Source organism: Tachypleus tridentatus, chromosome 12, assembly GCF_004210375.1.
Source record: "Tachypleus tridentatus isolate NWPU-2018 chromosome 12, ASM421037v1, whole genome shotgun sequence".
Lineage (NCBI taxonomy): Eukaryota > Metazoa > Arthropoda > Merostomata > Xiphosura > Limulidae > Tachypleus > Tachypleus tridentatus.
The window spans coordinates 11,074,588-11,135,535 of NC_134836.1; the positions used below are offsets into that span (position 1 = coordinate 11,074,588).

At 33.6% G+C, this 60,948-nt stretch overlaps 1 protein-coding gene across 6 annotated transcripts; it reads right to left on the reverse strand.

Moving 5' to 3' along the window:
- Positions 1–6,488: 6,488 nt before the first annotated feature.
- LOC143234465 (sushi, von Willebrand factor type A, EGF and pentraxin domain-containing protein 1-like) lies at positions 6,489–60,572 on the reverse strand. 6 transcript variants are annotated; one of them, XM_076471851.1, is made up of 28 exons: positions 60,270–60,572; positions 49,845–49,926; positions 48,171–48,379; positions 47,029–47,457; positions 45,019–45,130; positions 42,425–42,576; positions 41,220–41,405; positions 40,435–40,617; positions 37,550–37,738; positions 34,906–35,130; positions 34,059–34,277; positions 32,921–33,158; positions 28,683–28,886; positions 27,683–27,910; positions 26,953–27,156; positions 26,232–26,459; positions 25,481–25,684; positions 24,579–24,806; positions 24,164–24,367; positions 21,097–21,360; positions 20,143–20,358; positions 17,219–17,445; positions 16,044–16,266; positions 14,549–14,701; positions 13,058–13,210; positions 11,223–11,366; positions 7,396–7,428; positions 6,489–6,805 (listed from the first exon to the last, which is right to left on the reverse strand). In XM_076471851.1, the coding sequence occupies exons 11-27, from the start codon at positions 34,194–34,196 to the stop codon at positions 7,421–7,423; spliced, it is 3,264 nt and encodes a 1,087-aa protein (XP_076327966.1). In that variant the 5' UTR covers positions 34,197–34,277; positions 34,906–35,130; positions 37,550–37,738; positions 40,435–40,617; positions 41,220–41,405; positions 42,425–42,576; positions 45,019–45,130; positions 47,029–47,457; positions 48,171–48,379; positions 49,845–49,926; positions 60,270–60,572; the 3' UTR covers positions 6,489–6,805; positions 7,396–7,420. The 6 variants fall into 6 exon arrangements, with proteins under 6 accessions (XP_076327966.1, XP_076327967.1, XP_076327969.1 ...); XM_076471852.1 differs by having other exon boundaries at positions 34,906–35,133; positions 60,270–60,539; XM_076471854.1 differs by lacking the exon at positions 28,683–28,886 and having other exon boundaries at positions 60,270–60,516.
- Between the last annotated feature and the right edge of the window lie 376 nt (positions 60,573–60,948).

Below are 60,948 nucleotides of genomic sequence, written 5' to 3' on the forward strand. Positions count from 1 at the left end.
CATGATAGAATCACGCCTTTATTTCTTCGAAACATTTGACATGTTTCTATGTGTAAGATATATCTTTACCATATTTTGATTTAGAAATTATTGATGGTATTATGTTGATCTGTCATTTAAAATATCTTGTGAACACTGTAATATAACTTCAGAATATGTTTAGTGTTTTATACTGACACTGAAATCTATGATATTCGTACACAAGGAAATGTGTTGCTTGTCATGTAGCTGGGTACGTTCCATTTTACATTAATTTTCTGTAGGACAAAAACAAAAACTAAATAAATTGTAAGATAAAACATTAACATATTCTAACTAGTATACACTATAGTAACAATATGTCGTGCCAGTGTTATACACTATAATAACAATTTGTCGTGCCAGTGTTACATACTATAGTAACAATTTGTCGTGCCAGTGTTATACACTATAATAACAATTTGTCGTGCCAGTGTTACATACTATAATAACAATTTGTCGTGTCAGTGTTACATACTATAATAACAATTTGTCGTGCCAGTGTTACATACTATAGTAACAATTTGTCGTGCCAGTGTTACACACTATAATAACAATTTGTCGTGCCAGTGTTGCACACTATAGTAACAATTTGTCGTGCCAGTGTTACACACTATAGTAACAATTTGTCGTGCCAGTGTTACATACTATAGTAACAATTTGTCGTGCCAGTGTTGCACACTATAATAACAATTTGTCGTGTCAGTGTTACATACTATAGTAACAATTTGTCGTGCCAGTGTTACACACTATTGTAACAATTTGTCGTGCCAGTGTTACGTACTATAGTAACAATTTGTCGTGCCAGTGTTGCACACTATAGTAACAATTTGTCGTGCCAGTGTTACACACTATAGTAACAATTTGTCGTGCCAGTGTTACACACTATAGTAACAATTTGTCATGCCAGTGTTACATACTATAGTAACAATTTGTCGTGCCAGTGCTACACACTTTTGTAACAATTTTTCGTGTCAGTGTTACACACTATTGTAACAATATGTCGTGTCAGTATTACACACTAGAGTAACAATATACCGAGTCAGTGCTACACAACAATAAAGTATAACTCTATATTAAAACAGGTAGTAAAGAGATGTTCCGTACCGCACCCTCTCTCCAATAGAGCAGCTGCGAGTTTATAAAACTATAAACCGGGTTTCGATACCCTTGAAAGGCACAGCACAAATAGCACGATGTCTAGCTTTAGGTTTAATTACAAACAATTTTTATTCAGTACAATATCTATCAGATGTTTAGGAGTAAGGCATAACTTTTCGTAATGTTGTAGCTTTATATACGCAAGAATGGCATTGCACTGTTCCCTGGATTTAATTATATATAAACAAGTATTACATCACACTATCTCCCGGATTTTGTTATATATCAACAGGTATGACGTCATACTGTTCCCTCAATCTGGTTTAATACTTACAAGTATGATATCACACTGTCCCCTGGATCTAGCTTAATATACACAAGCATGACATTGCAGTGTTCCCTGGATCTAGTTTAATGTATACAAGTATGACATCACATTGTTCCTTGGATCTAGTTTAATAAACACAGGTATGACATTGCAGTGTTCCCTGGATCGAGTTTAATATATACAAGTATAACATCACATTGTTCCCTGGATCTAGTTTAATATACACAGGTATGACATTGCAGTGTTCCCTGGATCTAGTTTAATATACACAGGTATGACATTGCAGTGTTCCCTGGATCTAGTTTAATATAAACAAGTATGACATTGTAATGTCCTCTTATCCTCGAGCCTCCTGATTTCTTTTTATACAAGTTTTGTTGAATATTGCTTCATTTGGTCTTGCGCTTTTTTTGTTTATATGTGTATTTTGTTACTTGTTTCTATGAAATATGAAGTAATATGAAAAATATCTAATACTGGTATTGGACACGATGAAAATGTCATTTAAATATTCCATGCGAAATTAATGTTCAAACTTCAAAAAATAACGTCCTTTTTCACAAGAATAAATTAGGCCTATTTAGCTTTTAATCGTTTGAAATGTTTAAAACCTCAGAATTTTACTAAAGAATCTTCAGTCTTTAAGTATCAAATAGTGACAGACTTTCGATTGTTTGGGCCCAGAGTCTACCGATTTTTGTAGTCCCTATATACCATATAATTTTACATAGAATAAAATTATCAATGGACCCCCATTTAGACCAGGGGCCTTGGGGCTGACCCCCCTCTAGACTCTACCTAAATACGTCACTGATATCAAAATTGTTTTTTTCTAAGAATCCATGAGTAAAAGGAAAGGAGACTATGTTATAACATGTCAACCACACTGCACCTGCCTCAGCCACTGCCAATGAGATATTTCATGACTATCAGGACTCATCAGCCCAGGAGCCCGGCATGGCCTAGCGCGTTAAGGCGTGCGCTTCGTAATCTGAGGGTCGCGGGTTCGCGCCCGAGTCGCGCCAAACATGCTCGTCCTCCCAGCCATGGGGGCGTTATAATGTTCCGGTCAATCCCACTTTTCGTTGGTAAAAGAGTAACCCAAGAGTTGGCGGTGGGTGGTGATGACTAGCCGCCTTCCCTCTAGTCTTACACTGCTAAATTAGGGACGGCTAGCACAGATAGCTCTCGAGTAGCTTTGTGCGAAATTACAAAAACAAACAAAAACAATCATCAGCTCAGCTGGGATACGACTGACACGGTAGTGGTATAGGTGCCATATATATATATAACGCTAATGTTTATTAAAAATAACTGTTATGGTGTTAATACCCTTTCTAAAACGGGATGAGGTGGGATTCGGGATGTTCTGAGGATCCTGGCAGGTCCTACACCCCTGCTGGAGATTCACATGGGAAACCTGGACTCTCTTTGATTTGAAGCATTTTTAGAAAGAGAACAGTAAGAAAGTGAACAACATACAATGTTGTGTTGCTTGTTTCGATATAATCTCCTGAACATTTTTAAAAAGATGATACATAAACAGAATATCTTTATAGATCTAGGAGAATAAGGACACATTTATTTACCTAGAATTATAGAAGACATGGACCCAAGAATAAACGAAATTACAATATTCACCGAGATTTATAAAACCATAAATATGTTGAGAGTATTTTAATTTCTGGAAAGATCATTATACCATGAAACCAGCTGGCCCCTACAGTTGCTAAATTAGATAATTTTCTGTGATTTTAGAAGCGGACATCAAACACAATGATATGATCGTATGGAAGTGAACATTGTTCACTGGTATTATTCGATTGTTGTCAATCATTTAATATAAAAATGTCAGATTCACGTTGAAAAACATTAAAAAGGAGCTTCAGTACAAGATTCACATGACAATCAATGGTTTCCTATTACAACCAATACTTTCACCCTTGACTGCCAACGCTACGAATACGTAAAACTATTCTCAGAATTTCTGTTAAATTTTGAAATGACCACAAATACATTTTTATATATCACGTTGACAGCAATAAATACAATAAGTTGTAAAAATCGTAACTTCGCGTGACCCCATCTCTTTAGACTCCACAGAGTTTCAAACATTCGTAAAACAGTTAATATGACGCATTGACCAACTGGCCCTGGGCCCTGCATGGCCAAGCGTGTTAAGGCGTGCGACTCGTAATCTGAGTCTCGCGGGTTCGCATCCCCGTCACGCTAAACAAGCTCGTCCTTTCAGCAGTGGGGGCGTTATAATGTAACGGTCAATCCCACTGTTCGATGGTAAAAGAGTAGCCCAAGAGTTGGCGGTGGGTGGTGATGACTAGCTGCCTTCCCTCTAGCCTTACACTACTAAATTACGGACCGCTAGCACAGATAGCCCTCGAGTAGCTTTGTGCGAAATTAAAAAAAAAAAAAAACCCAGCTGGCCCTTTATACTCACAGGTAGTTCGGCACAAAGTTCTCTTTCCGTCCGCAAGGGGTCGCAGCTCCAAACCATCAACTGTAAATTTAGCTACAAAATAATAATGTTAAGTGATTTCATGAATATACCATACCTACGAAATTGATATAAAAATATAAAAATCGTTATTTTAAACCGGTAGAAAGGGGTATCTATATCATACTGGTTTTAGTCAAGGGGTATCTATATCATACTGGTTTTGGTCATCATCGAATTCTTTGTCACTTACCGGCACACTGCCCTTTTTCTTTTTGTACTGTACAAGTAAGGTGATTCCATTAACGTCAACTGGCCCACGCTGTTCCATTGTTAATGTTGTTGTCCTATGACAATCCACGTAAAGCGTCACCTTTTGATGATCGACGCTGAGGTCAACCTTATGCCATTGCTTGTCATTCACCTGCAATATCACAAACTGGCGTTAGGTTTACGTATAGAATTAAGGGGAATGTTTAGGTATTGATGTTAATATATTAAAACCATAAATACTTTTCTTGTATATGTAGTATATTTTCAATGAGGATCCGAGTGTGGCTTAGTGGTTACCGTGCTCAGACTTTGAACCTAAGAGTTCGTGGTTAGCACTCTACTGAGGCACAAAAACGTGCTTTGCCCTTTGAGGTCGTAAGTTCGTTATAAGAATGGCAGTCAGATCACACTGCTCGATCAAACAAGAGTAGCCTAAAAGGCAGTGCTGAATGTTGGCTGCATTTTCTCTAGTCTAGTAGAGACGACTATGGGACGATAGCCTTTTAGCAGCTTTGTGTCTACTGCGTATGTATTATCTTTATTTTGCGATAACTGTTCGCGAACTACAAATATTATGATGCATTATTCGAGCACGCAAACCATTAGATCATGGCTGACCCATCGCGGTTATACCTTAAAAGCTGGTTAACTTAAGCATTTGTTGTTGTTGTTGGTTTTTTTTTCACAAAATCTAAAGTGTAAAGTCCGTTATTACAAGAAGTCCAGTCTTGTTCTATTGGGTGAGATGGAGGCAAAGATGAAAATCCGCGAAACTGACTAAAAACCTCCGACAAATGGAGCATTCTATAAAAGATTGGAACTCACGTTTATTTATTTTTGAAATATGTAAATTAAGTGTAGGAACAGAAACTTTTTAATCTAATACAGCTACTTCGCTTAATTTTTCCCACGCCGGTTGTTCAGATGTAAATATAAAGGCTTATAATGCTACAAATTAAGTACAGAAAGTTTATGATGCAGCTAACAACAGTCCTCCAGTGGCACAGCGGTATGTTTACCCGCTAGAAACTGGGTTTCGATACCTGTGGTGGGCAGAGCAAAGATTGTCCCTTGTGTAGCTTTCTACTTAATTCCAAACAAATTAACAACAATAATACTTTTGTTCTCCAGTGACACAGTGGAAAGTCTGTCGGATTATGACGCTGAAAACTGGATTTTCACAACCGCGGAAACAAAGTTGTGCTGAAAAACAAATAGTTCAATTTCAAGAGAGGAAGAGAAAACAAACAAAAGTTAACACAACCAGTTCTTGTTGAGAGAAAAGAATACATTATATAATACAGCCAGTTTGTGTAGAGATAAAACAGACTCTAATGTAGTTAGTTCGCGTAGAAAGAAAACAGACACGGTCTGATACAGCCAGTTCATGTAGAAGAAAACATACATAATCTTCTATAATCAATGTGTATAGAATGAAAACAGACACTATCTAATACAGTTAGTTTGTGTAAAAAGAAAACAGACACTATCTAATACAGTTAGGTTGTGTAAAAAGAAAACAGACACTATCTAATACAGTTAGGTTGTGTAAAAAGAAAACAGACACTATCTAATCCGGAGAGTTACTGTAGAAAGAAAACACTGTGTAATACAACCATTTTGTGTAAAAGAAAACAGACACTGTCTAATACAGTCATTCTGTGTACAGAGAATACAGACATTATCTAATACCACTAATTCGTGTAGATGAAAACAGATAGTACATAATAATAGCCAGATAGCGTACAAAGAAAGCAGACACTTGTTCATGTTTTTTTACGACTAAAACTTTTACAATTCATAAAATATATGTATATTATTTACAAACTCTATGTAATATAAGTAAAATAATGTTATATATATGAAGTGATAATACTAATTTTGTACTACATTTAAGTGTCAGTTTCAAAATATAACAGGTATTTTTGGCTTACCACTCAGGAAGTATTCTACCTTATGGTATATGCAACAAACATAGGACTTTTATAATAATACCACTATGTACGCGAGCGATAATAAGTCAGTTTTTGAAGTCCTACTAAGTAGAAAAGTTGTAAAAGAGAAGATAAACGTAAATATCCTAAGTTTGGGTGTTGGGAAGGAAATTAATGTTTGTTTATACAAAACTAATGAAATACTTACCGATACTTGTAAGTGTAGCTATGAGTTTAGTACGTCGCTTTTAGTTTTATGTTCACTAACTAGTCAAGGTTTTCTGATAAAACAGCATTTTTAGAAACATTTGGTATTATTATAAATTTCACACTAACAGATTAGGGTACGTCTATTAAAATAATATTTTCCACAACAGTGAAATCGAAGCACATGAACTTTATTGAAAAAATCAAAATTACAAAACGAAACTGTTAAAATATTTTATACGTAAAAATACAACAAGAAAAAACAAATAAATGTAATTTGATTCTGTATTTCAGTAAAAGTTATTTCGTGTAAGTTGGACCACTTGAAAGATTATTTATATGGACGAATGAGACAGACTTGTAGAATGGAGTGCTCTAACACAGTTATGGCTTTTTCAAGTCTTTATCCTTAACTGTTTTCCAGATGACACAGACAGAGAGAGCCACAGTACAGACAGTCCCTGAGGCTTTTATTAACATCTTGTGTGGTCCCTATATAAGGTAAAGATACTATAATGAATCTATGATGGAAAAATGTATTAAAATGGTAAAAGGATAGTTCACAATAACTCTACAAAAGTATGCATATAAGAAATTGTGGTAAGAATTTAACTAAAAATAAATGAATCATTACAAGAGATTTAGGCACAAGCTCGAATATTATTCAAATATCTAAATTACTCTAGATTATTTTATTGTTGATTGAACGGGACTTATAAATCCATTAATACTGTATACAAATCACCGTTATAAGATGCTAGCTGTATTTTTTTTAATTTGCTAGCCCAAGTTTTGCTGATGAGCCTTCAATAAGCTAAACTGTAGTCCAGGTAGTAAGGCGGCAAATCAAGGAAACCATTAAGCTTCTACCTAACGGATTTTCCTTCCAATTTTACCTTTGGTGAAATTGGAAGAACAATCTATAACACACATATGCAATCATTAAAAACAAACTTATTTAGATATTAAGCCAAATACAATATTTAAACAAAAGGAATATTCCAATAATGTTTTGTAAGTCTATATCAAATTAACTTATTTTATCTGTTCCCATAATTACAACCAAACCAAAGTATACTCACAATGTAAATTTCATTATTATTCTCCTTAAGTTCCTAATAAAATAAAAACAAAGCAAAAAATTAAAATATGGAAGGAGATATAATGTATTGTTTGAGAGAGTTTATGATAAGGTTAGGCTTTTTTTTTTACAAAATTGATGGAAAAAAGAATTTAAGCTGAAGCGAATAAAAAACTATGAACAGCATATGTGCAGCGAAATCTTATGTTGCGTCCTCAAAAACGTTAGCGTATAATGGATAACGAGAGCCGTCAAATCGTTCGACCACGTAACCTATTTGTATTCGTTTAAAATCTTATAGATTTAATAGTTCTAAATTTAAAGGGCCCGGCATGGCCAAACCATGGCGTGCGACTCGTAATCTGAGGGTCGCGAGTTAGCATCCCCGTCGCGCCAAACATGTTCGTCTTTTCAGCCGTGGGGGCGTTATAATGTAATGGTCAATCCCACTATTCGTTGGTAAAAGAGTAGCCCAAGAGTTGGCGGTGGGTGGTGATGACTAGCTGCCTTCCCTCTAGTCTTACACTGCAAAATTAGGGACAGCTAACACAGAGAGCCCTCGTGTATCTTTGTGCGGAGTTCAAAACCAAACAAGCAAACTACAGCGTTAATTAATTAAGATTTTAACATCAACACACTGGGATTCTAACTACAGCGTTATTTAATTAAGACTAAACATCCATACACTGGGGACTCCAACTACAGTGTTAATTGGCTAACACTTTAAAGTAGGGTCGGCTAGCATAGATAGCCCTCGAGTAGCTTTGTGCGAAATTCAAAAAACAAACAAACATCTAAATTTAAAAAAATATTTAAATATTTAAATAAATTTAAATATATCTTAACAAAATTTATTAGCCTTTCAGTTAAGAGTATAAGACTTTTACAAACAATTTTCCCTAACTCTCAGCCTTTTTATAACTTTCTGCTATGTGACAAGGGCCGTTACAAATTTATCTAAACAATCGTTAAATTTCTCATTGGAATGAACCGTGTATTACAGACGAAACGTACACTTAACTCTTTAGAATATAATATTACACAATACGTCATTTGATAGATAAAAACATTCGCTTTATACTGATTATGGGCAATATATAATTAAACGTAAGAGAGAACTATTAACAAATCTCGACAAAGAGGATGTGAGTGTAAGTGTGGCAAGAGGGGTATTTGATAGTCTTGTAACCAAACGAGACTGATGGCTATAAAATATATCATTTTCCATAAAAGTGCAACCGAGTATGATATCACTTGTGCAGCCAATGAACCCGGGTGTCACTGCCTGCTTCAAGACATTATTTTAGAAAGACACTCCAAAAACTTATCAGTGAAACTAATTGCAACGACAAACCAACAGTCCAAGAATTCGGGAAAAAAAAGTTTGAGATTTCTTATTCTGTTTGCTGATTGTGTCTACCTGGGATGAAGTTTCGAACCGTCTAATGAACAATGCGGGGAAGAAAACATATCCTACTGCAGTGGCCTCCCTCGAAGGATTCAATGATACATCACATATATGTAGTGCAATTAGCAAAAGAAGTGGGCTTCAAAGAAGTAGGGAAAATTATGTCGAAGAACTATTGAAGGTATGGTTGGTATGCTTCTAAGCAATGAAAATCTTCATGAATTAGACAAACATACTTCTGAAGAAGAAACTATGGGTGATAATGGTAGCAATTTTACTCAATAGAGAAGCTTCACAGTCTAGGAGCTAAGAGATATGTTTGAAGTTTCAATCAATATTATTTGAAAACATGACCCTTTTGGATCGATCAGCAAAGGCAGTACAGACTGTTAGAGATTCTTTAGCATGCTACCATGAAATTTTAAATGCAGAACTACAAGTAGGAAGGCAATCAACCTTGGACTCTACTTAAATAAAACAACACACAAGAAACTCAGTGTCTTCCATACAGATAAGATGGCAGATATCAGTGACGTTAATGACCTTACACTCACATTCTCATCTTCCACCCAATCCTTCTCTAACATCTTCTTCAATCAAGTACAACACATACACTCCTGAAGATAACAACATAAAAATGAAAGATTGTGATAAAATCTTTTTAATATGCTGTTTAATATTCTGCAACTTTTGCACTAAAATTGTTTGCTGTTTAAGTCATTGGTTAAAAATGTCACAAATATGTTTTCTATTAGAAAAAAAAATTACAGTGTACAGAGCTGCTTCAAAATGGTTTTCAATGAAGTGTTTGGTTGGTATAAATGCTTTTTAAAGGTTCTTGAACTCAGTTATAAATGTGTATATTATGTGTCGTATAGTACAGTAAAATATGTCTAACCTGGAAACTTAATGAGATGGAAACCTGTGCAAGCCAGAAATATCAAAATTTTGCAGCATTTTCTAAAGATTTGTCTTATAAAAAGGCCCTCTATATGGCAGAACCTGCACAATGCAGAAGAAAAACTGCCTTTCACCTACCTCATCTATCAAGAAGTAGGATTAGAACCTGGGTAAGGCAGTAAAATTGTTTTTGATTAAATATTAATTTCTTATTTAATTAATAATTTCTTTAAATATCAATAAATTCTTGTTTAATTAAGAATTTGTTTTGTGAACATTGACAAGAATGTTTTAATAGAAACTGATTTAAAACCTATAATACAATCGCAAGATGGTAACAGTGTGAGAGATTCAGAAGATGAACAAAATGGTAAAGATTGTGAGGAAATAGAAATTCCTACTTCATCGCAAGTGTTAAGTTATATTAACGCTATCAAATTATGTGCAAAAATGAAGGGGGAAAATGAACTTCATGGAAAGGCCGTAGAATTGGTGTTCTCTTTTAACCGCATGAAAAAGCCCAGTAAAAAAATGAAACACATTGAAATTGGACACTTTCTTTAAATAAATTTGATTAGGATTTTGTGCCCTTATGTATATTTTGAATGTCTATTTTTGTTCTTATTCTAATAAATATAGCATTCTCTCTCGGGTTTGGGTATCATATGTACCCTGGAGGGTCAGGTGCTCTTTGACTTCTATCTCCTAGCATTGTTTGTTTGTTTTTGAATTTCGTGCAAAGCAACACGAAGGCTGTCTGCACTAGCCGTCCCTAATTTAGCAGTGTAAGACTAGAGGGAAGGCAGCTAGCCATCACCACCCACCACCAACTCTTGGGCTGCTCTTTTACCAATGAATAGTGGGATTAACCGTCACATTATAACGCCCCCACGACTAAAAGGGCGAGCATGTTTGGTGCGACAGGGATTCGAACCCACAACCCTTGGATTACAAGTCGAATGGCTTAACCACCTGGCCATGCCAGGCTAATGATTGCTAAGAATAGGAAAAACTCATTCATTAATTATGGTCCCTCTTCAATATCATATCATATTTCATTATTTTTTTAAGAAAAATTGTTCTGCTTTACCTTGCATAGGCAATGTTTATGCTTTTACAGTTTCTATTATTCTATCCCTCACAGTTTCCATAATTTTTATTTTGGAAAAATTCCTTCTTATACATTGTTTCATTATAATTAATAATTTTCTGGTCTTTAAAACTGACATATAACGAGGGCCCCCATTACTGTAATTTAGCAATATTTATTATGTGCAATAGAAAGAAAGATGACTAAGGAGCAGCCTAAAAAATAATTACATCAAATAAGTTAACAAAATTCTATCACTATTAAATATGAAAAATAACAGGAAAGAAAACTAATGAAAAAAGTTTAGATCAGTTTCAGGATTGGATGTAACTTATTTTTATTATTTAATGTTTAGAAAGAGAGATCACATACAATAAACACCACCAAAAATGATGTAATGAAAATAGAAAAATTTAAAATCTATAACTACCTTTAACATTTCCACATCTTCTTCCACTGTACCCTGGAGGACACAAACATCTTGCTAAAAATTGGTAACGTGTCTTCAAAACAAGTGTTCCACCATTTAAACAAAAATATTGTTTCTGCAACTGCCTATACTGGCACAAGTGGCCTGTTTGTTTTTGAGTGAAAAATGAATATTAAATTATTATAGTACTGAACTATAATACAAGATGTTATTAAACTGAAACAATATAAAAACATTTAACAATAATGCAAGATATTACTAAACTAAAATAGTGTTGAAACATTAAACAATAATGCAAGACGTTACTAACTTAAAATAGGGTTGAAACATTAAACTATCACACAAGATGTTACTAAACTAAAACAATTTTGAAACATTTAACAATAATAAAAGATGTTACTAACTTAAAATAATGTTGAAACATTTAACAATAACACAAGATGTTACTAAACTAAAATAGTAAATAGTGTTGACACTTGACACATTAAACTATAATACAAGACATTACTAAACTGAAACAATGTGAAGTTTTGATGAAAGTTTTGCTCAGCACTATTTATCTATTTCGTATCATGCAATGTTTCATGTGTCTTCAGCACCAAATAATAATTTGTATTAGTTAGAAGCATCCCTAGCCAAATCACCTTTCTTTGTGGAATGAGAATCTTGTGCATTGAAAAATAGTTCTAGTTGTAACTTCGGATTTCTTTCAGATTTCATCATATGCAGTTTTATCCGAAAATATAACAATGTTCAATGGCTTACTGTTTAATCAATGATATAATCCTTTGAATGTATTTTTATGTATGAGTGTTAGACCACGATTGTAAACTGATTCAAATGCTGCGTGTAGTGATATAGTATTGTATAAAGGATTCTTTGTTTGTTTTTTTAATTTCGCACAAAGCTACTCGAGGGTTATCTGTGCTAGCCGTCCCTAATTTAGCAGTGTAAGACTAGAGGGAAGGCAGCTAGTCACCACCACCCACTGCCAACTCTTGGGCTACTCTTTTACCAATGAATAGTGGGATTGATCGTCACATTATAATGCCCCCATGGCCGGGAGGGTGAGCATCTTTGGCGATGGGTGTATAAAGGAGATGAGCATCCGTATGCTGTATCAGATACATGTGAGACTGTTGTAAGAAGTATTGTAATTATAATGAAGCAGATACGAGAAACTTTCAGGATTGGATTTTTCCTGTTTTTTTGTATTCAAACTATGACTGTATTTGCCCCAAAGTCAGTAAGCAACTGTTTAAATTCTCTTGATCATAAACAACAATATTAATTTTTGTGGGAATTTCCCTGATTCACCACGTGGGTTTGGATCTAATAATAGAATTTGCTGTTTTGTTCATAAATGATACTTTTGTGTTCAATAAACTGTAATCTGAGAAAGTATTTGTTGATATTATTCTGAATTCTTCATAGATTGGCATGTTTTCAGTTCAATTCTGCATTTATGTCTACTGCACTTTGATATGTTTTATGTGGCCTTTATGTGTTTTATGTACGAGTTATAGGAAGATATGTTGTTCTTGCTAACCAGATCAAGTTGTGCGTGTATCATGCCACTAAAACGTTTTGTCATATTGTATACTTTCAGTTATTTTTCTTCGTTATAGTTGATGGTCGCTTATTGCTTAGCATTTACTATTTAATAAAAAGATCAGTAATGTAACACTTTGGCTGTATTACTGGATCATAATACATTACATAAGACAGTGGACAATTATAAACAATATTGAAACATTTAACAAGAATACAAGATGTTACTAAACTAAATCTGTTAAATTACTCAACCTGAATATAACGCACGTTACTGAACTTACCTTTATAACCACGCTTACAATGGCAGTGATAGCTATCTTTAGGAGCATTAGTACAAGTTCCATGATTTTTACAAGGGTTGGGTGTACATTCATCTATGTATGGCTGGTCTCTGACAAGCTCAGGGAGGTCCAGATCAGAACTGACAGACATGACTGAAAAATAAATGTAACACTTGTTAGTAATATGAAAGAATAATTTAAACTCATTAAATGATTGTAAATTTTAATAGTGAGGAAAATATATTCGCATTTTGGAACAGTAATATCACTTTGTATGTGGTACGTGGGCTGAAAACCAAATCAAATCTCCAAATTATACGACTGTTAACAAGAGGGAAGACAAATGATCAACAGCATAAACTGTCTATGCACTTACTCTCACCCAATACTGACACTGACTGTTAGTTTTATAATATGTATTCATAAATTCATAAAATTTTAAAGGGACAAAAAGAGATTCTTAGCCAATCTAATATGTTTCTTCCAGCTTCTGACTATAACTACCTCTAACTACTCATGTATTCATTAAATTTTGTCTTGAACTCAGTTAAATTTTCTGCCTCCATTACCCTTGGAGGCAGCTCATTTCAAAAGCCAACCACCCTATTTGGAAAGTAACACTGTCTAAAATGCAAATGACTCCAATACTGCCAAAATTGGAATTTTTGAAGTCTTGTTCTATTGTTTTTGCTGGCAAACACAAAATGGTTTGATGGATATGTGTCACTGATACCCTTAATATTCTTAAACCCTTCAATCAAATCCTCTTTCACCCTTCTCCTCTCCAGAGTAAACAAGTTTAGATATTTCAGTGTGTCCTCACTGAACAATCCCACCATCACAGGTATCATCCTAGTGGCTCTTTTCTGAACCTTCTCCAACAATTTAATGTCCTTCTTGAGAAATAGATCCCAAAACTGTACACATTATCTAAATGGGGCCTTACAAGTTATCTGTACAGTAAAACAATATCTCTTGTCTCATATTTAGTATTTCTACCCAGATGCTACCCAGAATCCTATTAACCCTATTTCTAGCTATGATACACTGTTTAGATGAATCAAAAGGTTTATCAATCACAACACCAAGATCTGTTTTCTTCAACCACAGTATTTAAATGAAAATGTGTTCATATAGCAGCAATTACATCACAGGCTACAACACTAATCCATGCCTGAATCATTTTAGAATTTTTAAAATTATTTATTATTCACAGATTTACATTAAAATAAAATAATTAAGAAGTATCAATAACTATTTCTATGTTTGAAGTTAATTATTAATGCAATCATCTGACAATGTGAAACAACTCATAATTCATAAGAACATTTGTCAAAAAGAAGCTAACAATAACTGTGATTTAAAATAAACACACACTGTAGAAAAGATATTTATTGTGACAAGATAAGTAGCATTTTGTATAAGTAATCCATTGGAATAATTTATCATCAAATTCAAGTCATTTGTTAATTTTTGTCGACTTTGACTCACCTTTGCAGTCTACTAGAGAGCGGGATCCACTGTATGATATTGTTCCACGTGGACAAGATTTACATTTGGTTTGTCCAGTCATATCTTGGTAATGGTTTCCTGGACAATTTTTACACTGATTATCCTCTTCATAAGTTCCAGTTGGGCACTCCCCTATTGAAATCATTAAAGGTTCCATTTCATTACATGAAAACTAGCAAGAAAAAGAGTATAAAAATATGTCTTCATTAATAACTAGTTTATTTACTCTAGCAGACAAAATTGTTTGTTAGAAGCTAAAATGGAATTACTTAATGTTTGTATCTTTATTTTAGCAGAAGAAAACGTTTATTAGAAACAAACTGATAGTGTCTAGTACATCAGACCAACAGCTGTTATGATGTGTTTATCAAAATCTAGCAGCTGTTGATTGCATCTAGTACTTCAGATCTACAGCAGTTATGATTTGTTTATCAGAATCTAGCAGTTGTTGATTGTATCTAGTACATTAGACTAACAGTTTTTGTGGTGTGTTTATTAGAATTAATAAGTTGTTGGTTGTGTCTAGTGCATTAGATCTACAGCTGTTGCAGTGTGTTTATTAGAATCTAGCAATTGTTGGTTGTGTCTACTACATCAGATTAAGAGCTTTTATGGTGTGTTTACTAGAATCTAGCAGTTGCTGGTTGTGTCCAGTACATCAGATCTACAACTTTTACGATTTCTTTAATAGAATCGAACAGTGGTTGGTTTTATGTAGTACCAGAGACTAACAGCTGTTATGGTTTGTTTTTTTGAACCTAGCAGTTGTTGGTTGTGTCTAGTACTTCAGATCTACAACTGTTATGGTGTGTTTATTAGAACTTAGCAGTTTTTGCGTCTAGTACATTATACTAAGAGCTGTTATAGTGTGTTTATTAGAATCTAGGAGTTATTGGTTGTGTCTAGTACATCAGATCTACAGCTGTTATGGTATGTGTATAAGGATCTAGCAGTTGTTGGTCATGTCTAGTGTGTCAGATTTACAGTTCTTATACATATAAGAGTCAGTAAAAGAGCTTTCCAAAAATAAGAAGTATATATAATATATTATGTATGTAATGGACATTTATCTTTTGAATTATTTCTTGGAATGACATTAGGAAACTTGGTCCTTTTTCTTCAGTCATTTAGCTCTAAAGTGGATTTTTTTTTATATCTAGCATGTATTCTTGCTACTTACATTTAGTCTGTTTTGTTATTCCAATCTAGAAATGCTCATTCCTTTGGTCAGATAAGATTCAAACCCTATGTTATTCCAATATGTTAAATTAGTAAGACACCAGCTTTAATAAAAAATGAACAGTCATCACTGGAAAAATTAGAGGACAAAACATTTGATACAAGGATGCCGACATTAATACATTTTCATGATTTGTTATACATCCTTACCATCCTGCAGAACCAAAAAAAATTCAATGTAGTTTTGGTGTTCACTAAATTAATTGTATCTTTAAAACAAAAAGTATACTCTTACAACATCTGTTGGTGGTGATGTTCACAACAAAGCCCCTTTCTTGACAGACAAGATGAAAATGAGTGTCTGTAAATGTTTCCTCCAGCAGAATGGCACTGAAATTGAGAAACTCATTTTTGAATGTTGGATCTGAAACTATAATGGCTTTGGTATCAAACTGTACTGTTTCAATGAGAGCAGTAATGTTTCTGTCCTGAGTAGCTGTACCTGGCTCGTTTATTGCCTATGGATAGAAAGATTCAGGTCATTCAACACTGTGATTGATGATGGTTAGTATCTACTAATATAAATATTTTATTATAATGAAATCAGGTGATAAAGCTATCGATGTAGATGTGACATATATACATATACTGAAAAGAGTCAAGAGATGAATGTATTCCAGCAACAGTATAATATTTGGAATATAAAATATTTTTATGAAAGTGTATGAATATATGTTGGTTAAGATCATTATTCATTAATGTGAGCATAACCTGGCAATCCTTGGCATGTATGTCTATAATAACAATATTGGATATGTAAGTAATTGTCTGTGAATAGCTAAGAAATCAGCTGTATGCATTTAATGCATACACATAATACATACACCATAAACAATGTAGCAAATGGTTATCAAAGATGTAGTAACGAATTGTCAATATTTTGACCTTATTACAAAATCCAGTAAATTTACTGACCATATAGAAGCTGTATTTACACAATTAGGTTGGCCACATGTAAGCTATCTTTACACCATTAGAATGACCACATGTAAGTTATTTTTACACCGTTAGAATGATCACATGGCAGCTGTCTTTACACCATTAGGCTGACTACGTGGAAGCTATTTTTATATTATCAGACTAACTGCACAAAAGTTTTCTTTCTATAAAAACACACACACACACACATGTATGTATGAATAGATGTGAAATAAGAATTTGTGGAAACATACACAACTTTGATATCCATAACTTCACATTTCTAATCTGATTTTTGAAGTTCCTCCGTATCAAAAGTAATAATGTATTGAGAACTTGTTCTGTTACTGCTTTCTACAGCTGATTTACAATTTTTTATTCTTAATTTTGTAATCATAATCATTACAACTATAAGTTAATATGTTCTTCAATTTACTGATACATCTATCTTTGTACTGTTAAATTGGAATCTAAACAAACTTTTGTGCTAACCTGAAATGTCCACATAGTTTCAAGTGTTGGCTTAACTCCACCAAGACCTCCTGAACATGAGAAAATAAATCTGTTACAGTCAATTTGTCCACATATCTCCTGATTTCTATCCAATAGCCCTTTTTTGATAACATCCATAAGCAAACTCAAATTCTCATAGTCTAAGCAGTCTCTAACATCAGTCTTGAACTTTATGGAGCCTTCTATCATTGTGTGTGGTAATCCAGCTAGAGAATATGGAAAATTTAAACTGACCTGAACTATCATCCTCTTTCTCATGTCTAAAACATTTTTAAAATATTTTAAGTCATAATCATTTAATAGTTTGAGAGCTGGATGTAAGAATTCCAGCTCCCAAGTTATATTTTAAGACACTCTTAAGACTATGAAATTCAAGAAGTAAATATAAATATAGGGAGTTTGGAAAGTCACTGTGCAGTTTTGTAATCATATTTTATTCAGTCTATTTCAAGCCAGCAACTGATAACAGTGTTTAGAAACAAAATAAGAAGGATCCAAGCCTGTATTGATGCCAACAGGGGTCACTTTCATCATTGTTTATAATTGTCATTCATATTTACCTCCTGTATTATATATTGAAACATGTCTGTTAATAAATATACAAGTGCATAGTGACTTTCCGAACACTCTGTACAATGAATAGTGTAACAAGTACTGAAAGAAATTCTGACATTTTAGATAAGAAGCTGTCTCCTGTATAAAACTACAATAAACATCCACAAAAAAATCAAAGACTGAACACCCAATCAGCTTTACTTGATGAGTGACAAAGTTTAAAAAGTCTTTTCTAGTTAAGCAGACTACAAGTGTCACTTTTTTCATGACTGTCACTTCTTGTAACAAACAAATAAACATCATAACAATAATTTTATAATTGCTTAAAAACTTCAATAAACTTAAGCCATGAGATAACAAATTCACTTATTTCCTTCTATCATTTAGTTTATCTATAAATTCTTATTTAGATTAAAATGAGAACACACTTTCTAGCTAATTGTTTGTACTTTGATTATATATATGTGCATGTATGATGAAACTGATATCAACTTCCCTAGTGGTGAGGTACAGATGTTGTTAATGTGGTAGATGAACACGTAAATTTATCATCACACAAGATGTACTCTCGTGACCTTCTTGGTGAATAAATACCTTGCTAGAAGCTTTAATAAGAGAGAGAATCACAAGATAGCCAGTGAAAGATAATGTAAATGTGTTATTGCCATTTATAACCCAATATTGTGATTTATACTGAAAAGTAATTTTGGAATATTGTGTTGTTGTATTTTTTGGAATTTGTTTCTTTTTCTGATTCCATTTTTTAAAAAACTATTTATATTTATGATATACTGTTTATGAACACCAATATCTGGCCAAACGTGTTCAGTAACTATGTTTTGGTATGCATTCAGTTTATTTCTATGTGTTGTTATAGTTGAATAAATTGTTTCTTTTTTTTGTTGTTGTTATCAAACCCTGACTATAAAAATGTATTCAGTTTAGACTATTATAAAGCCTAAAACATGTAATTTACTATAGACGTAGCCCAATGATTTAAGAAATAAGCAAGTTTTTTTTTCAATATTATCTCAGTTAATGAATATAAAATGGAGCTAGCTCTCAATAATAGAAATTTTAAATAAAATCATGGTAATACACAAAAAATACTAACACTTCCACTCGATGTTTAAGAATTTTATAAAGAATATTTCATTTCAATTGAACATCATTTGTGAGATTGATGTTCTCACATCAATTGTGAGAACAATTATTTAAAATTAGTTTTTCAAAAATATTTATATAGGATATTGGAAGTGATTATATAAACACTGAAATGATACATACATATATCAAGGTCTCTCTGGTAGCTCAGCTCTTAAGCTTGAAAGTTTATACTTTAAAACTCAGTGTTAAATACCTGCAGTGCACCAGAGGTAACATTCAAAACTGTATTTACAACTAGATCATTAGCAAAGATCTCTACTGGATACTGGATTATTATTTCATGTGTAAAGATTATATCTTCAGTTATTTAACATAATTTTTGGATATCTACGTTAACTGTTTTAGTTTCAGTATTGTTAGTTTCCTGCATCGTTTTTCATAGTTTCCATAAAACCCTAAAAGAAACATGAAATTTCCACTTAATCTGCCTAATAGATTAACTTTAACTAAACATTTTCCCATATTTATGAATCAGTAAATAAAATTTGTATGTAAACTAAAAGTTATGGATTGCTTTACTTTGTTATATAAAAATAAATTCCATCAGAGTCACAACCTGACAGTGCAAACTAAGTGGCTATCATACAACCAATCAGACAGTGCTACATCAGCATAAATATATAACAAAACCACCACTAAGATTTACTTGGGGACACAGGTAACAAGACACTGGAATATTAGACTGTTCTATTTTTTTTTCTCCTTTATTAATTTCTTAAACCAGTTTTGTGACTTATTTATAAAGCAAGAGACATGAAATTGTATGAGAAATAAATTGTATTTCTATAATAACAAGTGAATGTGTAACTATAATAAGATTTTAAAAATAAAAGTATAATGGACAAACTTAAATTTTATTTAATTGTAATATATTTAATTTGTATATGAAGTGTATTATGTATTTGTACATTTGGCAAGTATAAATATTTAATTTAAATTATTAATGTTTAGTTGAACGATGGTATTTGAATGCTTTTTTCAATAAATTATCATTAAAACTATACCACAAAGAGTGACATTTGAAGTCACAAAACTGGTTGTAGAAATTAATAAAGAAATTAATAAAACAGAATACTCAGGTATTCCAGATATATATGTATGTATTACATTGTCATGTGAATCTTTTGTTATTTGAAAAATCCAGTATGAATCTGGAGCAACCCCAAATTTAATAAGCTTACCTAAGCAATCTGGTAATCTTTGAATCCTGTAAATCCTCTGGAAATTCCACAGGCCATGCAATGGATCACATTCAACATATCCTTCTTGAAGTAAGTGGAAGTTTGATGGCATGGAGAATCCACTTTTACACTTGATATCACACAAGAGTTTTTTCTCAACAGTTTGGCACTGGATGTAACCATTAGCTGGTGCATTCAAAGGATCACACCTGTGTCCTGGACACAAAAGTTTAAGTTTACTTTACTGCCACAATAAATCTTTACTTAAGTTTACCTACTTATATAGTAAACATTAATACCACGACCCAAAGCGTAGAATACTGCAGACATTAATACCACGACCCAAAGCGTAGAATACTGCAGATGTTAATACCACGACCCAAAGCGTAGAATACTGCAGACGTTAATACCACGACCCAAAGCGTAGAATACTGCAGACGTTAATACCACGACCCAAAGCGTAGAATACTGCAGACGTTAATACCATGACCCAAAGCATAGAATACTGCAGACGTTAATACTGGGACCCAATGTGTAAAATATTCGAGTCATTTGTACCATGAACCAAATTGTAGAATATTCGAGTCATTAGTACCATGAACCAAATTGTAAAATACTACAGACATTAATACCATGTCCCAAAGTGTAGACATTAATACTTTTTTTTTTTAAATGTAAGCTATGACAGCAATGATATCATTTACATCAAACTGTTCATTTAACATATAACATGTCAGTAATTGACATCATATTACCAAACAGTGTTGAGTTAAATCTATGATATCTTAGTCATTGATACTATATTCTTAAATTATATACACATACATCTTAGAGCTCATGAAAAAGAGAAATGTGATACTAAATCTGTTGGCAATACAATGTCTAATGCTGGCAATAAATATCTTTTAAACTTTTGTCTTGTGTTTTTAAGGTTTTTATAAAACAAGCACATACGTAATGCATCATCACCCTGCTCAAGATGCTTCACCTCTATCTTATAAGTACAGGACGTAGAAGTTTGTAACTCTGGATCTGTAGCTCGACAGAGATTCTTGTAGATACCATAACTAGAGATAGTAGTCAAGGAACAGCTCACCATGGCAGTGTCTCCCTGAGCTCTTACAAAAGTTGGAGGCTCTAATGTTATTGAACTGGGATCATTTGTCTCAAATATTTCATCTTTGCATGCCCCTTCCTTTGGATATGGTGCAAGTTTTTCTGCAGAAAAATATTATCTTTAAATAGTTTTTCTTTTGCATACAAAATGTTTTTAAATGATAAAATTTCACACTTGAAGAACTTTGCAGACAACAATTTTTGAAGTGCAATGAAAATGTGCTACTTCATTTGGGCTGCATTATAAAAACGTTTTGTCAAACCTGTAAAACGAATATGGATGTATCTGATGGTATAATATTTCAGTCATTCAGATATGAAGAACTATATGGACAACAAAACATTGCAAATGACAGTTTTTGCAGCACAGTAAAAAAATATATCATTTGTTGCCTTAATAGTCAGTCAGTAATTGTTCAATGTGCATATGTAAGAAGTGCCAATGCCATTCATTATTTACAGATATTTACATGAGTAAACAAAAAATGACATCTATACATTAATCAGAGTCATGTGTTTCCCTTATAGCAAAAACCACATTGGGCTATATGCCTGTGTCCACCAAAGGGAATTGAATCCTTGATTTTAATGTTGTAAATACAAAGACTGCTGTCCTAGCAGGGGACTAATCAGGGTAGAATCGAGTACTTTGAGGAATCAGTTATTACAGAATGTCTCAAATGGTTGACAATGACATTTATAATATGAAATCATCACCATACAGTTTACTACAAGTTAAATGATATTGGTAAATAATTATATAACATGTGCCATACAATTTATCTATGATAAGTTAACATAATATTTAGGAACAACAAGGGAACTATTGGTCCATCTAAGTGTTTCCACCAGTTAAATTAAACCATTACAAAAAAAAAAAAACCCTTCAAAGCCAACCCTTAAAGTTACTGCCTCCCTAACATCCAAAGGCAAACTGTTATGAAGACCAACTATCCTGTTAGAAAAATAAAACTATTAGCTTAAGATAATTCCCAACCTGCCAGAATTTATATTTGTGTCCCCTAGTCCTAGTATTCTCACTGTTAAGTATGAAAAAAGATGATGCATCAACTCTACTAATTCTCTCTACAGTCTAAAACATATCAATTGGATCTCTCATAACTCTTCTTTTTTTCAAGGTAAAACAATTTCATATGGCAACCCCTCCATCCCAGGCACCATTCTAGCAACCCTTCTCTAATAATTCAGCATTCTAAGGTAAGAACCTACAATTGAACACAGTCCAAATGTGTTCTAACCAGTGACCTGTACAATGAAATTATAACCTCTTTAAACTTATATTCAGTAGTTTTGTATATACAACATAAAATTCTATTTAACCTACCATTAGCAACAGTACTCCTTGGATGGCTTTAGAGACCAATAAACTATCACAACAAGACCCTTCTTTGTTTAAGTTATTCCCATCCAAATTATACTTATAAGTCAAATTATGATAACCCACATGCATTATCTTGCATTTATTACAATTCAAACCCATCTGCCATTTATTTGCCAAACCAAGTAAATGATCTAAATCCTTTCGTAAAGCAGCACCATCCTTTTAATAGCTAGTAACACTAAAGACCTTAATATCATGTACAAATTTAAGTAATTTATCTTTGTCATTAATGTAAATAAGGTTCTTAGGACTGATCCCCGAGGTATACCACTTGTAATATTAATCTAGTTTGACTGAACTCCATTTGTAACATTTCTCTGCTTTCTTCCATTCAGCCACTTGTCTATCCAATCAATTAACTTATCCCCCACACCTACAGAGATACTTTTTTTACAGTCCTTTTATGTGGCACCTTGTCAGATACTTTCTGAAACTCCAGATACACCAAATCTCTGCTTTCTTAAACTCAAATACCATGACCCAAAGTGTAAAATATTGTAGACATTAATACCATGACCCAAAGTGGAATACTGTAGACATTACCAACAAAAATGGTATTCAACCAATTGATTAATGTAGATAAACATTCACAACAACAGTGAACAATATAGATAAATGTCTACAACAACAGTGTTAATAATGTAGATAACATTCCACAACTTACCCTCATATTCATAACAGTAACATTTCTAAAGAATGTCAAATATTTGTAAGGCAAAATTTTCCCTTAGTTAAAACCATGCTGAGCATCCAATAAAATTCTAAACTTTGTTAAATGCTTTGCAAACCATTTTTTATTAGACTTTCCAAAACTTTTCCCATAACTGATGTAAGATTAATAAGCCTATAATTACTGGGACAATTTTTATCAACTCCTTTAAAAAGAGGAGTTGTATTAGCTAACTTCGAATCCTCTGGTACCTACCCACAATTCAAGAACTGACAGAAAATAGTATAAGTGATTCACATACTCAATCATTCACCTCCTTCAAAACCCTTAGGGAAATATTGTCTGGCGCAGGAGCTTTATAGTTCTCTAAACCTTCCAATTTTTTCTTAACCAGTTCAGAATCAATCCAATCATCTTGTTTGTTCTCATTTCCATCTATCAGCTGTTGAAAATGTGGAATACTGTTTAAATCTTCATTGGTGAAAACCAAAAAAAAAAAGAGAAGTTAATAACCCAGCCATTTCATAATCAGGTATGAGCCTTCCTTTATCACCTCTACAAAAATTGTATCACTGCTAATTACTTGATTATATCTCCTGCTCTGTAGTTGTGTCCTATTTCTGTGCCACCAACGTATATCAGTATAAACAATATAGCTTGTGTAATACAATTTAACACAAGTTAATTATTTTGACATTCTTCAAAGTGTTTTAATAATTTTTTTCAATTAGTCTGAAATGAAGGGGTCTCTTATATGTAGCTTCATGAAAAATTAAAATATATAAATCTTATTAATTATAAATAGAGCATATCATGTATTATGAAAGACTTACTTTTGCACTCTGGGAAACTTGTAATATTCCATTGCAGAAGAGCAAGACAGACTGTTATATGGAGGTTTGATTGGCTTGTAGGTATGATGTAGTCTGACAGACAACTGTAGTAACAGATAGTTCCTATGGGATACTTGTCAGATTCTGTAGTATTGCACTCTATGTATCCATATTCAGGTTGAGGTGGAGGGTCACATGTAGGAACTGAAATTCATTTTTAATTATGCATATCGAATTATCTTAATTCAAATTTTTCCATGTGAACATCAATAATTTTCTTGAAACAAACTTGCATAAAGAATGTTTTATATTTGAATGCAAAATTCTTATTGCTTCATTTCACTTAAAAATTGAAAATTCAGCTAAACCTTATTTTTCTACATGTTGCCTCCTTGAGAGAGGGGGCTTCACTAACCTTTAACAATGATCCTGTATGAACAAAATCCAACAGTTTGCAGTTCAGGGTCTGTACTCTCACATAAGTTAATGTATTCTCCTGGTTTCAGTTTTCCCTTTAATGTACATTTCACATCCAATTCTCGCCCATCTCCTGCTACAAACCTGGGTTTTTGTAACCAAGCAATCCCTTCTTCTGTTATTAGGGTTTGGTTGAAGCAGTCTAAGGGCTTGGGATAGTAAGCCTCTATGATATAAGCAAACAAAATTAACTTCAAGAAATTAATAAAGGCACAAGATACATAAAAGTACAACTTGTTGACACTGTGCAATGCCTGAAAAGTTATCTACTTTGAGTTAGAAAATTAATTCAGGAAATTATGAGGTATGTTCTTATAAATTGATTTTGAAAACATTGGTTCATACTAAACCCATTATGAAACCGATTAATTATCCACAATCTACTAAGCACTTTCTGAGTTTCAAAAAAAAAAGTGATTTTCAATAGTCTGCTATTCTTTGTTCTTCTGAAGAACAGTCAACTATATGAAAGTTTTTTTTTTTTAATTCATTGCACCTTTTGTGTGTGTGTGTGTGATCCTGTGTGCTGTTTTATTAGAAAACACATTTTGAATGCATACTTAAACTCACTAGCATTTATAAGTGTTCCACTTCACATATTACTTTCACATTCTTCAACACAACCAACAGATGTAACAAAAAACAGTCTGGGTAGATACATAAACACACTAATAGTTTGTATGTTTCCATTCTACATGTTACTATCATACTCTTCAATACAACAACAACATTGTGTGTAGATCCTCAAACACTGGTTCCACTGTTCCACTCCACATATTACTGTCATACTCTCCAACAAAACCAACAGATGTAACAAATAAAAACAGTATGAGAACATACTTAAACACATTGGTAGTTTGGTAGTGTTCCACTTCAAGTGAGGTTCACATATTCTCGTCATAATTTCCGTCTGACTTAACGGTATGGTATATTCCTTTTCACAATGGTAAGAGCAAATTGTTCCAGGAGTGAGCTCACCATACTCTCCAGGAATGCAAGTTAAGGATCCATGATCTATTCTTGGTAAAGGGGCACATACTGGAACTGAAATATTCAATTTTATAAAAAACAACTGCTTGTAGTAATATGTAAATGGCAGAAGTTACTGTGTTTTTACTGATAATCAGTTGAACTGCTTTTGAACTTATTTAACTTCAAGAAAAAGAATGATAATTATTCAAGTCAAAATGCATAGGGTATTGTAAGAAGCTTTATCCTCTTGTGATACTCACCAAGTACAGTTCACAATCCAGAAATTACTAAAGTAAAAAATATATATTTCAGGTTTCTAGGTACCTTCCTTTTGAAACTATGGTTGTCACAGAGACACAGACATGCTATTTTATTATTATAGATACATATATTTTAGATGAAAAAGTTTTAAACTTTCTTAACTATGTTTCAACAACCAGAACTTTTAATTCACTTCACTGAGACTTGTGTTACGTTTAGGATATTCTATAAACATGTAAGTCCATCTCTTAGAAAATCAAATTAAAATGAGGATAAAAGAGAAATACCTTCAGCAATCAGTCTATTCTAGAATGTGATAGAATGAATGTTAAGTGTGAGAAAAACAAACAGTGGCTACCTTTAACACTTATTGTGTAGATGCAAACACCACCAGTCAATAATTCTGGGTCAAAGGCATCACAAAAATTCACATGATCCCCTGGTTCCAGTAATCCTTCGAGGCTGCACATCACATTTAACTCCCTGCCATCACCTGCTACAAACCTGGGTTTTGTTACCTTAACTACACCAAGTTTAGCTACCAATGTTTGGTTGTCGCAGTTTACAGGTTTTGGTGGGTACACCTCTGTATGAAAAAAAAAATATGTATATATGTTCATACATAGTTTTATCTGTAATTCAATGACAAATGAGGTGACTTCAGACACACATTTACTGTCAGCAACATCAAAAATGTTTTCCACTGTTGAACACATATTTTCATGTAAATACTTTTAATGACACTTTGATTAATAAATGAGATCACATTTTTACCATGCTGATTATTAGTTGTTGGATGTACATGTGTGTGGGAAGAGGCATATACAAAGAGGGACAAATAGGGGCTTGGATCTCTCAATAACTCTAAACATATAGCCTCGGTAAGTTTGGTGTGTGCAGTGCTATATATTTCTAGGCACATGATGTATGTGTGTTTTGATATAATTTACATAGCTAATCAGTGTGTGTTTAACTGCTCCTTCCTACATATACAAGTGTGACATAGCAGTGAAAATGTAAATTACTGTGCATTCCCCTGTACATATAAGATTGTTTCAAAATGATGCAACGACACTTACTCCAGCACTCTGGAAGTTGGGTCACATTCCACCTTGAACTAGAAAGACATATTCTTGCCACCATATCTGATTGACTGGTTGGAATGACAAAGCCATTCTCACACTTGTAGGTACAAACAGCTCCAGGTGTAAACTCACCAAACGTTCCAGCAATACAGCTTAGAAATCCATGTTCTACAGATGGAAGTTGTTCACATTTCAGTGCTGAAAGATATAAAAAAAGTAACAACTTTTGTAACAGCATCAGACTTCTGCTAATAATTGATGTACTTCAGAATTTATTCAAATATTTAGATAAAAAGTAATAATATAACCATAAACACTTAATAGATTTTATAATAGCAAAACAATTCAAACAAAAATTCCTATTACAGCATAGGTAAAAAATGGGACAATTTGTTTGATATAAATCAAAATTGAATATTTAATGAGAAAAATTTGAAAATTCTTTATTGCTATACTCCATTACGTCATTTGCTAGTACAGTTGTAAGTCTTTGAATTTACAATACTAAAATCAGGGGTTTGATTCCCATTGGTGGACTTAGCTGATAGCCTAATGTAGCTTTGCAATAAGAAAACACACATACATACTACATTGAATTAATATATTTGATTAATAGTATATCCAGGCAGAAGTACACTTTCTTTTTTCCCAAAACTTTTGAAATGTTTAGTCTTAACATTATTTAATTAACACTTGTAAGTAGCTACAGCTTCAAATAACTTACCTATAACCTGAATTCTGTAAGTACATTTTGCACTCGTTTGCAACTCTGTATCAATACTTTTACATACATTGCTATGGTTCCCAAGCTTCAGTGGTTTCGTTAAAGTACACTCCACATCCAAATCTTTTCCATTTACATCTGTAAACCTGGGTTTCTTTACTTCAGCAAATCCAGTTTCTGTCACCATGATTTGATCGGTACAATTTAATGGCTCAGGTGGAACAGTTCCTGTTACAGCAAGTAAAAGATAATTATGAAACTATGATATGTTGGCATGTAATGTTTTACACCTGCTTTTATTTCTATCATGGGAATTTTAAAAATATATTGTTTAATCTACTTTTTACAGTTTTTACTCAAACAAATGATTGGAAAAATTATCGAGTTGTTTTGTTAAAGTTATCTTTGTTGTTCTGAAGCAGACAATATCTAATCTACTCATGGGAATATTACTGAAACGTCCTACATTGTGTAAGGTGGGTCATCAACAGCTTTGCACCTCAAATGACTGAGTTGATGATATCTAGAGGTCAACTATTATGTGTTGTAAGAGAATGACCAGTCAAGCTTCCTGTGATGGAAACAGTATCAATTTCTGTCAGGCTAAGTCTACATCTAATTTCAATTGTTACAAAAATTGATTGGTCAATAGAAAGTAATCTCTAGGGATGATAACAGTTAAATGATTCACTGATCCTGTAGAAAGGCAACTGCCAGTGCCCACACAAATATAAAACATATCTCTTTGCTTTGCAGCATAAATAAAGATTACTTTTTAATTTACATCTTATGTTCAGTCTATTTATTTTTAAGCTAAAACTCAGTCACTTAGCTGCATTCAGATTAATTTCATAGTGTTCATGGTTGATCATATCTCACACAGGAAACACCAAAAACATAACATCCACTATTTCTTAAACACTGCTAGAACAGGTTTCATGACTGTAAATATAAAATTAAAAAAAAAAGTACCATATTAAATAAAGACCCGATTGCTTACGTAAACATGTGGGTTTATCTGTTATGTTCCACTGGAAATTAGAGAGACATTTCCATGTGGTTAACTTGGACTGGCTGAGAGGAGTAACGTATCCTTTATCACAGTGATAGTTACAAATAGTTCCAGATGTTAGTTCTCCAAACTTTCCAGGAATACAGTTAAATGATCCATGATCTATCTGTGGTGGAGATGTGCAGGCCATCACTGGTGACAGCAAAGAATGTAGTAACTAAACAGTGTTTAAGTAAATGCTGGTGGTTCTAAACTACCAAAATATTTTATGAATTGTTATAATGAAACAAGAGATAAAATTTTCTTATGCTGAAAATTTTTTTCTCAATAGACATTAACATCTCTCACAAATAGCTTTTCTTGACTTATACCACCCTCTATATGTGAAAATTATCGCTCACCACTAGCCTTTATACACCCCTTACCCACGTGTTTTCACTTCACGTGAGACAACTGCAACTCTTATGCAAACAATCCTGAAGCAACCCTTCATGAATATAAGTGAGACATAACTCCTATCTTCACTAGCAGCCTCTATTAGTTTCAACTTTTAATCACTTAGAGATTGGGCAGTATGTATGAAACTTGTATCGAAAGTGCGAAAATCAGGCGGGTAATGTGAAAAAGGTAAGTGTTTATTGGAAGTACATTTTTAGTGTAAGAAAATGTTAATGTTTCATATGATATCTTATTTCCCCTTACAAATTACTACAATCCCACATTGAGATGGCAGAGGATCTGGTGAAAAGATGATCCTCTTTCAAAAAGTGCCTAAAGGAAGACCATGGGGCATGTGGATAAATAAAAAGCAACACCATGTGGGAATCTACACCTCTTCTGAGTCGGGTATACTCTTTGCCCATGTGAAAATGTATCATAATAAGAGTGGAATCACATGAGAAACTTTCCACATCATCATCTGTGAACATTCAACATAACCACCATCCATAGACCAAAAATGAAAACCCATTGAAGGGCTAAGTATGACTCCTTGATAAAATATGAGAGAAACAAAAAGCAGTTCAAAGCCGAAAGATTGAGGACATGATCTTAGTTTATGGTCTTTATAGGGGCCATAAACATATAGAAATAAAAATCCAGAGTACAGGATTCCCCCATATGATTGTACTCTTGTAAAGCAAGTCCCCTGAACTACCTCCAAAAGCTGCAGGCTAGAAACAGGATTCTGAAGAAAAAGGAAGGAAACTGGATGCTGGAGCTACAGAGTATGAGAATCAAAAAGGACCAGACTCTTTGAAATAAACCTCAGAACCCAGGGGTCTGTGGGTGAAGGGCCTCTATAAGTGGGCAAAATGGAGAGGTTTTGTCCTCACAGTACTTGTGCTCACACTGTAGTAACTGAGATCATCTGTTGACCCTAGGATGGTGCCTCAAAAAGTGATGATGAACATCAGGAATACAAAATATCAGGATTGGTTAGGGAGAGGAAGGAGGAGGGCGAGACACAGGGACAGGTTCAGTATAGGTTGGAGAAAACGATGGTATGAAACACTGAGGTTCAAAAAGTCAGGAATGCCCCCATCAAACTTCCTAGCAGAGAAAAGAAACCATGCACAAAAAATGAAACACTGTTACTGTCCCATCAGTCCATAACTGAGCAAGGAAGGTGTGTGTGTGTGTGTGGATTCATAGGAAATTTTTCAAGGAAAAATTATAGTATAGCTGACAAAGGGAAGAGGTCTTGTCACCTCCTCCAAAATGACTGTGAGGTATAGGCAGGATGGGGAAGCAGGCTTTGCAAATTCTCATCCAAGTTTAGGCCTATCTGCATAAGGTAGAAGAGAACAGTCATTAGGCAACACATAAGATTGCATAAAGGTAGCCAACTCCCTATGAGCCACAACTGTTCCTTCTGGAGCTGATAAAGCTTGTCCTGATGCTGTTGAAGAAGCAGGAAGATTAGCTATAATAATCCCAGCAGCATTGGTAGTTGCGATGTGGAATGAGGATGCCATGATGAATGGATTTGACTGTAAAAAGGGAAAATTGAAGCTCAAAAAGCAATTTCAAAATAGTGAAAACTTGAGAAGTATGATGTCAAAATCCCTGGATGAAATATCAGGTCTTGAACCATACTTGATTGAATTATTGAATAAAATAACCAGTGGTGAAAGTATGAAAACAGGTTCTAGCATTCAATTTCAAAATAGTGAAAACTTGTGGTTTGAAAACCTCTGAACAAAATAAGAGGTCTTGAACAATACTCTACTGAACTATTCAATAAAATCAATCAGTGGGAAAAGCAAGAGCAAAAATACGTTCTAGCACCATGACTGCCAATCTAGAAGTGATTACAAGGTAGCACAGAAAATTGGGTGCTAGTGATGATAGGAGTTGTGTCACACTACTATTGATGGAGAGTTGCTGCATGATAGCATGCAGATGTATCAAGTGAATATACAAAAGGGTAAATTGGAATATGAAGGCTAGTGGCAATAGAAAAGTTACGCATATACAGTGCAATCAATATAAGTCGATAAAAACTGTTTACGAGAGTAGGTAAGATATTGTATCAAAAGAACTAAATTTCAACTTAAGATATAGTTAAACAGACCTTGTTATGCTGATAAATAAAGTTAAATCAAAATCAATTATTCTTTTTGTGCATATAGAAACATAGTATATTAAAATTGCACTTTAACACTCATCACCACAGGATATAAAATTACCAAGTTACTGACCCTGAACTAGAAATACTCACCATTAATTTCTAGTTCACCGCCAGTAACATTACACATTTTAACAGACACAATAACTACACTTATTAATATTTTAATAAATGATAATGGTCATAATAGCTACATATATTAATACTTTGGTAACTGACAAAAACTTAACCAACAAACTTAATCATGTTAAATGATAATATCTATAGCTTGTTTGTTTGTTTTTTGGATTTCGCGCAAAGCTACATGAGGGTTATCTGCACTAGCCGTCCCTAATTAAGCAGTGTAAGAGAAGAGAAAGGCGGCTAGTTATCACCACCCACTGCCAATTCTTGGGCTACTCTTCCACCAACGAATAGTGGGATTTATCATTATAATATAACGCCCACATGGCTGAAAGGGCGACCATGTTTGGTGTGACGGGGATTCAATCCCTCGAGGAGCAGATTGCGAGTTGAACGCCCTAACCACCTGGCCATGCTAGGCCGAGGTCTATATCATAAAGTCATACATAAGATAAACTGAGTCCTTTAGGATAATCTTATCTTTCACTTTTATCTTGTATGTACATTCTGTAGTGGTTCCCCACTGAGAATTAGTAGTTTTACATGTGTTGTTGTACTCCCCAGGCTGCAGCTCCCCTGGATCACACACATTTCATATCTAAATCTCTCTCATCTCCAGTACTACAAACGAGGGTCTTTTCATCTCGGTAACCACACCTTCTGCCACTAGGGTTTGGGAGTAGCTTTTGTACAAAAATAAAGTAAGATCACTTTTGAATAAAAGGGGAAGGTATTTGTAATCTCTAAATACAGAAGAACGAAAAGCAGCATGTTGTGACTTAGTAAGTTATACAAATAGTAAGACATATCTTATTATTATTTAGGAAAATCTACTCTGGTTAAAAACAAAATTCTTATATATTCTACAGTTATCACGCAATTCGTAACACAATATTATGTCTGGCATGGCCAGATGGATAGGGCACTTGACTCGCAGTCCCCGTCCCACCAAACATGCTTGTTCTTTCAGCCATGGATGCATTACAATGTCCTGGTCAATTCCACCACTTGGTGGTAAAAGAGAAGCCCAAGAGATAGGGGTGGATGACTAAACCATCTTTCCTGTTTCTGTGTGTTTGTTTTTATAGCAAAGCCACAATGGGCTATCTGCTGAGTCCACCGAGGGGAATCGAATCCTTGATTTTAGTGTTGTAAATCCGTAGAGTTACCGCTGTAATAGCGGGGGAGCACCCCTTTCCTCGTGTAGCTTTGCGTGAATTTCAAACTGAGCCTAGCATAATATTTATTGAAATAATTTCATATAGATGCGATTCCTGAAAATGCTATACCAAAATAAAACAAACTGGTTAGAGGTACTCTAACCCTCCATTTGACATTTCCATTGAAACATTAAACACTTGGGAATATCTTGATAGTAGTTATGACACCACAAAAGTAAGGTTTGTCTTAACTTGTACATTTGGGACTTTCAACACAGTAACCAAGACGGTAATGAAATATAATCAGTGCTTACCTTTACATTCAGGATAAACAGTGCTGTTCCAATAAGGTCCTAGGCATTGGATAACTGTTTTATTTCTCTGGATGGAAGGAATGGTGTACCCATGATGGCAGTGATACTGACATATAATCTCTCTCGGATACTTTAACTTTTTTGCTATCAGAAATGCCACTTTGAGGATAATCCGTCGAATACTGTGCACATTCCAGGTAGCCGTTTTTGGGGATAGTGGGTTCAGAACAATGGGTTGCTGCAAGGATTATTTACTTTCTTGGATTTCATTCAAATAGCTTCCAAGTTCATATATGTTAAATCATTAAAATATCTCTACTAAAACTGTTATGAATACAAAACAATGCATTACCAGTGTAAAATTCTTTATTCTGAAATAATTTGTGGTTCTTGTAACATAAACTATGAAGAACTTTATACAAGTAGAGAATCTGTAATTCATAAAATATAACTTTTAATGCCCCCCCCCCAGTGGCAGAGTTGTACGCCTGCGGACTTATCATGCTAGAAACCAGGTTTTGATAGCCATTGTGGGCAGAGCACAGATAGTCCATTTTGTAACTTTGTGTTTAACCACAAACAAATCACTTTTAATATCCACGATCAACAAAACTGGTGGTTTGCTAGTAAGCTACAGCAAGCTAAGAATTTATCTGTTCTTGTAGCTCTACATAGATTACCTCTTCCACAGATTTGGAATTATTCGCATTAACTGGAACTGTCCGCCTCCTGACGTCACTCTGTGGAACTCAATGTGACGTGACGTCAAGCCCCAGCGCCCTTTAGGATCATTTTAACTACTGGTAACATTAATTGGAACTGTCCGCCTCCTGATGTCACTCTGTTGAACTCAATGTGACGTGACATCAGGCGCCAGCGTCCTTTGGGATCACTTTAACTACTGGTATCATTTTCTGTATATGATGCTTGTGATTACGTTTTAACTTAAAACTAAAAATGACATAAAAAATTATAAAGCTGTCATCTATTTGACTCTTGTTGAGGTAGTAAAATTAGTAAAAACCTATAATTATTTCAAAGTAAATATTCATTTAACCAACTATAGAGTGCCTCGTTAGTTTTGCGAGAAATTAAAAAACAACCAAAAAACAGTGCGCTGTCTATATTTTTTACTTACAAACACAACTAACACCTTTGTACACTTTCCACTCTGACCCTCGACACACCATAACGGGTCTATTTGATACTGACTCCGATACTTCAAATTCAGGGTTACATAAGTACCGACAGGTAGCTCCCATTGGGTACTTTCCATCCTGTCTCACTTTTTCACAGACTGTCTTTCCGTTCATCGGGTCGTTCGGTTTTGAGCAAAACAGAGGACTCTCTTGAATTTCTAGAGTGCATTAAAAAACGTATTAGTTTAATTGTTAGTACTATGATAAACATTAAATATACTGATTTTTCTACTCGTGGTATACAGTAGCACAACATGCCTGAAAAAAGACTGAAACATGGTGGTTTGATGAATTTTGAGTTTGCACTGAAAAATACTTTTTTTTACCCAACCATTCCAAGGTTTTGGACCTCGCAGAGAACGATGGGATTTATACACTACGCTGCCGCTAAATGTTCGTAATAACCCAACCTTTTCTTGGGCCACTTAAAAGAAGTCCTTTAACCTCTGATGATCCTCGTATCACACATAGAGATAACTGTATTAGATGGCTAGTTGTAAAGAGGAAAATACAGAGAGACATTCGATAAATGTTGATATATATGAATAGATAGAGATCGGTAAGTAATTAGGTGAAACGACGAAAAGAACTGGTTTAGGGATGGATAAACTGAAATGACTATGACTGATTTGACGGATATCTTTCAAATGGACCTATATAAAGCTCAAAATTTATACGAAAGCAAGAACATGGTGATTTCGTTATTACGTATAATGTACTTTTGTTCTATTTAATGTTCGTCAAGTGTAAGATCGTCTTGACAGAAATTACATCCAAAACACTTACTTTTACAAATCACGCGTTTAGTAATGTTCCATTTTGAATATCTACAGATTATTACGGCATTCTTGGAGAGTGCTTGTGGAATTTTATATCCAATATCACAGAAATATCGACAAACGGTTCCAACAGGATACCTCCCTACTCTTGTAGGCTGGTCACAATAAGCTAGGCCGTGGTCAGGACTTACAGGTCGTTGACACTGATGCTGAGCCCTGAACGTCCTCTTTACTGCTGGGTCAGTAAAAATAAAGTTCAAGAAGTTGTTTCAAGTTTTGCTGTGACAGTAAATAAACAGTAGATTAAAAAGTTCCATAAAACAAACTGTAATTTTAACATGATTGTCCATTTCATATTACTTGCAGAAAATACTTCCTTTGTAAGTTCTAGACATAATGAGGCATGCTTAAATAATAAATGAGTTCAGGAACACATGAGAATGAAAGTGTTTAACAACTATAACCTCAGAGGTCTATTGCTGGACCTAGAGGTTAAAGGTATTTTTAACTTTAAAAATATTCTTAATCAATTAAACCATAAAGCCTTAATGGCCAGTTTTGATGTAATCTCCCTCTTCACAAAAGTCCCAACCACTGAAGCCTGCAAGATAGCTTTATATCCAAGACCCCAACCCATTGATACACATACCCAGCAACCAATTAGCAACCCTTATAGAATTCACTACCACCAAAACTAACTTTATGTTCAGTAACCCAAACTACCTACAAATAAATGACCTAAGTATGGGGAATACTCTTTCACCAGCTCTAGCTGACATTTTTATGACACAAATTGAATCACAAGCGATGAATTCAGCCTTACACCCACCACTATACTGGTACAGATATGTTGACGATACAATTGCTGGATTTACATCTACAGAATACTCGCTTAGTTTTTTTCAATCACGTTAACTCGATACACCACAACATTAAGTTCACCTGTGAACAGGAAAAAAACTCCCTAAATAGCATTTCTTAACCTCAAAATCACTAGAACTGATACACGATTCAAAACAGAAATTCACAGAAAAATCATCCATACTGGACTATACATTTCCTGGAACTCAACATATGAAACAGAACAAAAACTCAACATATTGATAAACCAAACAAACACGGCCACAAAACTATGTTCACCTGATACAATTAACGATGAAATCATCAAAATAAAACACTTCTTCAACATCATAATACGCACACACCTAGACCAACAAACAACAACAAATCCCAAGGTACAACAAACTACAAAACATTATACTGCTGGATACCATATGTTCCTGACATTAGCGAAAAAATAACCAACATTTGGAAAACACTTAAAACACAACATTCCAGTAAACATCAAATTTATTCAAAAAAATAGGTACAAAACTAAAGATCATATTATGTAAAAACTACACTGACAAATACAACACCAACATAATTTATAAAATACAATGCAACAATTGCCACGACTTCTATATTGGAGAAACAAACAGAAAAATGGAAAGTAGATTCAAAGAACACAAAAAACACCTTCACACGTTTTTGAACACTACAAATCAAATAAACACAATATAACCATAGAAAACACCCAGATATTAAATAGGAAAACAAATATAAACAAATGCAAAATCAAAGAAGCCCTATTTATACAACAACTAAAACCAAAATTAAACCAATACAAATGAACAATTTTATACCTATACTAATTAATAACCTAACACCCACCAGCAACGCCCCTACAATCCTGTATCCGTTTATATTCTCATCCCTAAGACGTGCCCGTCAACGGTCATATTCAAACTTTCGCTCTTAACCTGAAGATGACCACATAAATAATATAAGAACAAAAATGTAGCGAAGAACAAACTATGCTAGAAGTCTAACTGTCTAAAACAGTGGAGCTACGGCAGATAACATCATGAAAATATATAAAATATACATTAGACCTGTCATTGATCATGCAGCTCCTGCACGGATAAATGTAAGCAAAAAATTACTGCAAACAAAACTACAAATAATACAAAATACATTACTCACAGCAGCTTATAAAGTACCTAAAACAATATCTTCCGAATTTATGCATAAATACGCACATGTCGAAACAATAGCAGATAGACTACATAGTACAATAAATTATATTAATAAAACTTGGAGAAACAATGATCTAGTGAGCGAACTTGACACATATTGTTTACATGATGATGATAGACCTAAGCACCTTTCTCCAGTGAATATATATATTTTAAATAAAAATAAATAAATAAACAATAAAAGGCCACCTATTAACTAGACTCTACATTAGTTTAGAGATTAATTACAAAACATTGAAAGGGTTTTTTATGTAAACGTTTTCTAGTTAACATCTAACTGATGAAAGTGCAAATAATCCATGGAACTATAAGAGAAATGTTTTATTTGCACCAAGTGTATGTATAGATCGTGCATGGACATTGCCCTGAAAGGGGCCTGAGTAAGTGCGGATTACTCTGGCCCTCGTGTACCATATATAAATACGCTTGACATTTGAAAAAAAAAAAAAAAAATCTGAAGGAAGGAGGAAGAGATTAAAGAAACCTGACTCTTCTGGGTAGATAAACATCAATACCTAAATACCCATACAGAGAGAAAGATGTAGGAAGGTCGTAACGTTGTGCTGTATTTACCTAGACAGAGCGGTGGTTGATTCATCCACCGGATATTCCCTTCATTGTCCTTTGTACATTTGCTGGAAGAGTTTCCTACTCTTCGGAAATTTGTCGCACACATGAACTTACAAATACTACCTAAAGATGTACCATCACTGCAGGAAATGAACCCACGATCTGGGGCCCAAATCGGCGGACACTGTTGAGCTGGGAGGAAACAGAACAATTACAAAATTTTACCAAGAAAATCTTCGAAATAATTGTCATAAAACGATAAGTGACATATTTTAGGAAGGAAAAAACGTATTATTTTTTACTTTAGAAATACTCTCTTAAAAATTTGTTTTGTTTAATACCCACACACAGGTGGCTTAGCAGAAAAATTCATAGCTTACAAGGCTAAAAATTCGGGATTTCATACCCGTTGTTTTTGTCTTTTTTAGGCTTAACGCTTACTAATCAAATTAAGATAGCGTGAGGTATTTACCACTAGATAAAAAGAAAATCAATAGAAAATGAAATGCATAAGGATGACATAGCCGATGCTGGACCATATGATAAGATAGCTGAGACAAACCTGGTCTGACAAAGTAGTTACAAGTCTAGTATAGTACACTTTCTGTTACAAGCATAAACAGATAACGTGTTTATATGTCTAGTACTTGTCTATGAGCAGATGGTGGAAAAACATCCCACTACTAGATCATATTATAATATTAACCTTACATGACCAGTCCGGTGACCTTTGTTGGCGTCACCTTGAGATTTTCTAGTGACAGTTCCAGCCAGCAACTTGTTTTTGTGCAAACATACCTGCAAGTGCTCTGTATCTGGAGTTGCTAAGAGTGGACATTAACGAACTGAGAGCTCTCTAGTCTCACCTCGTCCACTAGAAAGTACATAAATGTCTTAAACTGGATACATGGAAACTGACTTGTTTACTAGGCTTACTCTCCAAGGTATTTAAAAATGTCACATAGGTCCTGTTAATATTGTTTTAAGTTATACATGATAAGTTAGACAAAAGAAACTTATAAATATTTGCATCGTGCAAAAAAAAATAACGAAATAAGACACGCGAAATTGACCTGTCTACACCATGTTAATAATGGACCTGTCTACACAATGTTAATAATGGACCTGTCTACACCACGTTAATAATGGACCTGTCTACACCACGTTAATAATGAACCTGTCTATACAATGTTAATAATGAACCTGTCTACACAATGTTAATAATGGACCTATCTACACAATGCTAATAACGGACCTGTCTACACAATGCTAATAACGGACCTGTCTACACCATGTTAATAATGGACCTGTCTACACCATGTTAATAATGGACCTGTCTACACAATGTTAATAATGGACCTGTCTACACAATGTTAATAATGGACCTGTCTACACAATGCTAATAACGGACCTGTCTACACAATGTTAATAACGGACCTGTCTACACCATGTTAATAATGGACCTGTCTACACCATGTTAATAATGGACCTGTCTACACCATGTTAATAATGGACCTGTTTACACAGTGTTAATAATGGACCTGTCTACACCACGTTAATAATGAACCTGTCTACAACCACGTTAATAATGAACCTGTCTATACAATGTTAATAATGAACCTGTCTACACAATGTTAATAATGCACCTGTCTACACCATGTTAATAATGGACCTGTCTACACCACGTCAATAATGAACCTGTCTACACCACGTTAATAATGAACCTGTCTATACAATGTTAATAATGAACCTGTCTACACAATGTTAATAATGCACCTGTCTACACCATGTTAATAATGAACCTGTCTACACAATGTTAATAATGAACCTGTCTACACCATGTTAATAATGAACCTGTCTACACCACGTTAATAATGAACCTGTCTATACAATGTTAATAATGAACCTGTCTACACCACGTTAATAATGGACTTGTCTACACCATGTTTATAAAATCACGTGAAACGAAGTAAGAAGTTAGTTATATCGTGTTCATAAGATGACGAGAAACAAAGTAATGAATTATTTTTTGTTTGTTTTTGAATTTCGCGCAAAACTACTCGAGGGCTATCTGCGCTAGCCGTCCCTAATTTAGCAGTGTAAGACTAGAGGGAATGCAGCTAGTCATCACCACTCACCGCCAACTCTTAGGCTATTATTTTACCAACGAATAGTGCGATTGATAGTCACATTATAACGCCCCCATGGCTGAAAGGGCGAGTATGTTTGGTGTGACGGAGATTCGATACCGCGACCCTCACATTACGAGTCGAGTGCTTTAATCATCTGGCCATGCCGGGCCAAGGAGTTATTTACATTATGTTAATGAGATTATGAGAAACAAAGTAAGCAGTTAGTTATACTATGTTAAGATTATGAGAAACAAAATTAGAAGTTACGTTATCTTAAGGTGATGAGAAACAAAGCAAGCAGTTAGTTACGTTACGTAAATAAGATGATGAAAACAGTACAATATAGAGTAAGCGCAGATAGCCCTCGTGTAGCTTTTCGTAACTATATTACGGTGAAAACAGCTTGTAGTGTATTTGTTGTCAGAGAAGCTTGATTAAATAGGTTGCTTCCGAAACTGACTTTATAAATACCTAACATTTTGTGAGTAATAGAAAAGAAATAATGTTAAAAGAAACACCTTAATGCGCATGCATAGAATATTGCCAGTTTATTTGTCACCTGGCAAAACTAAACTATTTAATTTGAAACGTTTATTTTTTGGCTACTATTTGGAGATCTTAAGCACTTAAGTATGTTAAAGTGGTTACATAATAAGTGTCGTTATTTCAGCTACTTGTTGTGTTGAACATTGTGAAACTTCGTAAAGTTAAAGTGATCCAGAACAATGAAATCAGGAGAATAAGTAGCCACCATACCTCTACACTCTGGTGGTAGATGATTCCATTGGATGCTCCTGTGGTCACAGAAGAGCACTGAACATCCCACTAACTGGTAGTTTCTTTCACAAGAAAACTTGCAGGAACTCCGTGGAGGTAGTAAACCGTGAGAACACATAATGTATCCATGGTTCGGGGCTCTTAAAGACGTACACCGCCGAGCTAAAATATTCGTTGTTTTCTTAATTTCCCGGATAGTCACTATTTTTTTACTTGAAGTTAAAATGTTTTCAATAGGAATGATGAATTTAAAACACACACACATATATTACGCATAATATTATGCATTTTGATTAAACAAAACTTTTGTTCAATAATATTCATTTTTAAATGAAGAGCTCAATGCATATAAGAAAGTTATTACTACATACGTATAAGAAGCATAAGAACAGACAACAAAACTTTTCTCTATCGTGCTAATTTGATTGACATTATCCTTCCAGAACGAAGTATGGCCCTATGGAGAGCCATTTACACTCACTAGACTTACAGTACCATCAGTAATTTGCTACGTCCCATCAACTGACTTCATTTATATTTCAGATCACGTAATTTGCCATAAAATGGTAAATTTCAACAAGATTGACTTGAGGGATTGATTTTATAACCACAATTTTGTTGTGTCACAGTTGAGTTATTATACGTCTATATTATACACCACATCTATTTATCCAATAATTTGTGCAAAGTGCAATAAATTACTGATCCAAGATGATAAGCTTATGCTCTGAGCAAATATTAATAATAAGAAACTAATTTGTTACCTCTACACACAGGCGGTTGACCAGTCCACTGAACTCCATGCTGGTTACCCTCACAAGTAACTTCATAGTTTCCGATGAGCTGGTAACCTCTCCGACAAACAAACTTACAGACACTTCCCCACCTTGCTCCACTGGTACACATCATATATCCATTACTGGGGGCCTTTAGAGAGAGACATTCCCGCACTAAACACAGTCAGAGTTACGGTCATCTTAAATGGACACAAACTTTTGAAATGATAAAAGTATAATATATCTACATATAAAAACCTGACAGTTGTATCTCAAATAAAGTTTGGTTTGTAACATATTTCAAAACCTTGGTAAGGCTTGCTGATTAGAGCGCTCGACTCGCAACATGTGGGTCGCGAGATACAAACCCACTGCTGAACATGTTAGTATTTTCAGCTGTAGAAGCGCCTAATGTTACAGTCAATTTCAGTCTTGGTTTGTAAAGAGTAGCAAAATAGTTTATGGTAGATGATGCTGGCCTGCCCTCTGGCGGAAATTAAGGAAGATGGAAGACAGCCTCAGTAGCAATACATTAAAAGGGCACAACAACAAAACAGAAAAAAACATCCACTAAAGTCTCGAGGTTTTGTTAGGCCTCAGAGATAACGCGTTCCAAACGCCACATTCAAGTTAAATTGTTGTGTTTGTTTTAGCCGTTCAGAATAAGAATAATTATGTTGATAGAATCAAGTCATTATGTTCACTGAATAAGAATAATTATGTTGATAGAATCAAGTCAATATGCTGGAATTCGCTATTACAAAAAGTGATTATGTTGATTTAGCTGTTAATAGAACCGAGTCATTATACTGATTTTGAGTATTAATAGAACTAAGTCGTGTTGGTTTCCACTGTTCATAGAACCAAGTTTCTGTAATAGGTTTTACTATTAACAGAACCAAGTAGTGGTGTTGATTTTGGTTGTTATTGGAACCAAATAATTGTATTCGTTTTGGTTCTTAATAGAAGTCATTGTGTTTGTTTTGGATTTGAGTAGAACCAGGTCATTGTATTTGTTTTGGATTTGATTATTACCAAGTTACTGTGTTGTTTTAGATCTGATTAGTACCAAGTCATTGTTTTTGTTTAAGACCTGATTAAAACGAGGTCATTGTGTTTGTTTCCAAAATTAACACAAGTATATATCACATTGTTATGGAAAATCACACTTAAATGAAGTTTTATTGACCTACCTTTCACTTTTAGCCGAAACTGGCAGGTTTGAAGTTTGACTCCAAACATTTGAATATGAAGTTGTATAAAATATTCACCTTCGGTGACCTCGGTTCCTGGTTTAGGACCCAAAGTTACAACAATGTTTGCTGACGTAGTGGAACTTGTGAACCTACAGACGAAGATATGACAACCAATACGAGCTCCATCTTTTGCAAGGAAAATAATATTAGTAACAAAAAGAAAAAATAAAGAAGAACCTCTAAAAGACACACAAAAAATTCGAAATATTGTACGGAATCATGGAGTTTTGTCAGAAACATTTACTTTGCGAAAGAAACAATCTAACATCTCTTTACTTGTAACGACATTTACCTAAGTAACTCATAATTAAACATTCCATTACCCTTAATAATATTTACCTAAATAACTCATAATTAAACATTTCATTACCCTTAATTATATTTACCTAAATAACTTATAATCAAACATTCCATTACTCCTTAATAATATTTACCTAAATAATTTACTGTCAATTATTCTATTACTCTTAACGATATTTATTTAAATATCTTACAATCTAACATTTTGCCACCTTTAACGATATTTACCTAAATTACTTAAAACAAAACATTCCATTACACTGAACGATCTTTACGTAAAAGATATACTCTTATTTTGTGTTGAAATCTTTTTTTGTGTTCAATAATAATTTGTCAAATACGCTGCATGGTGATTTTAAATTTCATGTATTTCAAAAGTGTGTTTAACATAATCCTGTGTTGTTGTTTTTCTAAACAGTTTCATACGTTCTTTGGAAAATAAAATTCATGATAAAGTTTAGTTCCGCAAAATTTAGTTTACTTTCTATTTGCTTTAACTTAATTACTTTTAAATATTTTAAACTTTAGTTCTCATTTCTTTAATCTTATGATATTTTGACTTCCCCACAGTAGCTAAATGGCATGTCTACATATTTATAACGCTAAATATCAGGTTTTGATACCTGTGTGGGGTCATACTAGAGACATCCCAGAATGTAGCTCTGTGCTTAAATGCAAACAATTTCATTTTTTTTGTCCGTAACTATTTAATACAACAACTTGCAAAAATCCCGTTCGCTTTTTTTGATGAATATGTTGTACGTTAGAAATTTCCTATTTTTATTTCAACTTTTTTTTATAGATTTATAAACTACGTCAAAGTAATATACTTTCTTACTACTTCAGTTGTTACACGAATAGAAGGAATATTTTTCCCTTTAATTGAATACCACATTCTGGAGACTTATTCTATTAATTTTTGAATTACTATTTAATAAAAAAAAACAAAAACTGGATCCGTGGATAGAGGATTTATAGTATTAAATTTCGGAGTTCAATTCCCACAGTGGGCACTGTCCAGATAGTCAACCCATTGTGCTGCTTTGCGCTCAACAATAAATGTAAAAAATAACCAACACTTTGGAAGATAGTGTTAAATTTCGGACTTCTTATGATAAGTTCGGGTGAATTAAAAACAGAATTGAGAGATAAATTAATAATGGTTATAAAATAATTAATCAAAGTGAAACATTGATAACATACAAATTTACATTAATCAAAGTAAAATATTATTAACATTGAAGTTTTCATTGAATAAAATAAAACATTACTAACATACAAGTTTTCAAGATAAAAAATAGTTAATATACAAGTTATCATTAATTAAAAAAGAATATCCTTAATCTACATTTTTATAAGTTAAAATGAGAAATTGTTAATATACAACTTTCATTAATTAAAACAGAAAATATATTAAATCCAAAGAGTAATGAGTGTATGTGTCTATGCGTGTTTGGGAAGCTTTTTGAATTTCATTAAATAAACTATGTTAAGAGAAGGGAAGTATGCACGACTTCACCCTATGCGTAAAAGTGTAGACAGTACTGTGCATTGCAAAGGGAAAGATAACTGATTTAAAGAATGAATCTGTCATCCATCAAATAAATCAACAGGTTTGCCCTTTTCAAATAAAACCATTCAGCTAAAAATGTTGTTTGTAGTAGAGGTATTTGGTGGACATTAAGCGTTGTGGAATACATTTAACCTCGCAGTCATTGAGAGGCCACACACGGCCATTGGATTATTTCTAAACTATTTGTATCTAACCTACGTGAAGAGATTAGACAGGCCACTTAAATATTTCAATTACTTTAAGTACACAGTACTGTCTTTGGATTTTATAAGCTTTGTGCATTCAAATACAAAATGCCACAAACAAAAAATGTTTCGCAAAGCACGTTTTAAATCCTCAGTTTTTAATATAAAATCTTTCATTACTTAAAACAAACCATCTTTATTATATGAATTTTTACCAATGAAGACAAAACAAGTGCACCAGACACATTTTAGGCATTAAACCTATTCTCATTTGAAGTTGTTAATGTGGTGATTCGATTACATAAGTATTTTATTTAAGTTAGATCAAACTGTCTGTAAATCAGAATAACACTTAAACTTACATCCTTTGAGTTAAAATGTTGTTGTTTTTAACTGAGTTATTAAAATTGATCAATACTATTAATAATTCTGAATAAATGTCAAATACAATTCACATACTTTATTCCTCTTACCTAGAGCAGGGTCTAAGGGAGGGCCAGGAAGCCAGGGCACAATGGCTTCCACGGTCCACTGTTATCAGGTGATCAGATGGACATCGAAAACAAGGGTTCCATGACTGATTTGCTTGTAGAAATAAGATAAAAATTTAAATAATCCTTATAAAGGTTCACAGTCAAACTTTCAACCCTATGGCTACATGTGACATACAGCTAACCTATTGACTGACAACAAACAATCGAGACACCTTCACAATAACACAAGATCATTCCAGGTACTAACAGTAAATACACAGACGCTAAACAGATAGGCCAGTAGGGGCATGTTCTTCCTCTCACCTTTTCTTATCTATGTACATCTATGTTAGTCAGTCCGTATGCGTATGAGTGATAGATTAGACAGAAATTCAATATTTCTTTTAGCTAATTGTATATAATGGTAATTTTATGTTTATAAAAGTGTAAAATAATACTTTTAACGTACGAAGGTGAAACCACGATGTTTATAACACTTACTTAGTTAGATTAACCGCTTGATAAAGATAAAGAGGATAAGTAGTTTTCTGAAAGGTTATTCTAAGGTCATTGAATACGCCTGTGTGGACTTTAATGAAAAGAAAATACAAATATTCAGCATTTGGGATAGAAATGTGGTAACCCGTGAGGTAGCATAAGTAAATTATTCACCGATACTATTGTGAGAAAAGTAGTTCGTCTTGTCGTTTGGATTCTAAAGAAATTTAATTAGTCTAAGTGGACTTTTGACAAGAAGAAGAGAACTGTATAGCGTTTACGATACAACTGTGATCTCCATAGTTTAAAGAGCTTTTGTACATATGTTTAACTTGTTTTGAACACATTATTTTAAAACTTGTAGAGTACGTGCTGGCCGTTTATTTTTTAAATTATCTCCAACAAGTCACAGACACCTACTGTAGAAAATTCTTAGCCCATATACATGTACCTAAAATTCTTACAAATGTTCTCCTGTAGAAGATTGAATTCATCACCAAAAATATAAATTTCCATAAAAAGGAAGAAATATGCCTTATTTGTTCTTGGCTTTGCCAGATATTTCAGGTTTAAATCGGTTGTGATAAGTCCTTGTATTGTACTTCAACCTTCCCTTGATTATGGTTGCCAATGAGGGGTAATGTTCCCCCCCTTCAAGATGGACAATTTGGCTCAGTAGAAAATGGTGAATCCAACAGTATAGTAAATAACAATACCATTGTTTCAAACAATTTGTGAGTTGAATTAACAGCAGTAATGTTGATTAGTCTTATAACAGTTCTACGATCACAAGACAGTTCGGAAATCATATACATAACATTCTATTTCTGGTTTAATTGCCTACTGTTTCTAATTGATCTCATTTTTATAAAAGTACATTATGACTAGTTCTCAATTAGAAATATGAGTAGTTATAAAAACGAATTTTATCATTATTTGAACAATAAAAAGTCACAAATAGATATAGATAGTAAAAGGAAATAAACAAACAAACAGAGTGGTAGTTAGATACATAGAGAGCTGGGTTAACAAGTTCACTTTAGTTCAAACGTTTGTCCACTGAACAACAGTCCTTATTTCAGAAATAAATAATATCGTAATAAGTTATTCGTGACATGATTATCACAGTATGATATCTATGGTTACAACGTTTCACCAGCTTAACCTGAAACCATCAGAAATATAAAACTACGGTAAGTAAACTTATAATCTTACCAAAACAAATAAACAAATTAGGGGATGGATACGTTGGTTTTACTAACTCAAGTTTAACAAGGCCCATAGAAAATAAAGAAACACGTTGAAAACGGTCAAACGTTTAATACAGTTTTTCTACACAGAAGATATATTGATTATAAAATTAACTGAAAATCAGACGAAATAATATATATTTCGAAAGTAAACTGTAGAAGATTCGTTCATTAAAAGTTTCCGAAATTTCTAACAGATTGTTTTAAGATTAGTCTGAAGGAAGTTGCGGCGGGTATAATATTATTTTTGAAATATTCGTACCAATTTTGTTGAGTATGTAAGGATATTCCTTTCTTAGCCCATCTGAATGCATGTGAACTCTTCTCCTTCTGTTAAGAATAGCAAAATGTCGATGGAGTTTAGTTGGAGTAGAAGTGATGACCACATTGGTTCTCTGCTCCTGATAAGAAGGTGGATTTCCCAAAGGAGCTGTGAAAGTAAATGTTTTAGAAACAGGAGTTACAGAGGTTACAGGTTTCGTTAGTGTAATCTCCATAGCATTGATCCTTGATAACTCTGAATAAGATCTATAATGATCGTGGTAATTTTTAGACGGAAGTGAGATTGCAGTCTTGGCGTAGTTACGTCGTCTTTGGTTTCTACCTCCGGAGTGACTATTTCGTAATAACGGTGTAATAGTATATCGTCGGTTTCCATGACGACGGAGCATTGGTAGATAGTTTTGCCTTCCTAAAAGGACAAAAAAAATCTTAAACTCATTAAACTCTAAAATAATGTTAACAATATCAAATATATTGACTCACGACATTATCACGACTACAAAATACCAGTCAATACCGATACTGAAGAAATGAAAAAAAAATGTAAAATCTAGAAGTTCAAAACCGCGGACTGATAAGAAACATAACATGGCTAGTTTTACCAATGTCAAGACAAAGCAAACATTGTTCCTCCCTGTGACAATTTAATTGAGGCTTGTTTGTCTTATGAGCTTTTAGTAAAAAATAAGTGAAGATTTTTTCCCTACTTGTAACATTTTTTTTTCTTACAAAGACCTTTAGTTACTGTATCTAAGTGTCCAATCTTATAACTTTTGAGCATAATTATGTATAGGTATTTCCTCAGTGTTTTTAACACTAACAAACTTAATTCATTAGTTTTAATAAACGAGTGCTCAATATTTAGATAATAATAAAATATCATAACAATAACACGTGTGTTTCTGGATGTTTGTGTGATTCCATAGCAGTTTTATTATGTTTATGTGTTTATTTCTATGCTGTAACGTCCTCTAGTAGCAGGTATCGCAATTAAAAATAACTTTCACTGAACAAACAGTTTATAAAATTGGAACTGCGATTATTTGAGTTCACAGTCCTTTAGAAGATCGATATTTATTTTTGTTTATATGTTTCTAATATTGTGAAATGTGAACTACTCACCCTCACGTGGACTCAATTTCTCACGTGATCTTCTGGATACTTTATTGTAGTTGGTTGTGAGATCAGGCACTCTCTGACGTCGTCTTCTGCTTTCAATGAGTAAACGATTTGTTAGATGGCGACCCCCCTGGTAGTGAGGATTATACCCTGGGCCATTGATGCCCCGATAATCTGTTAACCGATGCCGTTGAAGAATAAATGGGATACGTCTGTAGATATGAAACAAAAGTTGAAAGCAAGACTAGTTTAACACTGCGGATAACAGCAAGAGGGACTGAAGTAACACGTATCTTTATCATTAATTAATTTGGAGGTAACATTGACTTCTTTTAGTAACTGATTTTGAAAGAACAATACTTTCTACTGGTAAGTTATTTAAATTCATACAGATTATAATGTGACGGTCAATCCCACTATTCGTTGGTAAAATAGTAGCCCAAGAGTTGGCGGTGGGTGGTGATGACTAGCTGCCTTCCCTCTAGTCTTACACTGCTAAATTAGGGACAGCTAGCACAGATAGCTCTCGAGTAGCTTTGTGCGAAATTCCAAAAACCAACCAATCATACAGATTTCTATCGGTATGTGATTTTGAAAGAAAACACATATATATAAATAATGAACTTGAAATATGAACTAATATCGGACGGCTAACCATCAGAAATGTTAAAAGTAGGTTACAAGAGGCGCGTGTATTTTTACAGATTACTCTTGTAATACTGTACCTTCTAACTCTAGAAGTTTATAAAAAAATCGCGTACGTTGGATGCATCTCGTTACTGGGCAGTAACACAACTGTTTCGTTACTTTAAAATAGTTGTAAGTGTTAACGAACTTCTGCCATCTTCTTAATACTTTTAAAATTTTTACTCTCGTTCAGAGGTCACAGAACTATCCAAAACATTTAACAAGATAAAAACGTTCAACCAAAAACTATATTCTAATCACAGAGATGAAGAAACAATATAAAGAAAGAAAAAAATAAAGGAACAGTCCACTTCATCGCAAGGTTTATAAATATAACATACATTCAGAAAAAAAACCAATCCACGTCGTTATAAGGATAGTGATGTTTATCCAAAGCAAAGTCTAGGTCAGCTTTTTGTGGTGCTTAAAATCACTACACATCTATGTTAAAATAAAACAACTAGTAGTTAAACAGTGTCAATTTGTCGTGTAACAACATATCTATATTTTAAAAAAACTAATAGTTAAACAGAATCAGTTTGTTGTGAGGACTGTAACAACAACACATCTATATTTTAAAAAGCTAGTAGTTAAACAGTATCAGTTTGTTGTGAGGGCCATAACAACGACGCATCTGTATTTAAAAACTAGCCGTTAAACTGTCAGTTTGTTGTGTAACGACAATACATCTATAAAGAAACGAAAACTGAACAAGGCCTAATGAAGGTCCCCAGCTAGTACAGCAGTAAGTCTACGAATTTACAAAGCTAAAAATCAGGGGTTCGATTTCCCTCGGTAGACTCAGCAGATAGCCTTATGTGGCTTTACTATAAGAAAAACCCACACAACCACCCACACCCATGCCTAATTAAGATCTGATTGTATTTCCAAAAGGAGGATAAAGTGTGAAAAACTCACTGAAATGAATTAAAATTTTATGATTATACCCTCTTATAGCTGAATCTTTTAGGAAAACATTTAAAATCATACCTATGGTATCGTATGTGGACTGACGGCCTGACTGGTTGGTTGAAATGATTTTCTTTTGTTCCCATAGCAACGACAATGATTACTAAAAAAAAAAAAAATCATGATTAGTGTATGTGGTATCATGATATCCCTCGCTATCCATAATAAAACGTAAATTGTTTACGTCTTTCATTAAAGTGTAATTATGCTTCATAGAGGCGTGCTAGTTTATAAATGCTCATGTTCAGTTGCGATCATCCACACTTAACTCTCCATGTCATGGAGAGTAAGTCATATCAGTTCCAGTATATCATCAATAATTCACCTTCCATGTTATAGAGGCTAAATCATGCTAGTTCCACAATATCTTCAAGACCCGTAGCTACTTAATACACCTAATCTTCAACTTCATGGCGAGTAAGCCAAGTGTACGTTAAGAGCCAAGGAAATCAATATATCATATTGAAGCTTCCTGTGTTTCTTTCACACCATATAATGTTACTGAGCGAAAAATCAATTCATTTCAACGTTTCAACACCTAGCGATCATTATTTATTACTTCAAGTTTCATACTGTTCAGAAAATTGTGTGTTTGAGTTATTTAATTTAAGCTAAAACAATATAACACGAATTTTCGAAAGGTGGACCTTTCTACTTCAAGGGTAAACTAGGAATGAAGAAAGGCCCACCTTTCGAAAGCGGTCGGGTTCTTATTATTTTATATTAACACTTGAATCTTTGCGCTTTAATGACATCATTAAATTAAAATAGAAATTTCTGTTTCTGTTGAAGTTGAAAACCATAAGCTTCATGTAAATAAGTTATAAACAATGAAGCAAGCTTTCCTCATAAGAAACATAAACAAACTAGGTTTAGTTCCAAACAAATAAATAAACTAGGCTTAGCTTCAAAACAAACAAATAGACTAAGAGATAGCATCACAACAAACAAATTAATCTTAGCTGCGACCTAGTGTCAAAACAAACAAGCTAAGAGCTAGCGTTAACGTTTAATAATGCAGTCCTTGTTCGGTAACACGATACTGTGAAACTATCGTGATTTATAAAAAATGTTATTAATTTAAAATGAACTTCCTTGAAAGCATTTAAACTATATTTTCAAGTGTCCAAGGGTGAGATACATGACCTACAAAACTCTTATACATCGAATACCTCTTACAGATCGTAATGAGTAAACATGTATTCATGCAAGTTAAAGCTGAGAAATATAATCTGTTTAAGGTTGGGAGATATAGTCTTTAACCCTGGAATATATAATCCAATCTACTTAAAGTTGAAAGATATAACTTGTTTAAAGATGGTGGTATAAACTGTTTAACGTTGTGAGATATAATCTGTTAAAAATGGAAGATATGATATATTTAAAACTGGTTAACATAATCTGTTTAAAGCTTGGGTTATAAAATGTTTAAAACTGAAAGATATATTTTCATTATAGATGGGAAATATAATATATTTAAAGTTTGGAGATACGATTTGTTTAAATCAGGAAGGTATAATTTATTTATATGTGAAAGATGCAATCTGTTTAAAGCTGGGGTTATAAACTGCTAAAAGTTGGGAGTTGTAATTTGTTTAAAGTTTCAAGATATAATCTTTTTAAAATCGGGGAATACGAAGTGTTTAAAACTGGAATACACAATCTATCTCAATTTATGTGTATGTATGTGCGTGTTTTTCTCATAGCAAAGCGACATCGGGCTATCTGCTGAGCCCACCGCGGGGAAGCGAACTGCTGATTTTAGCGTTGTAAATCCGTAGACTTACCGCTGTACTAGCGGGAAGCCTCAACGTGGGAGATATATTCTGTTTAAAGAAGGAAGACCATAATTTCGACGCTTACGTATTGAGGGGCAGTTAGGACATTTAAACTTTGTGTTATTTTTTGTGCTTCGTAGTTTTAGAGTGTGTTTGACATATGCTTTTCTAACCTACATAAATAATGGTACGTCCGTGTGATTTAATTAACTATGATAAATATGTTAAATATTTTGGGTTATGTTTTTGTGCCAAAATTAATGACTATCACAGACAGAGCTCAGATTAGTAAATGATACATACTTATATCCATAAAAAATAATTTCATTAGTTTGCGCGAAATGTTATTTGACTAGTTGGTTATATCTAATCATCCTAATACGATATTTACATCTAGGGATCGTATTCCGAAGAAAGAAAGAAGTCCACAAAAATATGTGACAATCATACGAAGCGTGGAGAATGATCGCGTAATCCGAGGTTCTAATTTATGAAAGAAGATTGCCACCTAGTGAACTGCTCCATATCCCCATCAGTGTTACGACTTGCGTAATCAAAATTTGTATCTAGTTAGTTCCAAAGCTATCCCTCCAACACTTACGTTACCGATATAATAGCTTAAAACTTGTCCAAATTGTTCACAACGTAGAGAAAAAATATTACTACAGATAAGTCACATAAAACGAAAAGATTTAACTTGTAAGTAAAATTAAAACTAATTTTGATCTTACCTTGTAAAATCATATGTTTCCATTTTAATAAAACTTCTTATCTGATAAAGTCACATTTCTCCATTTGAATAAACGTTTTATCTGACAAAATCACACTTCTCCACGTTACAATGATTCTACTGCTGTTACTTTACTAAACGAGAAAGTTTTGAGAATCAACTGTAAACTGATGAAATAAAGTTGTACACAAACATTTATCTCAAGATTCAACTGTAAACAATGTTCTACACAAACATTTACCTCAAGATTCAACTGTAAACAATGTTCTACACAAACATTTACCTCAAGATTCATCTGTAAACAAAGTTTTGCAGAAATATTTATCTCAAGATTCAACTGTAAATAAAGTTGTAAACAAGCATTTTATCTTCAGTGTAAAGACAACACTAATGTGAAGACAACTTGAATGTGTCATACATGGATAACAAGTGTAATAGCGCAAAAAAATTTAATGTAAAAAGTTTGTATGTTATGAAGACAGACAAATTAGTAAGACACTGATCATCAAGTGTAGTGAAAATTACGTTATTAAGAAATTGATAGGCCAAGATAAGTTTTATAAAACTTATCCAACCATGGAGAGTGTCGTCTTCTTTGTGTGTCAGCCCCTGAAGAACGAAATATGGGGGTTGAAATTGAGAATTGGACTGAATGTCAAACATTTTTACTTCTTTGATTTTGTTAATGCAATTGGTGATTAAACTAACAAGTTAAAAACTGACTTGTGGATGTCAGAATCAAATAATGAACATTATGTTAGACATGTTGAAATTAAGTTTTAACTAAACTCAGATTTTTTTTCTAAACACTGTTTACCCCTGAGTATCGAAAATAAAAGGAAAACCGTGACAACTCGAGACTGAAAGACATGTCTACTGATCAGAGAAGAAGTGTTGTTTACTGCTAGTTTCAGACTAATTGGAATCTGTTCTGGAGACGGTAGCATCTGTTTTTACTCAGTTTCCATTAATTTATAAACATGTCTATAACTTTGGGGATTTCTACATACGGTTATTATTGATTTCATGTAAACTGAAGTAAGAGCAGCTCTATCAATAATAATTTGTGTGTATTCTACCCATTCCCTTTATTGGTTGATAAGTGAAATGAAATACGAAAATGTATTTGAATTCAAATAAAAATATAATAATGGCTAATAATACATAACTTTAAATGCAGTCCTAAATTTCTTATTAAATCCAAATTCAAAATTAAATAGTCCTTCTATTCCAATATTATTTTTGTTTTTCATTTATTATCACAACTGTGAATTATTTGTGGAGTTGTTCTGGCAAATTTCGAAACACGCAGATAGCTGATTCGTGATTAAATATAGGACTGTTACAATTATAAGTATTAGCACACTTCGTATTACTAATATTTGAATATATAAATAAACTGCTAACTTCATTCTATCAGATATATTTAATAATCGTTATATTATTGAAATAAAAATGTCTTTATTAATTGGTAACTGCTCTTATTACAAGAAAAAATCGTTTCAAACATCAAAGTTTTGATTTTTTTCCAAAATATGCAGTAAACACATGTGCCTGAAGGTCTGTCATGAAAAGCCCTATGTGAGTACGTTAAAATAATTTGTTTTAAATTATCATTTTCATTACACATATGGTTAACAGATAGTGCATTTTTAACAAAGTAAATTAACTGTATTCTATTTTTCTAAAATCAAATCCATTTTCAGAACTCATTAAGACTTCTCATATGCTATAAACTTAAGTCTCGATTAAACTAAAACTTTTCTTACTTTGACTAGTTTTAATGAGTAATTGAAACCTCAGAATTTAAATTAATTTGTTAAACATTTTTGCTTTGGATATTAGATAGAAATAGAAAAAAATACACATATTCCATTAATTTTTGGTGTCTTAATGCCACAAGTAGGTAGGTGCTCAAAAATCAATCTAAACTTAGTGTGCAAAGTAACTTCTCTATACGATTGTTGTAGGCCTACTGTTCTCAGCTTGACCTATTGTGATACTTCTGTGAAATCTTGTGTCCATTTCTCAGCTTGACATCTTATAAAACTACATTATTGTGAAGCTGTGACATTTTCTCAAGTCATATCACTTGCAATACTACACCGTAAAGTTCCGTGACCTCTCGTCCATGGACCTTTTTCAGGGTTAACTTGAATAAACCGGACTCTTGTACCAGTCTTGTGAGTACAATGACACAACAAGAAACTGTCTAACATGCACGTACTATATACAGGTCTACAACATATTATTACAACATATTCGTGTGTTTCTATGTTAAAGAAAGCGATCAGGGAACGCTAGTTATAAATAGGGCTTCTTTAAGGAGCTCCTTGTATATATGCTCCAGAAGAGTAAACCCAAACTGTGTCGATCTCAACTTAAGTACGTACAATGAAGTAAAGCGATATGCAACAGTTATAGGGATCCGAGTGAATTTTCATTACTGTTACTTACGTTCTGACAAACCAGCTTTCTTATATTTATGCTATATCTCAGTGTACGTAGTTAACTTCAACATACCAACACTATATATTAACGTATCTAGTTAACTTCAACAAACCACTATTATACATTACTGTATCTACTATAGAAAAGTTCCGACTGCTGTTCTTTCCGTTGTTACCAGATCTGCTCCAAATTGTTACCATGATTTTTTTGACTTTCTTTATTTTTATGTCGTTTTATTTCCTTGCTATTCTATAGTTCACATACCTATCTTCAGTTTTATTTTTCAGCTATGCTTGGAAGACATTTTTATTTTATTTTACTTTTTCCCTAATTTTTCCAGTCTACCAAGATGAGACTTTTTGCCTTGTTTTTCCTTCACTTTCGTTCTACATATTTCATAACTATATTTTTGAACCTATTCCATTCCTGTTATTTCAGGAAAAGTATGGTATTCTTCTACAGTGTTTTGTTGAAGTTGATCTTGGCACTTACGGAACTTGTTTAAGGACCACACTCTTATCTTACATTTGAGAGTCGTAGCTTAAGGACCACATTCTTATTTTACACTTGAGAGTCGTAACTAAAGAACGACGCTCTAATCTCACAAGTGAGAGCTGTAGCTCAAGGAACTCACCCTTATTTTGCCCTTGAGAGCCGTAGCTTAAGGACCACACTCTTATCTTACATTTTAGAGTCGTAGCTTAAGGACCACATTCTTATTTTACACTTGAGAGTCGTAACTAAAGAACAACGCTCTAATCTCACAAGTGAGAGCTGTACCTCAAGGAACTCACCCTTATTTTGCCCTTGAGAGCCGTAGCTTAAGGACCACACTCTTATCTTATAAGTGAGAGCCGTAGCGTGAGGACCACGCTCTTATTTTACACTTGAGAGCCGTAGCTTAAGAACCATATTCTTATTTTAGACTTGAGAGTCGTAGCTTAAGAACCATACTCTTATCTTACAAGTGAGAGTCGTAGCTTAAGAACCACACTCTTATCTTACATTTGAGAGTCGTAGCTTAAGTACCACACTTTTATCTTACACTTGGATTAATATCAGTTTAACATATCATCAAAAATAGTCTCTGGACTAATATAAGTTTAATATAACATCAGAAACCGCCTCTGGGCCGAATTGAATTTAATATAATATCAAAAAAACCGTCTCAAAACTATTATATACGTTTAATATAGCATCGGAAACCGTCTCTGGACCAATATAAGTTTCAATATACCATCAGAAACCACCTAAAAACTAACCCAACTCAACTTTTTCAGATCATTAATCAAATAAACCATTATGATAGATGTGTATGAAAAGCGCATGAGGCATATAATGCTTTATGAGTAAAAAAGGCAACAATGCTGCAGAAACTACACGAAACATTTGTGGTGTTTATGGTGTGGAGTCTCTTAATGAAAGAAAATATCGAAGGTGGTTTCAGAAGTTCACATTAAGTGATTACAGCTTAAGTGATGCACCACGTTCAGATCGGCCTGTTGAGTTTAATGATGACTTGCTGCTGGCTGCACTTGATGAAGGTTGTGCTTTAACAGTTGAAGAACTAGCACAGAAGATTACTTCAACCTATTCGACAGTTCACTGTCATCTGCAACAACTTGGAAAGGTGTCAAAACTTGGAAAATGGGTCCCCATGCTTTGACAGAAGCTGACTTTAGAGTGGACATTTGCACTTCTCTGCACTTTCGTGAAAGTAACTCATCTTTTTTTGGACAGGTTAGTGATTGAAGATGAAAAATGGATATTTTATAAAAATATTAAGAGCTGTAGACAATGGCTCAGTGTAGGTAAACTGGCTAAAGCACACCACAAAATTGACCTCCACCCTAGGAAAGTCTTGTTAAGCATTTGGTGGGATGCTGTTGGTGTGATCCACTTTGAGTTGCTGCCACTCAATGTAACAATTACATTAGACTTCTATTGTCAATAGTTAGAGGGGCCCGGCATGGCCAAGCGCGTAAGGCGTGCGACTCGCAATCCGAGGATCGCGGGTTCGCGCCCGCGTTGCGCTAAACATGCTCGCCCTCCCAGCCGTGGGGGCGTATAATGTGACGGTCAATCCCACTATTCGTTAGTAAAAGAGTAGCCCAAGAGTTGGCGGTGGGTGGTGATGACTAGCTGCCTTCCCTCTAGTCTTACACTGCTAAATTAGGGACGGCTAGCACAGATAGCCCTCGAGTAGCTTTGTGCGAAATTCCAAAACAAACAATATATTTTATAGAATCTGATTTGTTATGTAAAGTACAGTAAATATTTCTTCCGAATTATAGGTTTGCATTAGGCTGATGTTGGTTGTTGTTCAGTGTCACTTTTTTTATTTGGTGTGGTTTGTTGGCTCATGTTGGCAAAAAGTCAGGACATCTAATCAACAACAACTTAGCTGTGTTAAAAAGGTGCAGGAAAAAAGGATTGAATGTGCGACTAAAAGTAATGAAATTCAAATTGGGGGTGAAACTGGTAGCTACACTTATAACATTGATAAACATTTTACAGATATATTTATTAAATAGTTACCTAGATTATATATTTTATTTCATCCACCATGACATTCAGAATTAAGAAAAAAATGTGGCCTAACAAATTAGTGGATGCTTATTTACTGTAACATTCTTGTCAATGTTACAAATGTAGCTACCAGTTTGGCGGACAGTTTTTATTTCAACCCTTCAAGTTTCACGCATAATCTTTTTGGCCCCACGTTTTTTTACGTCTAAGTTGTTTTTTAATTAGATAAGCTATATTCAGAGACAAAGTTTGTTATCAACATTTTTCAGTTATGAGATCAAGAATGTGAATTAAGAAAACTGCTAAAACTAAAGTCGTCAACTGGTAATTAATATTAACTTCCGATTACACTAAGCTATTTACTTAGAATAAAACTAAAAATCATTCTACCAGCACCATTAGTGGCACAGTAGTATATCTGCGGACATGCACCGCTAAAATCTTGGTTTCGATACCCGTGATAAGCAGAACACAAATAGCCCATTTTGTCTTACACTGCTAAATTAGGGACGGCTAGCACAGATAGCCCTTGAGTAGCTTTGTGCGAAATTCAAAAAACAAAAAAAAACACAATAGTTACGTGAATGTTGCACTGATAGAAAAGAGGCCTACTATGATGAATCATAAAGGTGTTGTGTTACACCAGGATAGTACGAGGACCCATACAGCAAGGACCACATCTGCAAAGATGTTTGTTGATCCTTGTTGAAAAGCTAGACTGGGACAAAGTTCCACATCCTCCTTATTTTCCAGATCTTGCTCCATCTGATTATCATCTATTTCAAAGTTTTCAGAATCATCTTGATGGAAAAGAACTTGGAACACATGAAGATGTCAAAACTACCCTCTCTACATTCTATTACTCCAAACTCCAAGAATTTTATAGAAGTGACATTCAGAAGTTTGTGAATCGTTGGCAGGAAGTAATTAATAATAATGGAAAGTACATTATTGATTAAATAACATTAAAAGCGTTTGAAATCCCTTCTCTTTTTCTGAACCGAAAATAGGACATTACTTCAGGGACATTACTTATACGTTTAATATAACATCAAAAACCGTCTTTGGATCAATGTAAGTTTAATATAATATCAAAAACTGTCTCGGGACAATAAATGTTCAACAACTTAGCTTGACGAAACATTTGTTTTACATGTTTTTATCTCATATTTAATAATTAAGTGGTAATTAATTTTATCACATTTATGTTATAGAAATTTCATTTATAAACGTGAAAGACTAAGCTATATGATTATAACTGTAAACAATTAAAAGACCAACCATCCGGTGTTCACGTTGCGATCATCAAATAATAACTTTTCATTTGATCGTTGATACCTATAAACTGATATAAAATATTATTAACATACCCGAGTGATCAATACAAATACATTGTTCCAAGCTTTTATCTTATCAGTGGAGACAGGCTGTTTCCAGCTCTTTGGCCCCCAGTGGCTCAGCGGTATGTCTGCGGACTTACACGCTAAAATCCGGGTTTCGATACCCGTGGTGGGCAGAGCACAGATAGCCCATTGTGTAGCTTTGTGCTTAATTCAAAACAACAACAACAACAACTTCCAGCTCTTTACAAAAGAAATAAATTTATACTTATTGATACAGTTACATTGTTTTTAGCTTTCTACAACTATTATTCTATTTTTATCTTACCAATAATAACACGTTGCTGTGTTGCTTCGTCCAACTATTACTCTAAAGCCTAAAGTAAAGAAAATGTTTTTCAAAATAGGAAGTAAATGTAGGGATAGCTAATATCAATCCCTAGAAAACAGTGGAAACAAAACAGTTACCTCATCCCTACCTAGTAATACAGACACGCAGTGTGGTAGAATGTTAACAGATAAGAATATGATAAATTAAACTCAGTTGTGATTAATAGTTATATATATATATATCACTACATCTCAATTCTTGGTCTTGTTATTATATACGTATGATACAAATCCCATCCCTACTGTCTTGTTTCCGTCGTTTCTGAAGTATTGATATAAGCCATCCCTACAGTTACTTCCTATTTTGTAAAGTTATTTCTTTGCGTGTTATAATGCAGTGTTTCTATAGACATAGGAAGGTTGTGTTTATAACCACGTTCTAAATACAATGAGGTTCCAACTGTAATATTTATTGTTTATCTATTATTGGCTAGAAATTCCTGTTTCAACTTGTATTGAAGCTTTTTAAAGGAACGTGGTGGTGTGTTCGTAAGAAAGCTAACTCCAAGGGGGCGATGATAACAAGTTTACATTAAAATTATGATTTTTTAAATTTGCTACTAGTTATTAACAATTCTTATAAAAGTTGATACCCCGTTTGAAACTATGTCACCTGAGTGAAATTGGTTGACACCATTGTTTTGGTTTTTGAGTTATCGCGTGATAAAAACTAAGCAGAAGAACAAGAAATTCATACTTTTTGCTACGATATTTAAAAACATTCCCAGAACTTATGACTCAGTCATTTCATAGATATTGTTATAAAAGGAAACACTGTATAATATTGTAAAGTTCTGATGATTTATAGAGAAGATATCCAAAGTACCCATTTCGATGAATAATACGAGCCATCTCTACATATGCAGTGCCACTGTCTGTCTGATACATATCTTACCAATAATAACACATTGTTTCTAGCTTTGTTCAACCAGTATTATATTTTTATTTTACCACTATAGATTCATTTTTCAAACTTAGTTTAACTGATTATTCTACAATTTTCTAATTGATGCACACACATTATCTGAATGAAAAAAATTCATCCCAAATCCCAAGTTTACTACTCATATAAACGTAAACGTTCATCCTGAGTCCGATCAGGATAAATAAGAACCTCTACTACAAGTTAAACTGAAGAGAACACCTAGAAAGTAAGAACCACTACTGTAGTTATAAGTCAAATATATTATCTACAAATTCTGAGATTTTTGTTTATCAACGTACTCACCTGTGAGAAAAAGCAAGACCTTAGCTGGATGGCTGAGCTGTGTGAAACTTTTCATGTCACTAATCATTCCAGTCTTCACTTTTCTGGAGTATATTTTAAAATTGTACAAATGGACTGAAATAATCATAATGCGACTCTAATACTCCTAAATTTATTGGTTTCTTGGAGATATTTTAATTATATTTTCATGCGGTTTTCGTATTCTTTCCTAAAAATGTTACGTTACTATCTGATAACATTGTGTAACAAACTAAAGAAATTTAGAAGAAGAATTGTGCTTCGTTCCGTGAAGCGATATTTTCTATCAATTATCTGTTGACATCTAACCACAACTAAAGCGTCACCTGTTGGAAACTACTGCAATTACAGTACTAGGACAGATTATACCATCAACGCTAAGCTTGAAATATGGGAGGAAAATCAAACTAATAAACACAGCGTTATGGTGTAATTTTATGAAACGACTATTAACAAGTTACATAACATACACAAAATAACAGTTAGCACAAAAACAAATGTGCTAAATAATGCAAAACTAAGTAACAATTACCATACAATAAAGATTTGTTAAGTAAGGCAAAATAAGTAACAAGTTACACAAAAAATAACTAAGTGACGATTAACACACAACAAAGATTTTCTAAGTAATGTAACACTAAGTAATGGTTAATATACGACA

What these genes read in the sequence shown, in the direction of transcription:
- LOC143234465 (XM_076471851.1), bottom strand. Translation starts at nt 34,196, where the DNA reads ATGGAAAGTACCCAATGGGAGCTACCTGTCGGTACTTATGTAACCCTG. An exon ending in AGATAAACCCACATGTTTAC is followed by an intron (nt 27,911 to 28,682) that starts GTAAGCAATCGG and finishes TTGCTGTAACAG; the next exon opens with GAACTGTTCCACCTGAGCCA. An exon ending in CAAACTACCAATGTGTTTAA is followed by an intron (nt 24,807 to 25,480) that starts GTATGTTCTCAT and finishes CTTATATCATAG; the next exon opens with AGGCTTACTATCCCAAGCCC.